This window comes from Gymnogyps californianus, unplaced genomic scaffold (assembly GCF_018139145.2).
Source record: "Gymnogyps californianus isolate 813 unplaced genomic scaffold, ASM1813914v2 HiC_scaffold_124, whole genome shotgun sequence".
NCBI lineage: Eukaryota > Metazoa > Chordata > Aves > Accipitriformes > Cathartidae > Gymnogyps > Gymnogyps californianus.
Window position 1 is genome coordinate 3,835 of NW_026114005.1, and position 72,089 is coordinate 75,923.

Sequence of the window (72,089 nt, forward strand, 5' to 3'; positions counted from 1 at the left end):
CGTCGTGGTTAAACCCCTTCTCTACTGCAGACCATCCAGCTCCATGGCACTGTGTCATTTTGGTATTGCTAAGCAAGTACACCAGTTGAACATAAGAAGTGAATTTGATATTTATGGTCATGTGTTTTTTCTAGTAAAGCTATTTGTAGGGAAAAGATTAATTATGTAGGTCACAGTCTACTGGGATTTTCCAGCCACCATAATCAGATATATTTTAACTGCTCCAAGGTTCAATTTTTGTTATGCACAAGTGTGGGTTCTTCCTGACTTGGCTGTATTTTTGACATATGGGACCAGTGGTATGAAAGTCCTGTCTCACTGTTCATTTGAAGTTGATATAAAACATCTTAGTGTTTCTCTTGGGCTTTTTTCATCCCTGACTGACCTTCTCGTTATGTCAGCTAAACAAATAGCGTGCTCCTCTGCGTCAGTGCCAGGACGGGAGGGCCGCGGGCAAGTGGGGCTGCGGCAGGGATAGCGGAGGGATGGGAGGGGATGGATGCTTGTTTTGTCATGGTGCGTGGCGGGAGGACAGGGAAGGAGGAGGCTGGGGAGAGATGCGGTAGGGTCAGGCTGAGAAAATGTTGGAAATGCTGACCCAGGGAAAATGTCAGTGCAGGACTGATGGCTGGGCTGGCAGATAAGCAGCACCCTCTGAGCACGAAGCCAGCTGACAGACCTGCCACTGGACATTTCTAAACCGGGCAATGTGGCTGGGCACCTGGACTGGGGATAGAGATGACTGCAGTGGCCATGCGGAGATGTCACGGCACAGGGGCTTCCTGCCCCTTGTCCTTCTGCGCACGTGCTCTGGGTCACCCCCACTAGTGTCTGTGTCCTTAGCCACAAAATGAGTGGATAAATATTGCTGCTTTTGAGTTTTGAAGTGGAGTGAAGAAAGCAAAGTGTGACATCGCTTGCATACGGGCACATGAGCTGTCAGAGAGCGCAGAGTGCAAATAAAAATAGTGAGGTGAGGGCGGGGGAGCTGGAGGTGGAAGTGTTACAAGAGCTGTGCTGTGCTGCAAAATGTTCCTGCCACTGACAGCGTTATTGAGTGATAACATCTTGGCACGTTACTTTTAGATGCTGTTTCATCCCATTCCTCTTCTCTTTCCTGTTTTAATTCCAGGATGGCTCTGAACAGAGAAGATGAAGGCAGAATTAGAAGCATGTAAGATACTCTATATCTAAATTAAGGAGATATGAAGGCTTGAAGTGTGTTAAGCATTGAAAGGATCAATGTATTGCTTTAAGTTCCTGAGCATGGTTGAGACTTAGAGGGGAGAAAATGAAGGAAACATTGGCTGGATAGTCCAAGGTCAGTTCACAGGGTGGAGCTCAGTCCCTGGCTCTCCACAGCTCCTTGTTTGCAGAGACATCTTTCTTCACCAGTGAAAGTCCCGGCTTGCTTCCCGCAGCAGCACAGCTGGGACCTGTGCTGCGAGGTGGGGAAAGCCTTGGTCTGCGGCAGTCTGTTACATACCTGCTGGGTGTGCACCATCAGCAGGCCTATCGGCAGTAGGGTGCTTACCTGGTCACAGCGACCCCCCGCTGCGCTTGGCAGGCTGGTTGCTGCAAGCATGCTGCACCCAGGGGTCTCATCCTGATGGTGTAATCATGCACCACGCAGTGGTTTGCTCTCTCCTCACTAGACACGGCAGGCAGCTCGCAGGCACTGAATTATGCTAGCTGGAATATGGGGTGGTCCCAGAAGTGCATCTCTGCTGGGAAATGTTTCTTACCAAAGCAGAGTTAACCTCTGGTGAGACCTGGGAGCTCCCATGCTGGGTCAGTGCAATGTCAGCAGCCTCGACTCAGCAACATGCCTCCTCTTTCCTGATGGCTTAAGATGGCCATTCTTCTAGGGCAGAGAGACCAAACCTTTCCTTTCTTCTTCTATTTATTTATTTTTTAAATAGAGGGATTTCTGCAAAAAAGCACATGGGCACTAATGTGACCCTTCTGTGTTCCTGTGCAGCATGGATCTTATTTCCTGAATGGCTTGCTCTGCACTCAAGTTAACTCACATCCTGGATTTTGTCCAAGTACATTTTGTTTCTTGATATGAGGCCAGGCTTTCACTGAGTTGTGGAGCCATTTTCTTCTCCCTGCTCTCCTCCCTGTTTCTCTATTACATTCTCATTACTGAGTGTTACTGGCACTGTGTAGCCAAAGGGGGAGAGCAAAGCCCAGCCTCATGCCTGTTTCTGACAACAGCTGAAGCGAGCGCGTCGAAGCTGTGGTGAACGCCTTCTTTAATGAGCCTGTAGGTTGAGCTGTCCTGAGCTCAGCCCAGCATTGAAAGGTATGTCTGGAACCAGCTGAAGCAGAAAACATTTGAACTCTACACCCTGCCAAATAGCTTCCAGATGTGTAAGATGTAGCCTCACTATGGACTCCTGTAGCTCTGCCAACATATGTCTGCACATTTCTGGTGCACAGGGAACATGAAAGTAGATCTTTTACATCTGCTGCCTTTCCCTAGTTCTCCCTCCCTGCTTCTTGTGGTCCTTTTCCTATATTTCATCCTTCTATTTAAAAAAAAAAAGGAAAAGCTACAAGTCCTTCTATTGATTTATTAAATCTTCCCTGCATGTTTCATACCTTTTTGTGCTGGCAGTGTGGTAAAAAGAGAGGGAAAGAGAGAGACTTGTTCTTCTGCCTAGAGATCAAGCCAGTGCCTGGTCCTTAATGAATTCTGTATTGATTTGGGGCTCAGCTGGATGCACTTCTTGCAGAATCAAATCATTAAATAGTATCAAATTCCACTGAAAAGGGGCTTTTGTAAAAAACAGACATTTATCTTACTGTCACAATAAGAATTACTGTCTTAATTCTGCAGTTACCTGGGCCGAGGGGTGTCAGAGCAGAGCTGGCCAGAACAGGGGTGGGAGAGAGCAGAGCTGCTGGGGATTAGGTTATATGAGAATGTGATAGTATTCTTATTTGCAAATAAAGAAAACTATTGCTTTTTAAGGTCTTCCTTTAAAAGTACTGTTTTGGTTAAGAAAAAGACAATAGAAGCCTTCTTTTTCTGCTGTCCCAAACAAAATGGGGTAGATAATCCTGTCTCTTAAGGTTTGCTATGACTTCTTATCTCTGACTCCACAAGTGGTGGTTGTTTGCCGACCTTTGTTCTACACCAAAAACTGTGTATACTTCAAGAAATAATTATCTTTGGAGCCCATGGCTGTGTCAATCTCATCTGTTCTGGGAAGCTAACCAGACCCAGGCCTGGGATATATTTTGATGAAAGACCACCTGGGAATCACAGAAGCCATCTACATATGCCAGGGAGTTGTGGTCAAACTCTTGGCAAATTGTAGACCACAGGAATCTAATGAGTGGAAAGACTTCATTTGGCCCATCATCACTGCTGAGTTGATTGATGGGGCTGAGATGCAGCCATACTTACATACCTATTTCTGTCTTCCTGATGTGATGAGCTGGGACAGGGTGTGAGGTATATGTCAGTCAACTTGTAGGCCTTTTATGGATGAAACATGTCAAACGGGGATGTCTGTGCGGTAGTGCGTATTGCGGAGCTGAGGGAGGGAGACAGGGAGACACGGTGAGATGGAAAAAAAGATGTTGTCTCCTAATCTAATCTGCCTATAATGTAGACTGCCTGCTTTTGTCTTTCTTGATTTGGAGCAGTCAATGCAAAAAGTTCACCCATTGCTACAGTGTTTGTAATGAATCTGTCTGGGTGACACCTGGCCCTGAAGTAACTAATAATTTTGTTGGGGCAACAGCTCTGAGAGATGTAATTCTTGCCAGCAGCTCCATTTAGCCAGGTGTGTAAGCACATTCCTGATTTCAGGCACATAAGGAGTCTAACCAACATGCTTCACATTAAGCATGCATGGAGGGACCTGCAAAACCACAGCTGTCCTGGTTTGGCAGCTAACCTTGTAGGGGTGGTCTCTCTCTCACAGGCTGGGATGTCTGTGGGGGTCCTTTCTTCCTTAAAGCATTGTCTGTAGTGGAAGCTTTGCCTTCTGCTCCTGTGAATGTATGGACCAGATCTTGCTATAAACCTAATTTATTCTAGCCTAAATTGAAAGCTGTTGAGATTTTATTCCTATCATCACTGTTTTATTGCTATGTTTTCTAAATGGTTTGCTTCTTAAGATGGCTTTTTTCCTGATAGTTAAGACAAAAGATTTCTATACCACAATTAAAGATGACTGTGGAAAGACATGTGCCTGAACAGGATATTGAGGAAAAAGGTTTTAGGAACTAAAAAAATCATCTTAGTTCCCCCTCCCCTCTTCTTCCTGGAGTGTAACGGATAGAGGGAAAAAAGAGGCACTGATATTGACTGCTGCTTTATCGCTTGACATGATTCTATGATTCTATGATTCTATGATTCTATGATTTATGTAACTGTCAAAACTGAAAAGATCTGGATGAAAGAGCTTTGCTTTTACAGAGACCCACTCTTCGGTGGTTTAAATCTTAGAGACAATTTTATGTTTTGAAGCATCTGGAAGTCTCCTTGGACCCTTTCCAGCTCGGTGTCCCGTGGAATGTCTTCCTTCAAGTGCCCCCAGTGCTCAACCTCCGACTTTGTGCCTACAGGACAAAACAAAGCATCTCAGGTTAAAATGTCCTGGACTCCTGCTCCTGTAATCCCTGCCTAAGTATTATTTGGATGGGGAAGACGATAGACGAGTAACAACAGTGCCATTTCAATTGCAGAGGAGACATCTTTGTCTAATAAACAGTACCTCTGATATAATAATTTTGCGTGTTAATGCACCTCCAGTGCCCTACTTGTAATATCCCCAAGATAATCATGGTAACTACTGTAAGCACAGTCCAGACTGTACAGAAGATAGTAAAGAAAAAACTTGCTTCAGTCTTTGAGACTGTCAGCTCTTCCCTTTACTCAATTAGTTTTGGATCTGACTTTTTTCATTCACAAGTCATCTCTTTGATCTACTGCCTCAAGTACGCCCTAAGCCACTTCTGTCTTCCTTCTCCAGTTTCTTAGGCTTATATTATTGCTCCCTGATGGCTCTGATCTCACATTTTGAGCTGCCTCAGGCCTTTCTGATATTCCCAGTGAAACTGCAACAATCCTCTCTCTTCAATCATTCTTGGGTGTAAATTTGATCTCTACATTAGTCTGCCAGCTGACTTCTCTGGAGACTTTTATACCCCACAGCTCGATGTGTGTGTGCTGAGACTGAACATAGAGATAGTATAAAAATGGGAGAATACAACTCATTTATATTTGAAGCAAAGCCTGTTTGCAAATGCAGAGCTTTCAAGTGTTGTATATGATGTTGTATATGATACCACTACAACAGACTTCATGCTGCTCCCCAGGCCCACAGGACTGACTTCCCAGGTGTCCTGGGAGCTTGAGGAGTTGGTAAGGTGTCCTGGTTTCAGCTAGGATAGAGTTAATTTTCTTCCTAGTAGCTGGTATAGCGCAGTGTTTTGGATTTAGTAGGAAAATAATGTTGATTGATAACACACTGATGTTTTTAGTTGTTGCTAAGTAGTGGTTATACTAAGTCAAGGATTTTTCAGCTTCTCATGGCCAGCCAGCAAGAAGGCTGGAGGGGCACAAGAAGCTGGGAGGGGACACTGCCAGGACAGCTGACCCAAACTGGCCAAAGAGCTATTCCATACCATATGACATCATGCCCAGTATATAAACTGGGGGGAGTTGGCTGGGAGGGGTGGATCGCTGCTCGGGAACTAACTGGGCATTGGTGAGCAATTGCATTGTGCATCACTTGTTTTGTATATTCTAATTCTTTTAGTATTATTATTGTAATTTTGTTATTGTTATTGTTGTTATTATTATTTTTCCTTTCTGTCCTATTAAACTGTCTTTATCTCAACCCACGAGGTTTTTTTTTTCTATTCTCTCCCCCATCCCACTGGGTGGGGGGGAGTGAGCGAGCGGCTGCATGGTGCTTAGATGCCAGCTGGGGTTAAACCATGACATAAGGGTAATAAGCAGGACAGCAGGTCTGGGACCCTTGACTCTTTGTCTTCTAGTAGCTATAAGAAGGTTTTGGACTGGCGGAGGTGAGAAGACATTAACATTAGGGGAAAGCAAAGCCTACTCTAACCTTCTCTGTGCTTTCTGCCTTTATCAGCCACTGACTGTTTCATGGAGGGACTGACCAGATTTCCTCTGCTAAACTCAGTGAGTAGTATGGATAACTACTTTTTCAGAGGGTGGAGTGTCTGCATGCCATTCATCTTAGTCATTTGCATCATGGTCAGCTGGGGTCTGTGATATAATGTCTGTTTCCTTAATGTGTAGCTGGGACCACTTAAAATGGAATAAGTATTGCTGATCAGAGGTGGAGGGACATTGAAATTGTAACTGCTCAGCAGCGGTAATTTGTGACTGAGGAATGATCTGGCATGGAGGGCAAGAAGGCCCAGCTGCAAGAAGGAGTTAAACTGGCTGGAAGCAGGGATGCCAGAGACAGAAAGACTCCTTGTAAGGGAGTGAAGTTTCCTTGGTGATGAGATAAGAAGCAGCCTCAGCATTGTCTTGTAGCCATCCTGGAATTCAAGTGCTCAGGGCCCAAGCTCAGGGGCCACCTTTGGGCAGCAGAGCTGGGCTGGGGGATGGACCCATGGCCGGGCTGAGGTGCCCCATGCAACTGCTCAGGGATTGGTGCTGGTGCAAGTGTATATAAGGAATCTGTGACGCATCTTTGCAGACTCCTTGTAGAACCGCTTATTGCAGTAGGACTCTGCCCAATGCATTGTTCATTAAATTTTTCTTTTCTATTTAAGCACAAATGTGTGTTTAATTTGCCTCGAGGGGTACCATAAAAATTCCCCAACAGAGGATTTTAGTGCAAACCTATGGATAATGAATCCATATTCTTCATTATTTTTATTATACTGTTATTATGTGTTATTATTATAAATAATAATTTACATTAAAATCTATGTTACTTTCATGATCAGTGCAGGTATTTGTGGTTTAGCTGTGGTGGCTGAGGCACTCATGAGTAGCGATACCACTTCTTCAGTCCATACAAATCAGACTGAACATGGTTATTTTAGACCATGTACTTTCTGTCTCTCCCACTCTTTGCAGACAGCTGTGTGGGGTCCCTGGATCACACCCACCATGGGACTGTCTGCAGGAGAAGCAAGAGCTACAGGGAGGGCATGCTTATGCACCCGGTGTGAATTGCTTCTCCCATGCAACTACCATACCTAGTCTTTCTAATTCTTATATTCCATAGCCCCACAGAGACTAATAAGCAGTACAATTTGAATATCCATGAAAAAAAGGCACTATAATACATGGCCAAATATTATTAATGATCACAAATCTGTATCCTAACCATATGGGGCTCTTCATTTTACCTTGGTTTTTTCATGGCAAGGGGAGAGTTTTGGAATAAGAACAAACCACAGCCACTGCATGCAGCAAAGAGCTGACTCAAAACTTTTTTCTTTGGATGGAATTGGTGTTACATTTTTCCTGAGGTGGTAAATGAGTCCTCTTGGGAAGATGATGTTCTGGCACAGCAGGTGGAATTTATGACAGACTGATTACTGATGCTACATAGGTCTGTCTTACCATATTTGTATATCAGGGCTTATGGATGTTCCCATTTTAAGTTTTGGGTAATTAGATAGTTAGCACATACAAAATGTTCAAGGAGTGAAATTCCTGCATAAAAGAAGCAGTCAGCTGGAGGGCTCCTGAGGTTTATGGGTACCTACACCTTCAGCTGTTGATTGGGTTTATTATTTGGGGGAGCACGCATCATTTAATGAGATGACCTCTGTCAATAGCTCCATAAATGTATTCAGTCTGATATAAAATATTGTTCACTTCATTATTATTATTGCACATATGGAATGGATTTAGAACCCAAGTTTTTACAAGTAAGTGCACAGATTACTATTTGGTGATATTTAAAAGCACGATGGGCAAATGTCCAGAGTAGATCTGTTCAAGTCGCACCTTTACATAATTAGGATATATTGAAAGCAGAAATACATATTTCCTGAAACAGAAAGAAGAAAGAATTCTTGATAACTACTTACCAGCTGTAACCACAGCAAATGAATAGTGCCCTTGCCTGGACTAGCATCTAACTTACCCTGAGAAGTTCTTACAAGCTCTTGAAGGGAATATGATAGCATGTTCCAGTCCAAGAGCAGAGCAGTGTGGCCCCTCAGATAGGTAAAATAACACTCAGCTAAAAAGAATGGAAGGATTTAATGTAAAAACAACAAATAACCTAGCTGTAAGGTATTCTGTGGACTTGAAAACAAACAGAAAAACACTCCAAAATAATCCACACTTCATCCTCCAAGCCTTGAAATGCAAAATGCAAATGAAGATTTCAGAACTTCAGCACAAGAATTTATAAATAGAAAAGCAGAGAGCAAATGAATTGCTAGGGATTTCAGAGGGGAACATGAAAGGTTTAGAGTGCAAATGAAAATAACCAGGGAGACCTCACTTCATACATAATCTACATAAATTCTTGAAAAAAATCAAAGAGAGAGGAGAAAGAATGGGCCATGATGTTTCTTCTTCTGAGCCTTGAGGAGCGGGGAAGAGGTGGACAGAGAAACAGCAGAGATAAGCAGTTTCTTAGGATCAAAAGGATGAATCTTTTTAAATCTTGCTAATCTTTTTTCTTTTTATTTTCTTTTTATTTTTAAGAACTACATATTGCAGCAATGGCTCAGTACTGCTCCAGTGGAAGACAATAGAAAGGTGATGTTTATTCATCTGTTCCCATCCTTTTCCTCAGTTCCCAAGTGTCACACAAGAGGAATGTGATACTTTGCTAAATTGGCAGAGACCCGATTTAAAAGATGGATTTACTTTTCCTTAGTATTACTTGCATGCCCTGCCAGAACAGGAATGTATATATTTATGTATATTTTATGTGTAAATAGCCTTTTCCTCCATCTCGCTGAAGCTTTACCATGCCTTCTCATCCTCAAGGGTTTTTAATCTATCAGTTACCGATAGATTCTTTTTCATTTTCTCTTCAGTCTTTACACTGGTGAGTGCCCATTTTTAGAACCAGGACAAAGTCTGAAACAAGTCTCGGGAGTCCTGCAGGCTCATTGCTGGGGCATCTTCGTAGTATAATTGTCATGTTTTTCTGTAAATTCCTAGATGGGCTGGGCTTTTGTTTTGTGCAGAGTTGGAAACTCCAGTCAATTTCTTCAGAAATTTTGGAAACACTGGAAAAATATAACCTGTAAAGGAGAGAATTTACAGGGTTATGAATCAGGCATATAGAGACTGAGATTATGAATTGGGCTTGTTGGTATTACTCTCTTAGTTAACAAAAAATGTACTGGTTTCTTTAACAAAATAGAAAAAATACATACCAGGTACAGTTCTTAGTATATCCAAAGACTGTAACTCCAAGAAGTTATGCATTGAGAAAGCCCCATCTCTCTCCAATTTCTTCTCCAAAACTCCTTCACCTGACTTTGTATCTCCAAAGTCCAAATCCTGCAAAACTAATATTCCAGCCTCTTCTTTGCAACGAGTGGAAACTCTCAGGTGAAATGGCTTAGCTATGACCTCTTTTGCAATTTAATGCCTTGCGAGGCAGCTATAAAAATGTTTTTTATTATATAGAAAGCAGTTTCATTGCTCCTTCAACTGAACCTAAAATGAGTGTGGCAAATCCAGTGTTTTAATGAGGACTGTTATTGTCTTTGGTTCTGAAATTCCCCTCCTGGCAGCCATTAGGATCTTTCAGCAAACACTATCAAAATGGCATAATCTATGCGTCTAAGGGCTGGATCAGCAGTTGCTGCATAAAATCTTGTACAGCCTCCAGGACATCGTTGCCTTTCCAGAAAGTAAATTTGCAGAGATGTGCTTGTCCAACTTGCTTGTGCTTAAAGACCTAAAAATGAGGTTTGCTCTGTAAATGAGGTTCCTTTTGACTGGAAGTGAGAGGTTTTAGCTCTGCATGTCAGCTAGCCATAAGCTATGAAACAAGCAGGTAGGGAACACATGTTTTGGAATATAATTTGTTCCTGACCTCTGCTGGAATAAGTCCCTGTGATCTTTCAAACATGCTTTCAATTGTAAGGTATTTCCCTCCATATATTGTGGACAAATTTCAGCTAAATCCGACTTATGTATTTTCCCAGAATTCAGGGATATGATGTGTATTTCTGATACTTCCCAGAAGACTTTTTTTCAGCAAACCATTGAGAATATTACATGCCTCATTATGTAGGCTTTTTTATTTGCAATGGATAGTGTATGGATAATCTCCATTTATTAAGTGATGCAAGAACATTTCAGGGTGGGTTATTGCTTTCAAATATATACATTATTCCTGGCTTTGGATCGGGTGTTTCCTAGAACACAGACTAGATGCCTCTCCTTCAAGGCAGGAGAGATACTGAAAAGCAGGGCAGCAAAAAGGGTCCTCAGACTCATGGTTTTTTTTGTTTTTATTCCCTCTCCTCCCCCTGCCCCATGACTGGTAATGCTCAGCCACAGGATATGAGAAATGAAGTCTGAATATACACTCATGCATATTTATATGCCTGCCCATTGTTTCCATGCACATGTTGCCTCAAGTACTTCATCCAGAGAATTTTTTTATTAGCCAAAGAGCACACACATCTCGTATCTACCCAAACAGCATACATCTCTTGGATCTGTGCTTTGCCTGGTTAAAAAGAAGGAAAAGGCTTATTCAGAATTAGGAGGTCAGAGCCAAGTTCTGAAGAGGTGGTGAAAAAGAATTTCTTAAATCCTCTTCTGTACAGGAGACCCTAACTCCTCATTCACACAAATCACTGTGGATTTCAACTAATGAGCCTGATGACAGACAAAGAAAAAGAAACAGAAAAAAAGTAGATCCTGAAGTACTTGTAGTAGATCCAAATAGGAAACAGCAGCAGAAAGATATTTGAAGTCACAGGCAATGGCTTTGTAGTATGGTTCTTACCTTCACCAGAGTATTTGGTAATCCTGGACGTGGACAATGTTCTCCTTGGAGCCATATTCCCTGAACTGAGTTGTTTATACTAGGTTACAGTCAGGTTTCCTTTACTGTGTGAAATTTTCATGATAAAATGATTCAAAACCAGCTCTAGTCCAAATACATACCTCTTTGGTGGAGAGTCCTAACTCGTAATTGTCACTTTAGTTCTTCAGCTGGGGTGGTAGGGGCTTTTGGGCTAAAAATGGTGATTTGAGCCCATGTTGGTCCTAGCTGATGCCAGCAGGTGTGTAACTGCTAGGCAAATACGTCCCCTGGAAGAACAGAGTATTTCCTCACCCTTATCCTTTGCTCCACCTCAGTGCTGATATTGGACCTGTAAAGACAAACACCTTTTTTTGCAGGGCGGAGGAGGAGGGAAGCTGTGTGCCTGCAGCTGGACCAGCCTGCAGAAGCTCCCTGCACAGAGCACACATTACGTTTAATTTTAATACATGTTCTGGCTAATTCTCCATGCAAGACTGAGATTTGATCCTGGCTTAATTTTTGCATTTTGAATTTACTATAGATCTATGTTAGGTTTGCATCTTCCTCTACATGTTATACATGTCTGGCATCACTTAAATTACATAGAATGCCCCGTATGCATTCAGCCTGCCTCACTGCCTTTTTACAGCAGCCAGATGATAATCAAACTGTAAAGATGGTAGGAGGCTCTTGTGCATTAATATCTGTGTTCCCTTAGATGTGCCTTTAATTTAGTCACTTCATGAAGAAAAGGCATTAAAATCTTTAATCTAACTAATTATGATATTTGAGAGACTCGTTTCATGCAAGTCATTCTGGAGGGCTTGTTGGGGAACCCGTGGGATATCTGATAGGTAACGTCTTTTGGTAGAACGGGAAAAACTAGAGAATCCTTAGAATTCGTCTTTTTTTCTTTTAATGTTTAGTCAGCTTAATTACGTCTGCATTATTTACAGTCTCTTATTCACTGTAAGATAATAGGGTAGCATGGATTCCTGAATTGCTAGCCCTGCAAAAGTGTAGCTCATTTATTTTAATGACTGCATCATCTAGCCAATTAATGGGATGGTCAGGCTCTTGTAATGAAGTGCATTACCTCAAGCATCAGCAAGCAGGGGCTTTTTCCTAAACACAAGTCTTTATCTTAAAAAGTATTTGTGTTGTAAAGCTCCTGTTGAATGGTTAGGTGCCAATTGTTGCTGTGATCATTGATGACAGCCTTTCCTTCAGTAAAATGGGATTTGTGCAAATATTCTTTCATTGTATGTTTCTATAAAAAAAACCCAAAACCCCTGCAGTTTGCATAAACAGCAATGCAAACACCAAACATTGAGGTAGAGGTGATACCCCCACACCCTGATTTGATTACTGTTGGGTCTGGAGGGCCTTTTTTCTTCACCAATTTTGCACATTTATGTGGCATTTTTCTGCCATAACATGGGTACAAAAGTGCAGTGAAATCAGGCCCAGAAGGTGAGTTCAGCTGAGACAAGATAAGCTTGACTGAAACCTTCACTCAAGGGAACCAAATGACATGAGAGTAGGACCTGCCTAGCGCCTGCAAAGGGAATTACTGGTGCAACCCCGCGGGCGACTGCCCTGCTGGGAACCTGCCCCATGGCTGTGCTCGGCGGAGCGAACCGCAGTGGAACAGAGCAGGGCTGCACTCGCTGGGGTGGCTCCTTGTGCCGGACAACTTTTCAGATACACCAGGTGAATGTTGTTTGAACTTTCTGCATGTTGAAGTGCTTCCCACCCCGTTTGCTATGCTCCTACTGTGCACCCCTGTGCCAAGGGACAGGGCAGGGGGCACAGCACCAGCAAGTCTGCTGGCAAGCAGGAGGAAAAATTACCAACAGAGTGAACCACGTGGCCGTTGCAGAGCCGTGGGCAGCTGCAGTACAGGTAAAGTCATCAGAGGAATTTTTGTCAGACTTTGTATGTCAGAGCCTTGAGGCTTAAATATTAGAAATTTCCCTAGAATTGCACAAAGCACCCGAGTTGGTACGGGGCTTCTTAAAGACTAAGATGTTTCAAAGGAGGCAAACCTGAAAAAGTACGGTTTCTAAGAATGTGAGTGAACTTTCGATTGGCAAACTAATCCAGGATGTGGCAAGCTGTCTTCAAAAACTGAGGTGAAAGAGCACATCACAGGAGAGAAGGCATGCGCAGGACACCAGAAGCAGGAGGAGGATCCTGGACTCTGACCGAGGAGAGCTGGAGGCCGCAGAGGGGTGTGAGTACAACTGTAGTTTCCTCTCAGTAAGAAACAGGGAATTTAAAGATACTCTGTGACTCTCATGCCAGTCAGTCAGTGAGAGGCTCCCCCAGCTCGTGGGAGATGCTGCTGAGCAGGCAGGACTGGCCCACAGGCACTGGTCCCACCAGACATTGATTTTCCAAAAGGCAGTGTACCACAGCAAGGGAAACCTCCTAGCAAGGTTATTGGTTAGTTATTCTAAGAGGCAGTGAGCACAAGTAACGGTCTGTCCATAAATCTTTTTCTTTTCTGCATCTCTCTGCTGTGAAATTCACTAACGATTGCTGTGTTAAATTATACTTTTAGGCTGGAGACCTCCCAAGCAAAACCTTCCAATTTTGGGGTAAATGTAGCTACTAAAGAGGAAAAGAACGGCTTTAATATATCTTGTAATTCACACAGTGTTTCTGGAAAACATCGAAGAACTACCTTTTTCCTTCAGGCTCTGCCTCCAAGATTTAAAATGTCTAGCATGTATTTGTGCCTTTGCTTTTCTTGATTCCTATGGAGTCTGGGGTATTTCATATGAATGCAGCTGGGCTCAAAGAGCTAGCAAAAAATGTTATACTGCATATTACAAGCTAGTTTAAAAAGAATATATGCATATGCACGTATGAGAGGTGTAACGCAACCGTACTTCCTGGTTCTTGCTCTGAAGTTCAGACATCAGAACTAGCGAGTTTGTTTTATCCGTCTCAAGAGAGCCCTTGTGCAGCATTTGAGCTAGTATGTGCTGAAAGACTTCATTAATGATACGAACACTTCAGCTGTCATTGACTCACTCATAAAAAAGCTCAGAAATAGGAAGGTCTGAAGGAAATGGATTTTTCTTTAATTTCTTTCTGAAGCGTCATGCAGAATACTAATCACTTTGGTAGAAATGATTTAAATCTCCCCCAGGCGTCTACTGGAAGGCAAATGGGTTTTTATCTGAGATCTTTTTTTGCTGTTGAACCATTTGGATATTAAGATGTTTGGGATGTTCACTGACCCAAAGGCAGCTGAACTATGGTTTCTCCTTGGAAAGAGAGGCTGCTTATGTTTAAGCTGCTGGAGAATTACTGTTTCATGTCACGTTATGCCATATACAGCTATTTTAATGGCTTTGCAGTGAATAACTCGAAACACATTGTGGAAGTAGGAATATTACTCTAGATATAGTATGCCCTATCTTTGGAGAAGGATCAAGGTGACTCAAGGCTCTGTTAGGATCAGTTTTATTAAGCCTCTTCACTACTAAAACTTATCTCATCTCGTCAATCTGGAATATATTTTGCAATTAAAATTGGTGATGAGAGAAATAGTAATGGAAAATCCCTGTGGAAAAAAATTGATTTAAAATATGTTTATATCATATTTTTAAAAGAAGTTACAGTTCTGTGTTAGAGGTGAATCTCTCAAATTCTTTTTTCTCCCCAGGCCTCACAGGTAGTGAAGGTAAATTCAAGAGTTCATAAAATGCTGGGTGCTCTCTGGGTGGAAGGTGGGATAGAACTGTAAAGCACTTTATTTCCTTGGTATCCACAGGGAGTTATTACTTTGGTCCAACACATTATTAGTGAGCATTTGGAAATTACGCTGAATGATTCACTGGGAACCAAAAAATAATAAATAATGCCTGTTTAGACCTGCTGTCCTGTGAGGAACATTTTGGCCAGTGTATTGGGTTTGCGTAGCAAGGTTTTGGTAGCAGGGGGGCTACAGGGGTGGCTTCTGTGAGAAGCTGCTAGAAGCTTCCCCTATGTCCGATAGAGCCAGTGCCAGCCGACTCCAAGATGGACCTGCCGCTGGCCAAGGCTGAGCCAATCAGCGACGGTGGTAGCGCCTCTGGGATAACATATTTAAGAAGGGGGAAAAAACTGCACAACACCAGCAGCAGCCGGAGAGAGGAGTGAGAATATGTGAGAGAAAGAACTCTGCAGACACCAAGGTCAGGGAAGAAGGAGGGGGAGGAGGTGCTCCAGGCACCAGAGCAGAGATTCCCCTGCAGCCCATGGTGAAGACCATGGTGAAGCAGATTGTCCCCCTGCAGCCCATGGAGGTCCACGGTGGAGCAGATATCCACCTGCAGCCCATGGAGGACCCCACGCCAGAGCAGGTGGATGCCCGAAGGAGGCTGTGACCCCGTGGGAAGCCCATGCTAGAGCAGGTTTGTTGGCAGGACTTGTGACCCCGTGGGGGACCCATGCTGGAGCAGTCTGTTCCTGAAAGACTGCACCCCGTGGAAGGGACCCATGCTGGAGCAGTTTGTGAAGAACTGCAGCCCATGGGAAGGACTCACATTGGAGAAGTTCGTGGAGGACTGTCTCCCGTGGGAGGGACCCCATGCTGGAGCAGGGGAAGAGTGTGAGTCCTCCTCCCCCTGAGGAGGAAGGAGTGGCAGAACCAACGTGTGATGAACTGACCACAACCCCCATTCCCCGTCCCCCAGCGCCACTCAGGGGGCAGGAGGTAGAGAAAATTGCGAGTAAAGTTGAGCCCGGGAAGAAGGGAAGGGTGGGGGGAAGGTGTTTTTTAAGATTTTGGTTTATTTCTCATTATCCTACTCTGATTTGACTGGTAATAAATTAAATTGATTTTTTTCCCCAAGTCGAGTCTGTTCTGCCCATGACTGTAATTGGTGAGCGATCTCTCCCTGTCCTTATCTCGACCCATGAGCCTTTCATTATATTGTCTCTCCCCTGTCCAGCTGGGGAGGGGGAGTGATAGAGCAGCTTTGGTGGGCACCTGGCATCCAGCCAAGGTCAACCCACCACAGCTCTTAAGAGGAGGAAGTGTGGTGCTGAGTAGAGCAATGATCTGGCAAATGTGCAAAAAAAGGGGAAATAAACCATCTGGGTATTCCTGGCTGGAAATCTTGTGATGGCTGAATGAGCTGCAATTTAACAATTAACACAAGATGTACTACCTGTTTGCATTTAAATAGTTGGTCTAGCTTAACTGCACTTTGGGTATATCACCTCAATTTGTTGGGTTTAAAAATGGCACAGTTACAGTTTGAAAATAGTCTGCTACTTTTTACTTAGAGCTTAAATCCTGTTCAGTGAACACAATATTTTCCTCATGATTTGATATTTGTAAGGATCTTACATTATTTTAAATGAATTTTCTCTCTTAACCTTAATACATATGTACAAACACAGACTACACACAGAGTCTTGCTCTTGCGATAAAGCTATGCTGAGTTTCTGATGTCACTTATTCCCATAAAAAGAGATTGAGGTCATAATATTTACAACTTTTCTACAGGTTCAAACAGAAGAAAGGAAACTGAGAAAATAGGTGCAAAGCTCAGTTTCAAATACATGTCTAGCAATAAAAACCTATGATAGTTTTCATAAAAACAGGAATGTCACCTAACTATCTGCGTGAACTCCCCTGTTGTTCCTGCTCCATGGAGCGCTTCTCTCTTTCTGCCCTGTGGTTGCAGTGAGTTGTTTCTGTTATCACTGTTCAGTTGCTGCTTACCCCCATGATGGTACTGCTGTAATTCACCATTGATGGACAATTCCTTTGAGACAGATTTTTGAAAGACATGGGGTCTGTTTTTCCCCAAGCATAGCTGGGACCAAGCATTTCAGGGTACTGGCTTGTGTTGGTAGGCACTAGAATAAGGTCCGGATGGTAAAGTGCTCAGGTGCAGAAACTCTGGATGCAATACTCCAAGCTCAAATTTCCAGAGTGGCATTTTTTCTCTGCTGTGGGGCAAGGGGACATGGCTGCTGGTTTCTGGTGTCTGAACTGCAACAGACCTTTGGGACATCTGGTCCCGAAGGGATTGCTGAGCGCTTCAGAGCAATGTGATCCTCTTGTGTGTGTATGGGGATTCAACAGGCTTCAGTTTGGAAATCCCTGGTCCCACTTATTATACATACAGCAGTCCTGTTAATCCAGCTGAAGATGCAAGTGTGGCACTGCTGGCCTCATATTTTTCAACTTGAAAATCTGTGTAAACGTTGTGGTTTAACCCCAGCTGGTATCTAAGCACCATGCAGCCGCTCGCTCACTCCCCCCCACCCAGTGGGATGGGGGAGAGAATAGAAAAAAAAACCCAAACCTCGTGATTTGAGACAAAGACAGTTTAAAAGGACAGAAAGGAAGGAAAAATAATGATAATATGACAATAATAATACTAAAAGAATAAGAATATACAAGTGATGCACAATGCAATTGTTCACCACTCACCGACCAATGCCCAGTTAGTTCCCGAGCCATGATCCACATCCCTCCCAGCCAACTCCCCCCAGTTTATATACTGGGCATGATGTCATATGGTATGGAATAGCTCTTTGGCCAGTTTGGGTCAGCTGTCCTGGCTGTGTCCCTTCCCAACTTCTTGTGCCCCTCCAGCCTTCTTGCTGGCTGGCCATGAGAAGCTGAAAAATCCTTGACTTAGTATAAACACTACTTAGCAACAACTAAAACATCAGTGTGTTATCAACATTATTTTCCTACTAAATCCAAAACACAGCACTATACCAGCTACTAGGAAGAAAATTAACTCTATCCCAGCTGAAACCAGGACAGTAAACAAAGCAGAAATAAAAGAATGCAAGGGTCTTTGTTTAATTGAACTGAAGCTTTTGAGTGCTTTTCTCTAGTCCAGGTAAGTTGTGTTCAGCATGGGAAGGAACTCTGGGGACTGAGGAAGATGTGGGCCCATGATCCTGCAACTTATCCCTCTTAGCGATGAGGAGCAATGGAAACTGCCTGTGGTCTTGCAGTGCTCCTGCAAGAGAGCGGTATGGGGAATGTCCTGGTTTAGGCTCAGCCAGCAACAAAGCACCACCCAGCCACTTGCTCACTCCTCCCCCCTGGCGGGATGGGGAGGAGAAAATACAACGAAAGGCTCCCTAGTCGAGACAAGGACAGGGAGGGATCACTGACCACTTATGGTCACAGGCAAAACAGACTCGACTTGGGGAAAAAGAAATCAATTTAATTTGTTACCAATCAAATCAGAGTAGGATAATGAGAAATAGAACCATATCTTAATAACACACCTTCCCCCCACCCCTCCCTTCTTCCTGAGCTCAGTTTTGCTCCCCATTCCTCTACCTCCTCCCCCGCCAGCAGCACAGGGGGGCGGGAATGGGGGTTGTGGTCAGTTCATCACACATTGTTTCTGCCGCTCCTTCCTCCTCAGGAGGAGGACTCCTCACACTCTTCCCCTGCTCCAGCGTGGGGTCCCTCTCACGGGGGTCAGTCCTCCAGGAGCTTCTCCAACGTGAGTCCTTTCCACACACTGCAGTCCTCCACAAACTGCCCCAGCATGGGCTCTCCCAGAGAGTCACGGCCTTCTCCGGGCCCAGCCACCTGCTCCTGCATGGGGTCCTCCACAGGCTGCAGGGGGACAGCCTGCCATCTCACCGCAGGCTGCAGGGGAATCTCTGCTCTGGCGCCCCTCCTCCCTCTCCTTCTTCACTGACCTCAATGTCTGCATGGTTGTTTCTCTCACATCCCACTCCTCTCTTTGCTGCAGCTTTTTTGCCTTTTTTTTTTTTTTTTTTTTGTTTTTAAGCAGTCTTTCCCCTTCTTAAATATGCTATCACAGAGGCGCTACCACTGTTGCTGATTGGCTCGGCCTTGGCCAGAGGTGGGTCCGACTTGGAGCCGGGGAAGCTTCTAGCAGCTTCTCACAGGAGCCACCCCTGTAGCCCCTCCCCTGCTACACAAACCCCCGCCACACAAATCCAACAGAGGGAAAAATAACTAAAGTCTAGCTGTTTTGCAGTGGTTATGCTCCAAGATGGGAAACAGGGTTCACAGTCCCAGCGAGAATGTAGATTTGCAAGTTTATCATGGCAGCTCCAAGTTATAAAATAAGAGGAAAAGAGGGACTGAAGTAGCAAACAATCTTTCAAACATGTCCTTCTCTGGTAGCTCTCCTGAATGATGCACAGGATGAAATGGGTGGTAGAAAAGCACATACCTATGTACCCTAGAAAGCCTGGGCTGCAGTTATTTCTGGCAGGAAATGTGCTGAGAATTGTGGTATCCGGAGGTAGTTTGGTAATGAAACGTGAGAGGAAAACCAGCACAGTGGTCACTTATCTGCCTCACTGATCAGAGACCTTCGGGCCAGCATGTGACAGCCTCACTGCTATGGAGAACCCCTAAAATTCTCACTTTGTCAAATATTAAAAAAGCACAGCAGCTCTCAGGCAAAAAGCAGTGAGGAGCATTATACGTGGAGTCTTCTGTGCTCACAAGCAGCTGTTAGCAATGAGCCCCTCAGCCACACCTTGGAAATCAAGAGACATAAATCACAGAAAGAAGCATAAGAAACTGCTCTCCTTACATCAGCCATTTGTGTCATATGCCTGTTTCTCAGATGTAGCAGGAAAATATTCTCCAGGCATCCCTAGAAGTCCTTTAGATTGGAAATACAGCCTCACAGCTTGGGAAGCTCTTCTTGAATCCTTTTATAAAAAACAGAAAACTTTACAAATTCTGAGTTGAGGGAAGTTATATTTTTGATGTGTAGGATAAGCAGGTTGGGTCTGTACCATCAAGCTCTGACATGACATGTTGCTGAACTATGTTTAGAGGATGCAGCTTGTTTCCAAGAGAATTGTGTCTTATGGCCCAAACTTCTCCTTTATTTCCTAGTAGAGACTCCTCAGATTCTCTCCTTTTCAGGCAAGGAGGGTCCAAAGGAGCTTTTTAGGACTTAGTCTGAGTTTTCCTCAAATAAGATGCCTGCTAGTGTCTCAGGGCTTCTTGCTCGAGTACAAAGGGCAATGTTGGGATTGGATGTCTCAGGAGGAAAGGAAAAAAAACATTTAACTAAACAGCTGTGAGTGAAATTTTGAAAAATGTAGTACCAGGAACTGCTCAGAAGTAAACCTCTGTCCTAAGAACAACCCATGGCATAGTTCAGCCTTTTAAACTTTTATTGGTGTTGCTTTCTTTTTTTCCAAACTGAAGTGCTGGCAAGTAAAATGCTACCCCATTTAATCAGCTGAGCTCAAATGCTTTCTTTCAGCCACAAGGAGCTACTCTAATTAAAAAAAGAAAGAGCAGAAATAATGACTCTGAGAGCATTTTGTAAGGGACTACATCTAAACACAAAATGACTGCTGATTGAGGCAAGGAGAAGAGATTATTCTCATTTAAAGGTCTGGTAGATAGAGAACGAATCCTTGCAGATGCACAGTACGTAGGCCTCAGAAATAACAGCCCCAGCCTGTACGCCCCAAATGGGTTTCAGTGCAAAGCTCCCTGTAGGACCACACATTGGTCTGGCATTTCTGGGGCTATGGAGGTGACTTCTGTGGACTATGACTTGATGCCAAGGAAGGTTTGCTCACAAATGTATTAACTCCCTGATGCGAGATCTGTTTCGCGAGGGGTGACTTCAGTATGTGTAAAATTCAGTCTTTTCTGTTTGTTGGTCTTGATTGAGCATGGGGCAAAGAGCAGTGTCATCTCACATGAACAAGGACGGTGCTATCAATTTATTTCTCTCTGGTAGAAATGGGCAAGCTCAATCCTGACTGGGCTCTGTGTAGCAAGACTGGAGTGCGTAATGCCTCAGTGGGAGCTGGCTGCCCCCCCCACTGTGGTGTGCTGCACCCTCTTTTTGGGATATGTGCAAGGGGATGGGGCAGGGAACCATACCATGGTGGGTTTTTTTAGGACAGAGGTTTACTTCTCAAAGAGGTTTACATACTTGAAGCTCTGCTAGCATGGAAGGGCAAAGGTCTGCTCTGGCACTCACAAAAGCTTTTGAAAGTCCAAATAGAACTGTGCTTTAGTTCAGGTCTCATCCTGAAGCAAGATTTGAGGGCAATATCTACAGGGAGGCAGAACTTTGTGTGGCCGTTCTCAAAGGGTCCCAAGTAAGACGGTTGAAATTTGTCAGGTGCATGGTTTGCTGGCAAAATAAAGTCATTTTGGGTAAATTTGTGCAAATTTGAAAGTAATTTCAGAGTTGTTAAATATTTTTGAATGGAAGGGTTCGCGTGAAAAAGGATGAGATGATAATTGCAGTGGTGCAAGCAACCCTTGGTTGTGATATTTGCCTGCATTTAATTTTAAAAACGTGGCTTTCCACTTGGACCATTTGAAATGCTTCTGTCAATTACCCATGATATTTTCCCAGTTCTTGCTTTGCTGAGGGAGCTGATGTTTCGGGGTTGGGTTTTTTGGGGTTTTTTTTTTGGTTGGGTTTTGGTTTTTTTTTGAGTTAACACCACAAACTGACAAAATCAATTAATCATGACTCCGGTCCTAAGCAAATGATGACACCAGACTCCCAGGGACTTTCAGAAGGGCTGCAGAGGCCTGATCTTCGAGGCCTCATTTGAAATGAAAGTCCTTAATAGCTCTTGTGAACAAAAAGCAAGGTTTTGTAGGCACAGGCATAAATTTTCCCTGAAACCAGTTAACAGACTCTGTATGCAAAGTTTGCTGTTGACTCAGCACTTTCAACAGTTTTTAATGTGATTTCTTGGAGCGCTTACTCTCTCCAAGCTGTTGAATTAGTTAATTTTCTGAGAACTGCACATTTGCCTTCATTTTGAACTTCAGTCAAATTCTATGAAATGCTAATGGTATGCAGTGCAGAGGGCTTAAAATAAAAAAGGCACTGTAACAGCTGCGGAGCTTCTATTTCTGTAAAACATATTTCTTTAAAATAGCGTTCGCCACGTTCAATATCCAGGAAATATGGCCCAGCAATAATAGGTTTGTGAATACAGCTGGAAAGAAAAGATCTGTGAACCCGAGTTGGACAGAAAGGTCTGTAGCCTGCTATTACAGCCTCTTATTCAATCATCTATTTTAGAGCAACTTGAATAGAAAGAGAAATGAAAATCTGGCAGAGGAACATCTGTGTTCATTTTATTCAACTGTCAGTTTTGGCTTCCTGGCAAAATATAATTTAAGTGTAATTTATCCAAACATTATTTTTACTATCATGAATTCTTTTCTTTATAATAAATTCAGATTAATCTATTTCTTTTCCAGAGCAACCCTGGATGTTAGTGAAACTCCTGTGACTTGAAAGAAGGCAAATTTGGTATGCCATTGTTTTTGAGGGTTTTTTTGTGGTTTTTTTGTTTATTTGGTTTGTTTTTTTTTTAAACTAAACATCCCTCCAAATGTCAGTTCCCTGATTCATTAGTCATTTGGGAATGAAAGCTAATGCTATAATTATAGCTTCATTCCAAATCTTGATCACAGTGACAGTGGGTGTTTTCTAATAATTAAAGCTTGTTCAACTGATTTGTGAACACTGTGTTCATTGATATTTTAACTTTTTTTTGGTTCATAAATTGTTTGCAAGCAAGCATATAGCCTTCTGGTTCCTGTGCTGTGATTATCGAGGGGAAAGGGAGGAAGAGGCTGAAATTAGTGGGGGATTTTCAGACCATGGGCTGCCTGTGTGTCGCTCATCTTCCCTCTGCAGCCTTTGCAGGGTGCGTGCGTGACCAGTTAGTCTCGGTGCTGGGGTGCCGGGTGCCTGGAGGGGTGGCTGACCCTTCCTGAATGGGACCCTGCTGAAGCCCCAAAGCGTGCTCACTAACAATGAGTAGCAAAGGTTTTTGTCAGCGTGAGAGATCTCATCTTTGCATGCTAACGTGGGATTTTTGTTAAAAAAGTGCAGATTTTTCTCAACGTATGCTTGAATAGACAATGAAAGGAGGTGTGCTGGGGTGGGAGCGAGCAGCCACTCGGCACTGAGAGCACCCGCCAGCCTGCAGCATGGGTGTACAGCCTGCAGTATGGGTGTACAGCCTGCAGTAATGATTACCCTGTAAAGGCAAAGAAAACTGGCTTTGCTGCCATGCTTTTATCTAGCATAAGCTGTTGCTCTCTGATAGACGTGTTATTAGAGGTGCACTGACATGCCGCAGCCTGGGCCAGCTGTGCACAGGTTTTGGGATGGGGATCCCAATCACTCTGAACTGGTGATGCCCTGCAGGTACGCAACAGGCAAAGGCAGCAGCCTTGTCTCCGTCTCCGAGCTGGGGATGTAGGGTCTGCACACAGATTCACCTTTGCACAAAGCCGGTGTCAACAAAGAAATGAAATCCCAGTATCCCCAGCCACTGTCTTAATGAGACAAGCCTTGGTTTTGCAAAGGGAGGGAGCAGCTGTTTCGAACTTGTTTTCCAGAGGGTGCTTCTTCAGTGGAAAAGTGCCTCAGGAGAGAAGGGCTCAAGGTAAAAGTAGAAAACGTGTAGGAATGATGAGCACAAAGAAATTTCCTCACAGTTTTGCAAAAGTTTCTGCTGCCTTCATTTATTGAAGAGGAGCAAATAGTTCAAGATGTGCTTCTCCCTGTGAGCTTTCCAAACTCTCACTTTCTTTTTTTTCTTTTCTTGACCCTTGCTTCACATACTGCCTGCCTATCCTATTGTTCAGTGGAAAAATCCTATTAGAAGCATACCGATTACCTAGAAATTAAATCAGATATACTGTCATGCTGCTACATTTCCACATTAATTATGCAGAATGGATTTGAAAGTACCTTAGAATAAGATCCTTACTGTTTTATGAACTCCAAACCATACCAGGAATATTCTACCCGGTGACCTTTATCTGCACATAATTACAGTCTGAGGCATTCTTAAATCATTTGCTAAGCTATTTCTAGTGTTATTCCATGGTAATCTTAAATACCTAGGGATTACCAGGGATTACTGCCCTATTTTCAGGGCACAGCAGCTAGACATATAAGTAATGCTGTGCTCCGATACTTCCAGCAAGCATTGTTATCTTTGATAAATCTGATTTTTAAAATAAAGTTTATAATTGCCTTGTTAGATAGTATAGAGATAGATTTATAATTCCTCTTTAAATCTTTTAATAAATTAAGAAACATAACAAAAATGTGTCTGTATAAAAAAACCCCATGCTCTCATGTTGAAGTTCACTGTGTATTTTAAGCAACTTCATGATCCTATTAAATGATTACACTTCTGGTGTAAACTTAATGGAATTTAAACTGTGGACTTTTGCTGCATGTTACATTGAGAAGAAAGTGGAAATAGTCACGTACATGCCTCAGGTCAGCACGGTGATTTCATTCAGCAAATAATCTGTACAGCAAGTAACATTTCTAGGGAATGGGATGTTACTCCAGGAGCCTGAAATAAACTACTTCTTACCTCAGGGTTATAAGCAGATGAACATGGATAGCAATATTGGTGGATAAAATTACTAGCATGTCATAGCTCTTTGTGAAGCAAGTCTGTGTCATTAGCCTTGTTTTTCAGGGTGTTTTGGGGTTTAGAAGTATGCTTTGCAAGCTAAGAGTAAAAAGTATTTTCAGCTGAAGCTGACCTGAGCTAGGTGTGCCATGAGGGCTGCATTAATCACACCCTCCAGGTCAGGCCAAAAGGGACCATCGAACTCCTGGTCTGACCTGCTGAACGTGGGCCACAGCTCCTAACCAAGTGGTTGTTGCATCTAGTTCATGACTTAATGCTGATCAGAAGAAATTTGTCCCTGTTCTTGTATCGATGTCCATCTGCCTCAGAATTAAGCTGTCAGCAAAATACAGGAAAAAGCACAGGAAGTAGAAAAACATCCTTAAACTGGGAAAAATTACCCTGAAACATTGAAACACTAAAACCCTTTCACAATATTATAGAAATTAAACACAAATAGCCCTTCTGCTCCATATTGTGTGTACCAAAAAAATAGATTTCTTTCCCTCTGTGCTGCAGCAACTGTTATGCAACTGTCCCAGTTATTTTGACATCTAGTAGTTGATGTGAAAGTATATGGTTTCTTTCTAGAGCTGGTAAATGCAGTGGCATGTTGCAAGCCAAAGAAGTTTTACAGAAATCATGGGAAAAAGCATTTGGAGTGTTTTCACAGTATTTATTGAGATTGTATCACATAGTTTCCCTGCTTTCATTTTTTTTTTCCTCTCTGTTAATTATGAGCCAACAGGGACATGTGAGTTCCCTTTAGTGCTGAATATCTTTCAGCATTGATGCATTTTTTTTCTCTATAATTGAAGGAGTTTCTTTTTATTCTCATAAAACTAGGTTCATTAATGGAGCATAAAACAGTTTTAATGCTATAATACACTCAGCTCTTTAGCTATCCTTCAGTAATCTCTATATCCCCACATGGATGAAGGAGGATGACTTCCTGTCATCCATAGTAATGTAATTAAATCCTGGAATATACTGATGAAAAGATCTTGTTTAAGAGCCAACTGCCTTTTTGAGACTGATGGTGTCTTTTCAGAGTTGTTTTTGTCCCCTTGATTAGGCATCTGTACATATCCTTCTTTGCAAGCATGCAAACTGGCTCTGAACATATTATTCTGTGCTCGGTTTTGCCTACAGGCTCTCAGATATGGCAGCAATAATGACTCATTATATGAAGATGTGGGTCATGGCTGGAAAACTCCAGAGGGCTACGAATGGATTGAAAACAACCTTACAATCCCAAATGACATGTGCAAGGAAATTTGACTGCTCTGTGAACTGTGCTCCATCATTTTCCACAAACAAATCGAGATCCTTATGTTTGAAAAATCTAAGTACAAATGAGTTCCTCCAGTCAAATCCTTTAGATTCATAACAAAGCGATTAAGCAAACAGACATCTTTTAATTCTTCTTCACTTTCCTCTCCCCTGTCTATCCAGACTAAGAAATCTCCTCAAAGTCAAAATCCTGGCTGATAAGTGGATTAGGACTGGCAGATGTCTCTCTACCACTCTTCTACTCACTTATTAGAAGTCAGTAAAGCCCCTCTTTCATTCCACCTTTCCACTTCCTAGCATTTTGTTGCTGGGACTGCTGCAGGTCTACAGGCAGGTAGTTATGTTGTCCCAAAAATCAGGATTCTTTCACCTGGTGTGCAAAAAAGCCGATTAACACACAGAGTCGAGATATTTGTTTATTTCATGTCTGTGCAGAGATGGGTGCTAGGTGGTAACTCCACAAAGCTAGCACACCTGGTTAACACACGGTAAAGCATTTTATACCTTTTGAGCAACAGTTATCACTATTTTTAGTTTCACTTAGTTACCCTCGTTCCTATTGGTTCTCGCAAGTCTCATCTCCACTTAAAGTCGCAGTGTCCTCTTTTTTTACTGCGCATGTTCTGTGAGGAAGGGGCTTCTGTTGGTAGGGGGCTCTCCCTACCTAAGGGCGGGTTTTCTAGTATGTTAATTAGGATAGTTCACTCACAGTTCAAGTAGCTCTTTGGTTGCCCCTGTGCTTATCTTGGTATTTCTTTACCCACTGACTTATGGTGTCATCATATTTCTCTTCTCAAGGTCACACCTCGTTAACTAAGTAGCATCCTTTATTTTTGTTTCTCGTATATCTCCAACAGTTACAGTAAGACGTAGTCAAGGTCTTTGTAAGTACAAAACAAGTAGCAGCTTCACTGTAATAACTCTCATCTATTTCAGGTTTCATCAATACACTTATGAGTTTAGGAATTTATGTTCTCTTCTTTGATTAGCCCATCATTCTAATTTTTCAAATACTTTGCTTCCCTTGAACGTCTTCCTGTTTCCTCCTCATATGTTGTAATCCTAACCTTAAACTGGAACTTTCCTAACAAAATGAGTACCTTTTCTTCAAGAAAATGTGGAAGGTGCCAGCTAAATAAAATGATAGTAGCTAGGATGCATGGTATGATTAAGTCCTGGGGTTTTGATCCAAACTAAGCAGATATTAGTAATAATAACAACAACAATAAACCTCAAACCAAATGCAAATGTTACCTTTCTAGCTTTCCAATACCTCTCAGTTAGGACCGAAGGCAAGCAAGAGACCAGCAATGCATTGAAATCAATACTTCATTTTCATTGACATCAAGTGATGTATAGCTCAACCGTGAACCCTCTGCCACAGGATATTGTGGATGCCCAAGTTCACGTGTGGAGATTGGATATGTTAATGACAGAGAAATGCATTGGGGGTTACCCAATATACAGGAACCATCCCCAGTTCACTGTGGCACTCAGCCACATGTAACCAGATGTTGAGACATTAGTTGGGTAAAGTATCCTATTGGCGCATCCTTATCTGCCACCCTTCCACAGGCACCTGCTTTTGGCTGTCACGGAGGCCCACACAATCAAATTAAACAGGTGTTAAACTCATAGAAATTTATTCTTCAATCAAAATAATTTAGAACTCTGACAACATTAGTAAACCACAAGTTCAATGATTACATTCAATGGCCCCCTGAATCCTTTCCTGCTCCGAGGAGGACCAACTCAATTTGCCCCCCTGGCGTTTTTTTTCTCTTTTCACTGGTTGAGAAGTTTCACTCTCACTCAGGGTGGGTGTACCTGTCACACTTGCAAGAATGTAAAACACTTTTTTTCTTTCTGTCTCCTTTGAGTAATCTTGCTTTTTTTTCTGCTGTGGTCACTTCATGGGAAAGAGTGTGATTGCAGAGCATGCCAGTCCCAGTGACTAAACCAGCTGCCATGGCTCAGTGGGAGAGCTTGTTTCTGACCTTTACACAGTCCCTCTGCGAGCACATCCCCTCAACACTAAGATTATAGGCCACTACTTTTTCTGTAAGAGTGAGCTGCATTTTCTCCAGTGGTTCTTCCAGCACTTTCTAAAGAAGCTGGGCTACTATTAGAGACATAGCCCTTCAGGGAGATATGCAACCAGCAGATGTTTGCAGTGGGACAGTGTAATATTTTCAAAACAAACAAGCATCTATTAGCCAATGTTAATATATTTCTAGCAAGCCCATACCAGCCATGTTATTTCTCTCTCAACAATGGCAAAAAAATTTATTTCTACCAATTTAATAAGCACGCAGTTTTCATTCTGCAGTCCTGACACTTCTGTCTGATTTCATGCTCCAGTTAGTTACATTATTTTAACTGTTTCTGGATCCCTTGGCTGGTAAACATGTTATGTGGTCATAGGTTTTCCACTGTAAAGACATCGAGGGCCTCTGGTCGTTAACAACTCAGGCATGGGACCTCTATCAGATCCACCTGGCCGGCAACTCTGGTGGATCCATCCAAGCCCACATGGTGGAGCTGGTGTAGTGTCACTGTGTGAGCGCACAGCGCAGTAGTGTGGATGTAGGCAGGGGCAGTGCACAGCCTGCCCGCTTGCATGCTCAGGCCATGCCTCCCCTGGGCCTTCAGCAGCTCCTCCAGGGAGGTATCACAGTTCCACTGCCCCATTACAGATTCAGAGAGGAACCTGCTGTCCAGTGCTGTCATTTTTAACAGGGGTTGAACAACAAGATCAGGGACACGCTTTTGCACCAGCCTAGCCAGGTAAACAAAAATACATTTACGTGCAGGATTGGCAGGGGCAGCAGGAGCTTGCTGGCCTGCACTGTGAACAAGGCAGCTTCCTTCTTTACAGCTATTTGCCAGATCTGTAAAAGTTTGAAGAACCAGCTTTTTGGAGAAAGCACAAAAACAACTTGTACTCTGTCCCTCCTGGGTGCATTGTCTTCTCCATGCCCATGAGAAGCCATAATCACACCTCTCAGAATCACTAACTGTTGTGACCATGTAATTTAATTCAGGAGCTTCTGGTAACTGGAAGGACATAGCTCTGGCTGAACACCTGAGTGCACCCATCTGACTCAGCTCAACACTAGAGGCTGAAGGTGGATTCTCACTCACGTTCAGTCACTCAGAAGATAGATTCAATTCAAGCAGAGAGTCAGAGACCTGGAAACTGTATGTTCAAGCCTGGGAAGCCCCATTTCCCTAGGAGACTTTCCATGCATTTCCAGAGTGTATTTCCATCTGTATTTGAACGATAGTCACAACTGCAGGCCCTGAATGAGAGGCCATTGAGTATACATCACCAAGTGTCCCTGTTAGGACATATGTTCATTATGGCTCTAAATCCATTCTATGTCCACAGTCCCTCTCTAGTCCCAGATGTCTTTCTCCTTTCCTAGCTTGGAAAAGAGAAGCCCTCCTCTGAGGTTTTTCAGGCCATGGAAACTATCATTGCTCCTCCTGCTGTGTCCTCAGCCACCTGGACACAGGCTCTACCTTAGGGCACCTCAAAGAAAACTCAATTTCCTGAGCCTCAGAAGAGCTGGGGAAGAATATGTTTGGGTTTTTTTGGTGGAGGTAGCAGTGGAGTGGAGATCCAGAGAGCCAGTGTTTGCCTTGATGTTGAGACATGCCTTATTTTCTGGTGTTGAAGGCATTGCCTCCACTTTCCCATAGGGAAAAGAAGGTGAGTCCCCCGCTAGTTCTGGGTGGTATTCTGCACAATGCAGACCAGAGCTTCCCGAGAAGGGCTGCTCGTAGTACAGTTTTAGAAGAAATTACCTGTGTAGAAGTAGTTAGAGGAGCAGTTGGTAACTAAATTTAGATGTGCAAGAAAAGACTTAAATCCAAGGCACCTACAGTAGCTAATTTCAAAATGCTTTCAGTTATGTGTTCAAAGCTATCTCCAAACGATCTCCTCTGAGTTTTACTGTATGGCTGAGAAGATTTTATTCTGTTGCTGCTAATTAAAATGATAATCAACAGAAACTTGTGTACAGTCCTGCAATTAAGCAGTTTATATGTCTCATCTAGAAATTTCCTGGGGCATGTTTTAGTTTAGATATCTCTCTAGTAGTGGGGTGACACTTCTTCCCGCACAATCCCCTCACGTATCTCTCCTTTAATAAACCTCTTAGATCATCTTCACCTTTCTGTTGCTTGCCTTCATCCCTTGAAATCCTCTTTATATGCCCTCTTTAAGGAGGGCTGTTTCCTGAAGCCACTAAAAGGCTTTTCTTGTCAGATACTGGCTTAGAAAGGAGCAGTGTTCTTCACCCCAACAAGGTTTAGCATTTCAGCTCCAGCTGTGGTGAGTGCTTGTGCTGGTTTTTAGCTGGGCTAGAGTTAATTTTCTTCATAGTAGCTAGTATGGGGCTATGTTTTGGATTTCTGCTGAAAACAGTGTTGATAACACAGGGATGTTTTCATTATTGTTGAGCAGTGCTTACACAGAGTCAAGGCCTTTTCTGCTTCTCACACCGCCCCACCAGCAAGTAGGCTGGGGGATGCACAAGAAGTTGGGAGGGGACACAGCTGGGACAGCTGACCCCAACTGACCAAAGGGATATCCTATACCATATGACATCATGCTCAGCAATAAAAGCTGGGCAAAGAAGGAGGAAGAGGGAGATGTTTGGAGTTACAGCATTTGTCTTCCCAAGTAACTGTTATGTGTGATGGAGCCCTGCTTTCCTGGAGATGGCTGAACACCTGCCTGCCCATGGGAAGTAGTGAATGCATTCCTTGTTTTGCTTTGCTTGCGCGTGCAGCTTTTGCTTTACTTATTAAACTGTCTTTATCTCAACCCACGAGTTTTCTCACTTTTACACTTCCGAATCTCTCCCCCGTCCCACTGGGTGGGGGGAGTGAGTGAGTGGCTGTGTGGTGCTTAGTTGCCAGCTGGGGTTAAACCATGACATGCACTTAACTGCTAAACTAGCTGTGGCAGACTCCTTATCCTGAGCATTAAAGCTCTGAAATTAAAACGGAGTGGGGCTGCTGAATTCTGGTTGCGTCAGAAGCCCAGAAGACTCCAAGTTCCTTACTGATGAAAAGTGTATAAAGCTATTAGAGTCTAATCCTATTATTTTATATTTAATTTAAAAAATCTTGCAAGTGAGGTGCCCATCTAATTGCAAACACGCAGAGGCTCAACCTACTTGTTGAAACAACATTCTTGCAACAAAGCAGGAAAAAAAATAGGGAAAAAAAAGAATTCTCACTGCTGCCAAAACCCATCTTCAGGCACAAGCACGTTCAGCTTTGCTCAGCCTAGGAGCAGACATAATCAGAGCCACCACCAGAGTAAGTGCTTTTGCTGGGGTGAGCCCTATGCGGTAAGGATGTCAGAGCATCAGCTGCCACAGAATGAGCGTAACACGTGGCTGTTCAAAAGCAAAGTGCTCTCTGTCACAGTTGTATTACAGCTCGATGTGAAAGGAAAAGACTTTAATTTTCATGTGACAGATCTTAGGAGAAAAAAAATAGCATGGTTCTGACAGCTAAGCTGTCTGGATTTTCCTTTTTTTTTCTTTCTAGTTTAGGCAACGAACCTCCATAACCCCCTTCCTACCCCAAATCACTTATTCACACATGTGGTGGGTTGACCTTGGCTGGCTGCCAGGTGCCCACCAAACCACTATCACTCCCCTCCTCAACTGGACAGGGGAGAGAAAATATAACGAAAGGCTCGTGGGTCAAGATAAGGACAGTGAGATCACTCAGCAATTACCGTCATGGGTAAAACAGACTCGACTTGGGGAAATTAATTTAATTTATTGCCAATCATATCAGAGTAGGATAATGAGAAATAAAACCAAATCTTAAAATACTTTCTCCCCACCCCTCCTTTCTTCCCGGGCTCAACTTCACTCCCAATTTTCTCTACCTCCTCCTCCTGAGTGGCACAGGGGGATGGGGAATGAGGGTTGTGGTCATTTCATCACGTTGTTTCTGCCGCTCCTTCCTCCTCACACTCTTCCCCTGCTCCAGCATGGGGTCCCTCCCACAGGAGACAGTCCTCCACAAACTGCTCCAGCGTGGGTCCTTTCCACGGGCTGCAGTCCTTGAGGAATGGACTGCTCCAGCATGGGTCCCCTGCGGGGTCACAGGTCCTGCCAGCAAACCTGCTCCAGCGTGGGCTCTCCACAGGGTCACAGCCTCCTTTGGGCGCATCCACCTGCTCTGGCGTGGGGTCCTCCATGGGCTGCAGGGGGACAACCTGCCTCACCATGGTCTTCACCACAGGCTGCAGGGGAATCTCTGCTCCGGTGCCTGGAGCACCTCTTCCCCCTCCTTCTTCACTGACCTTGGTGTCTGCGGAGTTGTTTCTCTCACATATTCTCACTCCTCTCTCCAGCTGCAGTTACGCAGGTTTTTTCCCCCTTCTTAAATATGTTATCCCAGAGGCGCTACCACCATTGCTGAGTGATTGGCTCGGCCTTGGCCAGTGGCGGGTCCGTCTTGGAGCCAGCTGGCACTGGCTCTATCGGACATAGGGGAAGCTTCTGGCATCTTCTCACAGAAGCCACCCCTGTAGCCCCCCCGCTACCAAAACCTTGTCACGCAAACCCAATACAACACAGATTCACTCTTCCCCAGGAATGAATTTGGGACAGTGAAAGGAGAGCAGATTTCTGTGCCTTTGGGTTAAGAGCCTCCTGATACATCAGGGACATTTAAGACAAGTTGCCAGTGACATTTTCAGACTTACATTTTATACCACTTTTTTGTGAGCTTATTTAGGGAACCTGGGGAGAAGAGCATGGTGGATGTGGCTGGAGTGTCCCTTTTCTGATCTCCTCCAGAGCTGCATCTCCTTGAGAAGCCTGGTTAGTGTAAGGGTGTGCTTGGATGACTACAGCTTTGATGAAAAGACTGTTTTCAGTAATAGTTTCTTCTCATTAGTTTTCTCAAGCTCTTCATTACCACTGAGATAAAGTTGATACATACCTCTGAAAAATGAGGAAATGAAGAGAGCAAATCTATGCTATAGCTTCAGAAGTCTTAACCCACCCCTCTTTTAACAATGGCCCATCTCTAACAGTGGAGATTCCAATTAAACTAAGTATTTTCAAATCAGCTGGACCAAATTCCTTAGCCAGAGTGGAAAGTCTCTCTGTATCAGTAAGGCTGACTATTAAACAAATATTAGAGAAACTCCAACTTTTAAGTGGAATATATTCAAGTGTAATTCCAATGCTTCAAAAAAGAGAAAGTAGTTTTCCAATCTGACATTAGTTTGACAGAGATTTTTCAGGATCAAAAAAGAGTTAGAGGCTAAAAGTATAATGAATACCAGTCAGTGTGGTTTCATGGAGAATAGGTTCTGTAAACACTTATTCTTTTATTTTTAAAAAATATATATTTTAACTAGTTTGTGTTGATGCAAATATTTTTCTTACTATCACACAACATTTTGACTAAAAAGCTTGCATTTTCTGGAATAAGCGAGTACTTTCTATGGATTTAAAAGTGGTTCATTGATAACTCTCCAAACTGTGATGCTAGTGAAAAGATATCAAGAAGCAGGGCTATGAGAAAATGGATATACCCAAAAAAATGTATTATTTGGTCTGACGTTAGTTGACATCATTATCAATGATCCAGGTGACCAGAATGACAGGATAAAATTCTTACCAAGTAAATATGCAGGCATCACAAAGACTGGTGGGACAGCAAATAACAAGAATGGGTTGGTCTTCTGGACTGACTTGAATCACCTCATTAAATGGTCTCTATACTATGTAAGCATAGTGTTGCACTGCATTGCATCGAAGAAAATTATGAGAGAGATGGTCTAATAATTATATGCCCAGCCAGGTGCTTCCAGGAAGAACAGGGAAAAGACAAAGGAGAAGGGTTTACCTAGGCTTAAAATTCACGGATGGGAGCTGAAAACAGATAAATGTGACCTTGCAATAAGATATTGCTTCACAGCAATGAAGGTAATTAAAAGGTTGAGGGTATTACTGGAAGAATCAGTAGACTTCCAATCACTTAGTCTTTAAAATGAGATTCCCTGCATTTCTAGAGGACTTGCATGCTTTAACCCTCTTCTGCAGAAATTAAATGGCCTCTATACAAAGTGGGTCAAGAGTAGATGTCCATAGCTGTTCCACAGGGCCTCACAGCCTGCGAATAATTTATTGATAAGTCAGATGTTAAGTTTACAACATGGCAGAGAGGAAAAAAGCCAGCTTGGCTTTGGGCAGCATCTGTAAAATGAACAGGCTGGCTTTAGACATCTCTGAACACCAGCTCAGGCCACCACCTCACCAAAAAGAGTCTCACTAAAATGGAGTCCAGAGAGGAACAACAAAAACTATCCTGACAAGGAGTGATTTTTGAGCAGAAATTCTGGTATGTGACCAGATCGGACACAGTGTGATCTGTCCACTATAATGTCTTAGAGAGGTCAGTACTAGGATGATGCAGAAGTGTTTCAAGCACTTTAACTACAAGAAATATACTGTAATTAAGAAAAGCAAAATGTTAGGGACTTGTAGGTTTTGCTGTGGACTTGTAAAACTGCATTAAAAAACGACAGGAAAAAAGTCCTGCATTTCAAGGACATAAACCCAATGATTTAACAAGATTTCATCTTTAACTTGCTTAATAAATGCACCATTTACAGCATTTCCGAAGCCCCTGGATTTCAGCAGTGTACCCGCTCCCCGCACCACACTGACAAGGGATCTGAGTGGCCCTGGAGCATCTTCCCGTCCTGTGACATGCATTGCACGTTGTATCAGGTGGTACTAATGAGGACAGCTACAGCCCCTGAATCCTCCTGCTCACTGATATTGAAAATGCAAAGTGAGCTCATTGCCTCTGCACAGCCCCTAAAAAGCCAAATCTGCGAGGATAAATGACAGCCAAGGCAGAGCAGGGCCCTTTGAATGAGAGATACCATTCAAATTCAAAGAAGTGTAAAAAGAGAATAATAGAGGATGATGTGCCAGTGAAAGAGAGGCAGAGAAACACAATACATGAGCCTTGAATAAAAATGAAAAACTAATCACACTATATTGAGGCTGTGGATAGAACATTTCATCCCCTTTTTTGTATTCTGATCAGTCGGGCAGGCATAAAAATGACCTTTCTTGCATGCATGTTTTCAGGAACCTGTTTCAAGCAGATGTCTATTTTATCTGTCTGGATCTCAGCTGGCCTGCAGCACAGCTGATACCAGATATTTTCTATTTAAGGACTGTTCTCCTAAAAGTTAAGCTCAGGCAATATGGCAGGTGTCTGTGTGTGAGCACTTCAGTTTCTGCATCCCCAGGATCATTCATGACTTTAGCGGAGGCTGCTGGTGAGCAAGAACGCTACCTGTTCCTTGGACGCTGTTTCACACGTATTGCCTGAGAGCTCTGGGTATGGTTTGAAGGGTCCTGTGCTGGTCCCAGGCCTCTGACAAGCAGCATCGGAGGTGCCCTCTGATGGCTCATTGGTGTGGCCTTCTGGTGGTGCACTGCACAAGCCTTCGAGCCATCCCTTCTCCTACTAGAGCGAGGTTTTCTCAACAACGAACAGGGGTTAAGACCAAAAGCACTTCCTTCCTTTCAGCCCCACTGCAACAGACTCTAGACACCTTTCCCACTGTGTTTTGTCTAGAGTCTGAACCCAGAGAAAGCTGCCTGCTGAAAGTAAAAGGATAAAAGAGCATCTCTTGCTATTTAGCTTGCCTAGTACAATGTATGAGACCACCTGAAATGGGCCATACCAAAAGGTCTGTCTGGCTCAATATCTTCTCTCTGACAGTGGCCAATGTGGCAGGTACACCTGCCCTGACTGAGAGCGAAAATTCTCGGCCAGTGAAAAGAGAAAAAAACTAGAAGCCGAGGTTTGGGGATCGAGCCGCCCCACCCACATGGTGGAGTTGGGTTACGACCGCCAGGTACACACTTCGGTGGAGGAATAAGGAAGTGTTGGCCCTCGGCCAATGAGGACTAACATGACCTTATTTGACCACAGATCAGATTTGACTAGAGTATAAACGGAGCCCCGCTGAGGGGGCAAATGGAGTCGGTCCTCCTCGGAGCAGTGGGTCTGCAGTTGGGGACTCTCCCCTTGGGTCGGGATGCCACCCAAGGTAACTCCTGCAGGTTGAGAGCCCTCATCTTTTTGGTGAGTGATATGCACATTTTGGGTTATCATTTCTAAAGCTTAAGAATTCTTAAGTTGGTTGTGTAGTATTAATTTCCCCTTACATCATTGAACTTGTGGTTTACTAATGTCGGAGTTCTAAACGATTTTGATTGAAGAATAAATTTCTATGAGTTTAACACCTGTTTAATTTGATTGTGTGGGCCTCTGTGACAGCAAGTTGCAAGAAGGGTAGGAAAGATGGAAAAACATCATGGTTGACTGGCTTCCTAAGAGATGGGTAATGGTGTTATGTGAGTGGGGGTTCAGGGTTTCCCAAGGCACCCCTGGCAGAAACACTTCCCTGCAACACGTGGGCAAAGAGCTGCGACCCACACCCTGACAGCAGCCTGGGAAAGGGGTCCTGTATGCCTGCATCACCCACGACAGGCAGAGCTGATATTGTCCTAACCCTGTTCCCCTGCTTGAGAGCTGTAATGGCAGAAATTGCAGCTGAGAACCAGGAGGCTTCAGGTGGAAGGAGAGAAGCTGAGACTGAAGCTTGGGAGAAAGAGAATATGGAGCCAGGAAAGGAGGAGGGGGCAACACACATTCATTTTGTCATTTTGCTCATTCATTTTGTCATCTGTTCTCCATTCAACTGCTCTAGACCTATTTACCACCAAGCTTGTGTTAGACTGCTCTACACGTAGGCTCCACTGCTGATTGTCTTACTGATGCCCATAGAAACAGCTAGAACGTCATTGATGTACATATGGATTGTTTAAACAGGCTTATGGTTGAAGAGTGAACTAGGGTTGGGACTTGCAAAAAGAATAACAGGAGGGAAGGGATTCATTCTCAATGGTGGGGTAGCCCCTCAGAGAAGGCAGCAGTCAGAAGTCGGTTCTCATGACTGAGGAGGTGCAGTCATGTCTTCCTAAAAATATGGCCACTAGGTGGGAAATAAAAGGTGTCAAAAAATTAACAATAGGTGGATAAATAAAGGGGAAAAAAATCCAGGGAAAGCTGGATCAAATTGAGATCCTGTAAGAAGTCATGTGAGGGTTTCCCAGGAGTGGGTTTTGGGTAAATCCCAGGCTGGGGATAGAGCCAAGCTAGACCACTGTTGACAAAGACCTGCAATGTTATATCTTTCCAGGATAAGGCATAAAATGGGCAGATGGCTGTGACTTGCTTCCTTGTGGTCTGGCCTGGATCCATGAAAGGTTAGTCTAGTAAAAACAGCTGCAGGGAAAGTTGGCTTCTGGGTCTCTTGGGGCAAATGGATTCACTGAGGGCTGTGAAGGAGGAGCAGAGCCTAACGGATGAAGAAGGAATAGGGTAACTGTGCAAGCTCTTCACCTCAGACCCAAATTATTAGTGATTATCGGAAAAAATGAGATTCTCTTCAATCCGTTTTGTCTGATCTGCCTCATATTATATTTTATAAACACCAAAATACTGTCTGGGGTTTAGCCTTCTGTTTTAATAGTTTGTCTGTAAGACAAAACATGCACACTCCTCCTCAATGAGCAAAAAGAGCATAGCTAGCCCCTGGAGAGGAGACATCCCTCCTCTCTCTGGGGGAGCCTTGGTCTGTGGGGTCACTTCCCAGATGCCAATGTGTCAGATCTATCTGGCATACATGGATTTGGCACAGTAATCCCACAGAGGCAGATGAGAAGGAGGTCCTGTATTTGAAATGGCTTACCGAGAGGTTTGGTCTACAGACTGGGAGTGGATAGCTGGTCTGATAACACTCACTGTGCATTTTTGCTTTCAGAATCCAAAGTCACTGGTTCAGGTATGGCCCAGGGCCATCTACTTGCTGGCAGAGTGGTGGAGTTGGCTTGGAAGACTGCAGTCCTTAAATAGCTAAGTTAATTGGGAAAAATAGTGGCAGTTTCCACAACACATACCATATCCAGGGAAGATGGCTTATAACACCTCCTTTATGAAAAGGTTCAAGCAGAGCTTCATGCTTCATGCTTGAGTGCTTCCTAGGGAAGCTGAAGGCTATTGCTACCCGGAGTACTGTTATACCTCTTAGCAATGGTTGCAGGGAAGGGGAAAGACTTCTTTTTTCAGGGTATGAGTGCTCACTCCTGTTTCTTGCCCACAAGAAAATTGAGTCTTAGGGGATCAGGAGGCAAATAATGGTTCCCACAAGTAATGTCTGGCCTGATACATCTTTTTCAGGACATAAAACGATCACTTGTCTAAAGCAAAGGTTACAGCAGAACTGTTAGCTTAAAACAGTTCAGCCCAACCACAATACATGTCATCCTGACAAAGTGTGGGAAGAGCTTGGAATAAACCTGAGACTGTTGCCCTCAGGAAGGAAAGCTTTCAAAACGTGGCCACAGATATCGTAGGACTGAGCAACACAGCTTTGGAGGGCATAGATAATCGTGATGGCAGATGCTACTTGACATTATCATTGTCTGGTGCTGTCTCCAGGTAGGGCAGCGGCAGGGTGTCTGCTCTCTGGCAGGTTGGGTTTCCTCTGGGAGGTCCTCACAGAACAGGCAGTTACTTCTCCGTTCCCTCCTCACTCTAGCTTTTGGGGAAAACATGGGGGCATGCCCTTTGGGGCCTTGAACATAGTCCTCAGGCCAGTGGCCTAATGGAAAAATTTGAAAGGCTGATTAAAATGAAATTGAGGGCTTATACCACAACCTCCACAGAGCTGGAGCAAATGATTAATTCTGACAGTGTCCACAGCACAGGGCTCTCTGTTGTGCTGGCATGTGGTAGGAGAGATATAGGTCCTGGGCTTGCTGAGAGCCAGATAAGAGTGAACATGCACAGAAAGGGGAGTTGTACGGGAGCGTGTTGCCTAAATGGAGCTTTTGGTATGTCCCCACCATCTGTAAGGTGGCCTGGAAAGATCCTTCCACCTAGTCTGTAGGCAGGTGGAGTGTGTTACCTTGCTGGAACATGCTGACCTCTGTTAAATGCATTTTGATTTTTTTATTGCAGAGTTCCTTAGGGACGCTTTCATGAACAGATTGATGGGCTTTTTTTAGAGGAAAAAGAAACAGTTCTTGGAGGGTCTGTAAGAAACAATGTATATAGAGTGTCTGCATATGCATATGTATATATGCATAGTTCCTCGATTTAGCATATGGAGTTAAGATGGAAAAATCTAATTTTGAATCTACCAACCTTGAAAAGCTTTTCAAAGACATATTTCTTAATGCAGAGCCAAAACATGAGAATCTGACCTAGGTTGGTTTATACATATGAGCAAAAATATTTACTCAGCTAGTAAGTATTTGATTAACCTTTGTTTATTGCTTCAAGATGAGAGACAGTTAAAATACAGGAACTCGTGGATTATATTTTTGCTTTTTGGCTAATGTTCACTTTCTCCGCAGAAAAAATATGGTGTAGTTAGGAAAAGAAGTATTTCTTTCTCATCTCAAAATCTGTATTTCAAAGTCCAGAGCTGAACTCAGGAGAAATGTACTTCATTTTTTTGTTGAAAACTAAAGCAGAAGACTGCTACGAGCGATCCAAGGCCATGCGTCACATAACCCCCCTGATGTGCAAGCATGGAGATACAGGCAAAAGCATGTGCAGAGCTTCTGCTTTCTGGGTTGGAGCGAGACCTGGATTTTTTATTCGTAATCTAAAACTAAGCAAAGTCAAATACTGAGCCTTTTTATGTACTTTCTGTTTCTAAGGCTTTACTTACAAGGTGTTTGACACTTTAAACTTGCTGATTTCAAAGGGAGGACACAAACCCCTTTTTATGCTGTGCATTGCTGCTAACAAGACCCATCTGCCATAGCTAATTGCCTTCCTGGCATGGGTCAACAGAGCGGCGCTGCTCCTCCATGCAGGGTCCCAGCACATGCCAATTTGAAAGCTGCCATGAAATCACCCATTTTTTTTTCCTGCTATGTAATCCAGATTAGGAATTCTTTTGTCCTGAATAATCTGATGGGAGCATGTTGCAATACGGAGAGGGCTACATGCTGCTGACTGCCTCAAATGGAGGGACTGAGAAGAGGGTGGTCAGGAGGAGGCCTGACCCAGTTGAGCTCTATTGGGAGCTACAGCCCACGTTGTGGGGGATTAAGAAAAGTGGTAATTGCTATGTGACCTTGAAGGACTGGAACATCCTTCGTGACAAAGTAGAACAAGACCTTTCATTTGGGTGTGAATGTAGCAGGGTGTAACCAACAAAAAAAACCTCAGCAATTTAATTAATTTTTAGGATTTTTATGTTTGGTTTTTTTTTTTTTTAATAAAATAATTGTGCTCAGTAGGGATAGACCAAATTAGATTGTTTGCATGCCTTAATAATTTGTCACTTGAAGGTCACTTCTGAATCAGAATTGTCAAGGAAAGAGCACTCTGACTCAGTCCCATATGCCCCGGTCAGAAACAGGTTTTTTTGTTGGTGTAAGTTGTTTGGCACTTGGGGCAGGAAGAGTCTGTGTCTCTGGAACTCTTGGAGGCAAAGGCTTTACTTAGATCTAGTATCATACTAGGATGTGGAAATGACCTAAGGTCTTCTTTTCTGCTTTTGCAGGGCAGCATTTGTAAAATAGCATCTGTTAGAAGGTGCTTTAGATCAAAATGTGAACACAACCATGAATAACAGGAGGGGATCGTTAATAACAGCTGTGGTGACTTTTCAAGAGGAATCTCCAAAGCCACATGTCATTACTCGATAAACTCCAAATCAACTGGCAATCACAAAGGTGGTCCCAGGCAGCGTTTTGCGAAGCAGCCGGCACTGGCATTTCCACTGCACATGTTCATCCCCACCCAGGAGATCAGCTCTGGAGCTCCCTCCTCACAAGATTCAGGTTGAGTAGAAAGCCATATGGTGCACAACGCATTTATTTAGCAAATGTCAGTCCTTTTGTTTTGCAGTAAACTCCTAACTTTAGTTTCCTGGCTCAAATGAATTCTTTAGCAAAACTGGATCTGTAGGTTTGTTTTTTAAGCTGGCTCAGCTTCCCAGATGGCCTTGCAGCCCAGCCCCATACACAGCTGTGGTGATGGAGGTGGAGGCCAGACAGGACTGTCCATGGCCTCATGCTCTATTGCTCTGTGCAAAGGACAATATCTCTTTCTTGTGTCCATGCCCAGGCTTGTTTTATTACATTTGTATTTGCTTTTCTCGCTGGGCACCTACACAACCAAGACATTATTTAGATGATCAAAAAAACCCCCATGGAATATAATTTCAATTTTGAGGGAGTGCTTCATACCCTATAAACTTTCAGAAGAATAATACCTGGTACGGTTCTCATTACCTGGAAAAGCCAGTGCTTGGCAAAGGCAGGCATTTTTCAATAGCTCTACTTTAGAGGAGAGGGAACTGAAACACAGAGAAATGGTGTGAATTATCCAACACTGCAAAGTGGTTTAATGGAAAACCTTCAATTTGGTTTTGAGTTTTTTTGATTCTCAGTCTGATTCTATGATATCCACTGCCAAGGTAGAAAAAGATTTCCACATTTCCAGAGAGAAATACATTGCTTTGGGCTGAGCAAAACCCCAGAACACAACTCTTTTAAGACCCCTGGGCTGTATGATGGGGGGGACAGGTGTATTTTACTGTTAAATTTGCAATGAATAATAATAATAAACTAGTTTGTTCCTTATTCTACTTCCCTTGAATTTACTGTTTTAAAAGCTCTTACTGGTTTCAAAAGCAATTCGGCTTGGGCCTGTGATGGGCTCAGTCATGGGTCTGAGAAGCGAGGAACCACTGGGATGCAGGTTGGAGCCAAGCGGATGCAGCTTGGAGAGGTGACACTTCCAAGAAGTAGGCATTCAGCTAATGACTGTTTCCAAGTGCAACAGGGGAAGCAGGTTGCCCAGGAGAAACAGCAAATATGTGTTTCTCCAGCATTCGCTGGGGCTTTGGCTCACCCCAGGCTTGGCATGTTTGGGGAGCAGTGACCCTTCTTGTCGTTACCAGCTCTGGACTCCCCCTGGTTAAGTACTACTGAAGTTTTCCTGTCCATGAGTGTGTCTGTAAGAGTACTGAGTGGGGAGGGTGCGTTGCAAGAGGGACTTTGGTACTGTTCCCCCCACTCCAGTGCATTCAAAACACAGTTTCAGTACAAATTTGGGTTTTACTGAATCAGTACATGCTAGATGAATGTTAAAAAAAAACCCCTGTAAACCTGGCCTGGAAGAAGGTTTGGTTGGTTTGTTGGTTGGGGAGTAGGCAGGGAGGAGCAGGGTTAATGGATGGGAAGCATTCAAACAAGAGAGTAGAAGTTTGGGATCCAGGTGGAACCCAGTTCCAAACCCAGTGCTATGCACCACTCGCTGGGAGCCCTTTGGAAGTTCACTTGATCTCCCTGTGCTCTAAAAAACCAAACTATAAGTTTGTTTACAAGCTGAAAACCAGATGCTGCATCTGGGAAGATCTGGCTCAGGCAAAAATCCTTAACTCCCATTTACAAGGCTTGTGCGTCCTTCTCTGAGCAGTGCTGATCTGACCACCAGTCACAGCAGATTAAATTAAAGTGGTCTTTGGGAATAAGTTTGACTTGGATTTTTGTCCTTATTTTTTTCCTTATTAATTATTCTGATTGGCTTTGAAGGAAAGAAGTATGGGCTGAATTACTGTCTTAATGTAGACCAAAACTCCAAGGAGCAAACAAATTGTTCATCCTCCAGAGAAAACATTTAACACCTTGGTTGTAAGTCAGAGGATAGGATTGCAATAGTCAGACCCAGATGTCTGCAGAGAGGTTCCTGCAAAGACTTCTGCCCTCAATGGCAATTGCTAGGCCATATTTATCACAAGTAAAACCCCACAAGCAACAGTAACTGGTCAGATTGTACTTTTGGAAATAATTTGTCCTATGAGCTTTTCACCTTTTATCTGTTTTTGGTGCTTGGTGAGAAAAATCAGCTGCCTGCTTCTGACACTTTACTTCCTTTCCTCCTCCCATTGTATGTGTCTTCTCGGCTTTCAGCCCACTGGGGTCAAATCACCTTTGGGATGCTGGTGGGCTGCAGACTGCGCTGCAAGAAACTGTTGAAACCCCATGTTAGTTGTGGGCTGTGCACAGAAGACCTGACAGGGAACAGGAACAAGTGCAGTCCTGAGAGGGATGGTCTCCAAATCTGCTCATGCACCATGTGACGAGGCATGCAAGCCTTGCTGCGAAAGAAGGTGCTGATACAGAGTTATTTCTGCACTGGTGTATCTGTGACTCTGTTCTCTTAGTCATGGTATTTTGGGCAAGTGTCAGGGGGAGCCTTGGACTATTTTGTCTGTATGTATAAATCACATGAATGTGGGTTTTTCAGACAAGATGTTGATATTATATAGTACTGAGCAAACCTTGTGTGTGTTTTCTGTTTTACTTGCTGGGTCTTGGGAGGAATAAAGTGAAAATACAGTATTAATCCGAATACAAAAATAACTTCTCACTCATGCTCTTTCTTCAAATATTAAAGCCATGAAATTAACTAATCAACTATATTATTAGATAACTTTCATATGTAGGAGACATATTTGTATAAGATGACAGGTATTTTCTCCCTTCTAGTTTTCAAAAGAACTAGATAATTTTGAAAAGAAAAACTGTGTGAAAAGTTTTACTTTGTTCTCAAATTTACTTGTATTTTGGTCAAAACTGGAAAAAAAAAAGAATTCTCAAACATTTGTTAAGGTGGTAGAGATCAGAAGAAAAATGTCTATGTATGGTGGTGAACTGAACGATAACGAGATGGTCTACACAGCACCAGGCCCGCTGGCGTCAGATGGGATTCACCTTTCTCAAAGGGGGAAAAGGATCTTTGCTCACGAGCTAGTGGGGCTCATTGACAGAGCTTTAAACTAGACTTGAAGGGGGAAAGGGATAACATCAGGCTTGCCCGTGACAAGCCATGGGACGACACACCAAGGTTTGAGGGATGGGGTGCTAGCGAGGGCCCTCAGCCTGTTGCTCTGAGACTTGCTGGGTACACTGGAGCACACTTGAGAAGTCTCACGGAGAGGAGCCAGGGGCTCCTGAGGTAATAGGAGCCAACAGGGGAACACCGGTGAAATACCTCAAAGGAATTAAGGTGTGTTCCTCTAAGAAGGTGACACGGCTGACAGCCCAGCTGAAGTGCCTCTACACCAATGCACGCAGCATGGGCAACAAACAGGAGGAGTTGGAAGCCACCGTGCTGCTAGAAAGCTATGACCTAGTTGCCATCACTGAAACTTGATGGGACGAATCCCATGACTGGAGCGCTGCTATCGATGGCTACAGGCTGTTCAGAAGGGACAGGTGAGGAAGGAGGGGCAGAGGGGTTGCCCTCTACATCAAGAAATGGATAGATTGTGAAGAGCTGCCTCTGAAGAACAGTCACGAGCAGGTTGAAAGCTTATGGGTAAGAATTAGAGACCGAGCCAACAAAGGGAACCTTGTGGTTGGTGTTTACTACAGGCCGCCCAATCAAGGGGAGCCTATTGACAAAGCCTTCTTATTCCAGCTGCAGGAGGCATCGCGCTCGCAGGCTCTCATCCTGCTGGGGGACTTCAACCACCCTGACATCTGCTGGAAAAGTAGCACGGCGAGCTGCAGGCAATCCAGGAGACTCCAGGAGTGCATCGAGGATAACTTCTTAGGCCAGGTAATAGACAGCCCTACCAGAGGGGATGCGATACTGGACCTGTTGGTCACCAACGCAAGTGAGCTAATCAGAGACGTCAAGATTGGAGGCAGCCTGGCCTGCAGTGATCATGCACTGGTGGAGTTCGCAGTCCTGAGGGACATGGGACAGGCGAAGAGTAAAGTCAGGACCCTGAATTTTAGGAAAGCAAACTTCCAGCTGTTCAAGGAGTTAGTCAACGGGACCCCCTGGGAAACTGCCCTCAGGGACAAGGGAGCAGAACAGAGCTGGCAGATCTTTAAGGATGCTTTCCATAGAGTGCAAGAGCTCTCGATCCCCAGGTGTAAGAAATCAGGAAAGGAAGGCAAGAGACCAGCATGGCTGAGTGGAGACCTGCTGGTCAAACTAAAGGGCAAGAAGGAAATGCACAGGCAGTGGAAGCAGGGACAGGTATCCTGGGAAGAGTATAGGGACGCTGCCCGGTTGTGTAGGGATGGGGTCAGGAAGGCCAAGGCGTGGCTGGAGCTGAACTTGGCAAGGGACGCAAAGAATAATAAGAAGGGCTTCCATAGGTATGTCAGCCAGAAAAGGAAGGTCAAAGAAAGTGTACCCCTCCTGATGAACATGACTGGCAAACTGGTAACAACAGGTGAGGAGAAGGCTGAGGTACTCAACAGCTTTTTTGCCTCAGTCTTCACTGGCAACCTCTCTTCCCACACCTCTCGAGTGGATGGACCTCAAGGCAGGGACTGGGGGAGCAAAGTCCCTCCCACTGTAAGAGAAGATCAGGTTCGTGACCACCTGAGGAACCTGAACATACATAAGTCTATGGGACCTGACGAGATGCATCCCAGAGTCCTGAGGGAATTGGCTGATGTCATTGCCAAGCCACTCTCCATGACATTTGAAAAGTCATGGCAGTCAGGTGAAGTCCCCAGCGACTGGAAAAAGGGAAACATTGCACCCATTTTTAAAAAGGGTAGAAAGGAGGACCCTGGGAACTATCGACCTTTCAGCCTCACCTCTGTGCCTGGGAAGATCATGGAACAGATCCTCCTAGAAGCTATGCTAAGGCACATGGAGGACAGGGAGGTGATTCGAGACAGCCAGCATGGCTTCATCAAGGGCAAGTCCTGCCTGACCAACCTAGTGGCCTTCTGTGATGGAGTGACTACATCAGTGGACAAGGGAAGAGCTATGGATGTCATCTATTTGGACTTCTGTAAGGCCTTTGACATGGTCCCCCACAACATCCTTCTCTCTAAATTGGAGAGATATGGATTTGATGGATGGACTGTTCGGTGGATGAGGAATTGGTTGGATGGTTGCATCCAGAGGGTAATGGTCAACGGTTGAATGTCCAGATGGAGATCAGTGACGAGTGGTGTCCCTCAGGGGTCCGTATTGGGACCAGGACTGTTTAATATCTTCATCAACGACATATAGACAGTGGGATTGAGTACACCCTCAGCAAATTTGCAGATGACACCAAGCTGAGTGGTGCGGTTGACATGCCTGAGGGACAGGATGCCATCCAGAGGGACCTGGACAAGCTCAAGAAGTGGGCCCATGTGAACCTCATGAGGTTCCACAAGGCCAAGTGCAAGGTCCTGCACCTGGGTCGGGGCAACCCCCAGTATCAATACAGGCTGGGGGATGAAGGGGTTGAGAGCAGCCCTGCGGAGAAGGACTTGGGGATACTGGTGGATGAAAAGCTGGACATGAGCCGGCAATGTGCGTTCGCAGCCCAGAAAGCCAACTGTATCCAGGGCTGCATCAAAAGAAGGTTGGCCAGCAGGTCGAGGGAGGTGATTCTGCCCCTCTACTCTGCTCTGGTGAGACCCCACCTGGAGTGCTGCATCCAGCTCTGGAGTCCTCAGCACAGGAAAGACATGGACCTGTTGGAGTGGGTCCAGAGGAGGGCCACAAAAATGGTCAGAGGGATGGAGCACCTCTCCTATGAGGACAGGCTGAGAGAGCTGGGCTTGTTCAGCCTGGAGAAGAGAAGGCTCCAGGGAGACCTTATTGCGGCCTTTCAATACTTAAATGGGGCTTATAAGAAAGAGGGGGACAAACTTTTTAGTAGGGCCTGTAGTGATAGGACAAGGGGTAATGGTTTTAAACTAAAAGAGGGTAGATTCAGACTAGGTATAAGGAAGAAATTTTTTACGATGAGGGTGGTGAAACACTGGAACAGGTTGCCCAGAGAGGTTGTGGATGCCCCATCCCTGGAAGCATTCAAGGTCAGGTTGGATGGGGCTCTGAGCAACATGATCTAGTTGAAGATGTCCCTGCTCATTGCAGGGGGGGTTGGACTAGATGACCTTTAAAGGTCCCTTCCAACCCAAACTATTCTATGATTCTATGATTCTATGATTCTATGACTAAAATTTTGACTATGTATAGTTTTCTCTGAAGTTTGAGACCCCAATCACATTAATTCTGCCACAGCCATGGAGCAGCAGAAGGAAGACAAACATGGGAGCAGGGAGGGGCTCAGTAAAAAGGAAAAGAGATGGCAAAGATGAACATTAATAAAGATTTCTACCCACAGATTTTCTACCCATTCAGGCTAATTAATGTGATACTCTGAACACTCTTGCTCCAGTTTAAGAGTGCCTTTTTCCACTTTAGCTTAAACCATTCCCAATCAGCTAATGCAAAGCTGAGATAAACCTGGATTAAATCAAGACTGGAATGTACAGAGAAGGGGTACTTGGAAATTGTGTCCCAAGGCACGCACTTACTTCAGCTGGCTGAAGCACTGATTTATATGATGGTGTTTCAGGATGGAAAGTACATATTAATAGAAAAGGCATATCAACATTTAATTGAATGTACAGGACATTTTGGAAGACTTTTTTTTGGTTGTTTTTTTATAAAGCATTTCACGAGACTGCAGTCCTTGAGAACTACTAGAAGCAAGAAAAATAGTAAATGATAATAAAACAATGGCAATAGTTATTGTGTCTAGATGAGAACAGAGCTGCATGCAATCTGAATGGCAGAGGATCAAAAAAGGACCTGAGTTTTTATTATTTTCATGCTAAAAAAGCCCCACCTATTTTTCCCCTTAAAAGCCAGCATTTCCAATATAATAGAACATGTCAGGGAAAGAATATACCCTTGAGGGCTATGGGTAGCTTTACAAGTCCAGAAAGATCACGTAAATAACTCATACATAAAGCCCAGCAGTTGGGGAAATGAGACAGACTCTCTGGACCCCCCAGCATGGACCTGTGACCACTTGTGCCAATGCCCAGAGAGACTAGATCGCTCAGGATCCTGGGTGTGGGGTGTTGAGCTTCCCAGTCTGAGGTAGGCAGCTTGCACTCAGCTCCAATTTGCAGCGCTTATGACCTACGTACGATAAATGTAATGGCCTGATTTCATTTGCGAATGAAGTTGTGCTGTCTGGGTTGCAAAACATACTTCAATTTTTGTTGGAAGGTATACCAGAGAGATTAGTTGAATAGCCAAAGACTGACTTTATCATCTTTTCACAGTGTACCCTTCCCTGCTGGGATCACAGTGACAAGGAAACAGAAGTTTGCACTTTCTCTTCTAATACTGTAAAAGTACCTCCAGGGGGAAGAACAGAAGCAAACAACCGCCTTTGGTATCCTTCAGATGAGGAGATGGAAAGGTCAATTGAGATTATATTGAGCTTCATTTCAGGGCTGCAAGACATGCTGTTCATATCATTAATCCTGCATGGCTATTCCTGTGCCCCAGACCTGCTTGGTATTCATTCCACTTGCAAAGAATAACAATAATTTTAGGTATCTTCAGTCCAAGACACACAAATCGCAACTATTAGATATTTATTTTCAAGTTGACATTGTCCCAGAGTTAATACCAAAACTAATCTTTTATATGAAAATTTATAAAATTGCCTGTAACACACTAGCAATAGATTTCAATGTTTTAACTTCCAGTTCTCAGAGTACCATGAAGAGAGATTCATGTGAGAAAATAACCTGGAATTAGGTTGACCAGACAAAAATGTGGAAAAATCTATAAAAGCATGATCAAGTTTATGTCTGGGACCTCATGCCACTGTGCTAGGGCAGTGGTGATAAGATTTGAAGAATTTAGGTTTTTCCCATCTTGAGCAATGTCCTGCTCCATCTATACAACAAACTGCCGTCCACTGAGTCCACTTGAACAATTTTGAAATGAACAAATGTATGTGAGAGCAAAATCTGGCTGGTTAAATGTTCGTGGAAAGTAATTATAAGGGACTTGCTGGCAACTTCAGCCTTAGTTCCCTTCTAACTCCATACACGTACTTCTAGGAGAGGGTATGTAGTTGTTCCTATTTCCAGCTCCTGCAGCTATGTCACAATTTATGGTTTGCAAAATTAGAAATTAATGAAATATGCTGGCATTAGGAGGAGTCCTTGAGAGAAAAATCCAGCAATAAAAGGCTGGTAATTGCAGCAGAACAAGGAACTGATGGATAGAACACCATGCTGGTTGCAGGTAAGTAGGCAAAGTGACTCATGAAGTAGGCTATATAAAGGGATGAGTAATCAATGAAAACAGAGTGAAAGAACAAATTGTCTCGTATGAGAAAGGCAGCTGCTGCCGGAGATCACCCCTCTATGACAAAGAAGCAGTAACAAAACAATTGTTGGAGTAGAAGGGTAATGGAAGAAAGCAATAGAGCAGCAGTTCCCCATCCCAATCTGTTCAAGAACTAACATCACTCACAGCAGCTGCAGCAATTCCTAGCCATGGGCAGAGAAGGAGGCATTCCGTTCTTTAAGGAACATACTCTGACCAATCTTGCACAGCCACAGCAGTATGCAAACGGAGGGGATGGAGGCAGAGAGCCTATTGCAGATGGTAGCTAGAGGTACATCTCTTGTGGGCGAAAGGATAATGCCAATCAGACAGTGCTGATCAGGAAGTGAAGGGGAACATAGTATTTTGATGCAGAAACACTGTCATGGTGTTTGGACGTTACAGCATGAACATCCATGTGGTCAACTGTTGCTGCAGAGGACAGCAGAGCTCAGAGTTACTAAAGGGGCTTCTTCCCAGTCCCCAGTAAGGCAGTCATATGATCCAGTGCCATTTCCCCCACCCCTGCACCAAGGAGCCCTGCTGCTGTGTGCGCCCCTGGCTGCATGCACGGCGGCAGGGAAGCCTGCAGCTCCTTCTGCACGCACCCGCAACTGGGGGAAGATAAAGTTGGTCTCCTTGATATGGAGACCCCACACGGAGCTGGGACAGGCCAGCACATGCACATGGATCCAGGAGTGCAGCAGCTGTTGTGCCCCACTGTGAGATACAATGTGCTGAGACTTTTCCCTTATTTGGATAGGTATGATCCATTTACACATTAAATGAAAGCCAGACCATCGCTTCGCTTACTGTGATTATCGAGTCACAGTCAATAATAGAGACAGGGAATACTCTGACAGTCTTCAGCCCTCTGATATTTTGTTTACTCAATTCCCTCAGACTCTGCTAAATCTTAAGTTATTCCCCAAGTAATTTTGTATATTTGGACTGTATATCCAAGCAAGGCATTGGAGTTAATCACAATGCTAGTCATTGGGACTGAACAGAAATGGGATGGATTTGTCTTTGTTCTCAGACAGGATAAGCCTACCCATTAGGAGAAAGTTTCCCGGTTCATGCTCTCGCATTTGAAGAATGAAACGCCATATCTGCGCTATCCTTGCTTAGACTCTGGTCTCATAAACACTCTCACTAAACATTTGCAAAGAAGAGGAAACGCAGCCAAATCCTAATAAGTTATAGTGAGCAACAATCCTATTGCAGGACATTTATGTTTTCTGCATGTTCCACTGGGAGAAAGGTCCCTTTAAAGCTTTCAATATGATTTAAGCACAAATACTTTTTATATAGGTCAGGAAAGAGAAACGTAATTTCCCCTAGTTTTGTTTGGTTGAAGTTCTCTGTTCTAGCACTTAATTAATGACTCTGGTGAAATGTTTTGAAAGCAGCAATGTTTCTAACCCCAAATGCATTGCCAAATTGAGTACTTCCTGCTCGTTGTCTATTTTGGAGAGGAGGCTGAACTCACATCCATGCACTGCTAATAAAACCAAGGAAACTATTTTTATGGCTATGGAAAAAAAGGTATTTCTTCCTCAGTACCCATTACCTGTCAGTTATAGCTGCAGGAAAGAAAAGATGATGTAAGAAATGTGGAAAGCAAAGGAAAGGAGGGAAGGGAAGCCACATAGGACAGTGCAACATTATCCCCGCTGGAACAGTCAGCTTCACTGGTTGGCTTTGACACATAATTTCCTTTCTTATATATTCACCCTTGAAACCCAAGCACTCCGAGGAGAGTCCACATAAGGACATAAGCACCCAAAGTGGAAATTAGGCAGAACAGTCTAGAACACAATCCTCAAATCTTTACCTAATCCAATGAGTGCCTGTTTTTTTACCAGTAAATTTCCCCAGGTTTTTTAAGCTTTTGTGTCTGTTACAGCCCAGCACCTGCCTCAGGTCTGAGACACTGCAGCCCACAGGGCCTGCATCAGTATGCATGCTCAGAGCTCCCCTAAGGTGTGTCCCCAGGTGCCACTACAAACTGACAGCATTGTCATCAAAAACCTATCCAGAAGAGGAGGTGACACACTTCCACTGTGCCATGGCCTGATGACTACTCCAGGCAGCAAGATGTGAACATGATCCTCTGTGGTGTGAAGGGTTCAAGCTCACTATCCTAATGGCCCAAGTTCAGATTCATTTCATCTAGGGTTTTTTTGCACCAAAATGAGATAGGAACAGAGAGAAATAGGGACTTGCAGCAGATCCTGCAGCCCAGCTGAGTCGCCCTCCTTGTTGAGTGCAGAGGGAGCCTAGAAAACATCTCCCTCTACTCCACAGTGACAGTGGGATGTGCAGATGGTATGGGGATGGGCCTGAGCTCGGGTCCAGCAACTGCTCCACGCACAGTGGATGTTGCAAAGCCTCCTCTCCTGCAGGTCCCTCACCCCCTCCACTTTCAGTTGCTCCAGCTGGGCATCTGCTGAAGGAGCACCACACAAGACCTGGGCCCCCGGCAGCACTCAGGAGCTCACTGACCAGCTGGGTGCAGAACGAGATCAGTTGGATCTGTTGCCGTTTCCTCTGCAGGCGGATGGTGACACAGGTATCTCTCCTCTACCTACATGTACTTTTCCCATAAAACCTGCAGCAACTTAGACAGCTTCTGTTTTGCAGTTGTATTTGGTTGGCATTTCAAATGGGGGAGAAGCTTTTGCAGAGGGAATGGGGGATGGTCAGAGCCATCACATGAATTTCATTCCCTCAGACAGCTGTACAGCCCTGGAGCATCTGCTGAGTCAAAGACAATGATTTCCATTTAGTAAGCTACAAGCATGCACATCCTTTCAGATGGCCATCCTGCTTCTCCCAAGAACTGTTGCACCCAGATGCTAAGGCAGATGGAGTTAAGAACAGTCACGTCTGATAAAATCCCTTCATTTTCTGGAGGATGCCCCTTGCAAGCCTTTGTCGCACCATGATATCACCCAAGCGAACACATACATTGCTGGAGGAGGCCCCGGTGGGAAGCACTGCTCAGCTGCCACCAAGGTCAGAAGACCCTAAGGAATTGTGCTGGTTTTGGCTGGGATAGAGTTAATTTTCTTCACAGTAGCTAGTATGGGGCTATGTTTTGGACTTGTGCTGAAAACAGTGTTGATAATACAGGGATGTTTTTGTTATTGCTGAGCAGTGCTTACACAGAGTCAAGGCCTTTTCTGCTCCTCACACCACCCCACCAGCAAGTAGGCTGGGGGTGCACAAGAAGTTGGGAGGGGACACAGCCGGGACAGCTGACCCCAACTGACCAAAGGGATATTCCATACCATATGACATCATGCTCAGCATATAAAGTTGGGGGAAGAAGAAGGAAGGGGGGGATGTTCGGAGTGATGGCATTTGTCTTCCCAAGTAACCGTTATGCGTGATGGAGCCCTGCTTTCCTGGAGATGGCTGAACGCCTGCCTGCCAATGGGAAGTGGTGAATGAATTCCTTGTTTTGCTTTGCTTGCGTGCATGGCTTTTGCTTTACCTATTAAACTGTCTTTATCTCAACCCACAAGTGTTCTCACTTTTACTCTTCTGATTCTCTCCCCCATCCCACTGGGTGGGGGGAGTGAGCAAGTGGCTGTGTGGTACTTACTTAGTTGCCAGCTGGGGTTAAACCACAACAGGAATACACCAAAGATGTTAAAAAATCTTAAGAGCTACAAGCACATCTTCACTAGGAAAAGAAACTGTAAAAGCTTGTCAAGGCTGCAACCACGAAAGACTGAATCTGCATGGCAGGCAAAGCATGGAATAGCATCTGGTCTGAATTTCTTCTGGGTGACTGGAATAAGCCCCCATCCTGACACTGATCCTGATGTAGGGTGTGCTGATAGGAGTGGTGGCAATGATCAGGTGAAGACACTGCAAACAGAGCTGAGAAGATTTCACTGCTAAGTGAAGATGGCAATGATTTTGGTTCTGATGCAACAAGACAGCCTTCCCTGAAATAATAGATGGTGAAATAGCAGATCTGTGTATGAGAGAGAACTATGTGGATATTGAAATCTCAGGCAAGGATAATGACATGAACATCAGCTAACAAGTAAACCATAAAGCTGCTATTGAATTATTTGATGGGTGCATTGCCTATCTTTAACAACAGCCCATCACAAACACTGCTCACTTAATGTTGTTCCACGGACTTGCAGCATCTGACAAAATAAATGACCATCCAGGACTTCTCATTTGGCATTTCTGCTTTCTGCTGGAACACAATGATATTGGCTAAACATATGTCTTGTGAACATTTGCCTGCAGTGTTCTTCCTTTGTATATTTACACAGCCCATGTAAATTTTGTGCTTTATTTTCGACACAGAAAACCTGCAGTGACTTTTTATGTTTAATGCATTCATTCTGAAGTTGTTGCTTCACCTACTGCCAATATGCTCTTTTTTTGCTAAAGAACATTAGAACATATTAAGAAAATGTATTTGCACACGTAACCCTCACAGTGTTGTTGCATGAACTATAAGTTTCAGTGGCCCAAAAAGTGATAAATTCCCAGGTTTTGTATCAGTGAGGTTTCTCTGCATCGTTAGAGTGACCTGGCAAGGCCAAGAAAGCAGAGCTCAAAAGGCCAGAGGATCCCCATGCACAAGCCTGCCAGCCTGGGAACAAAAGAAGCCAAGGCAATGCAAAGTCACAAATGTTGAATTTGCAAAGCTGGACTGTGCTAGCAGGAGGTGCAACACATGGATGAAGAGGAGAACAGCTCAAAGGCTTTCTCTTAAGAGCAACATGCAACATCTCAGAAGAAAAGTGACTAGACTACCAGTCTGCAAGCTAATATCTTTATTTTAAGCTGGGTACAATCTTTAGGGGGGCTGATGATAGTATTGGAGAAAAAAAGCAAGCCACAAAAGATAATAAAGAAATGAAATAGAGGACTTGCAATGCTCACCTGCTCCTCACTAAAGGAATATAAGAACTAACTGGGACCCCCAGAGTCCTGTGTTGGAAGACCGTGACTGGAGGAATGATAAACTCCCAGCCGACCCTGAACTTGTTCGAGACTTGCTGCTCCAGCTGGATGCACATAAGTCTATGGGGCCTGATAGGATTCATCCCAGGGTACTGAAATCGCTGGCTGATGTTATCATGGGACCTCTCTCCATTATTTTTCAATGGTCTTGGGAATCTGGAGAGGTCCCAGTTGACTGGAAGCTGGCAAATGTTGTCCCAATTTTCAAGAAGGGTAAGAAGGAAGACCCTGGTAATTACAGGCCTATCAGTCTCACTTCAGTGCCTGGTAAAATTATGGAGAAGGTTATTCTGGGAGTTATTGAAAAACACTTGAGAGACAATGCAGTCATTGGTCATAGTCAACATGGGTTCACGAGGGGAAAGTCCTGCTTAACTAACTTAATTTCCTTTTATGACAAGGTCACCCATCTAGTGGACCAAGGGAAGCCAGTAGATGTGGGGGTTTTTTTATTTTAGCAAAGCTTTTGATACTGTCTCTCACAGTATCCTTCTGGACAAAATATCCAGCATACAGCTAGACAAGTCCATAATACGATGGGTGAACAATTGGCTGACGGGTCGGGCTCAAAGAGTTATAGTAAATGGGGTTACATCAAGCTGGCGGCCAGTCACCAGTGGGGTTCCCCAGGGCTCAATTTTAGGGCCAGTGCTCTTTTTATGTTTTTATAAATGATCTGGACGCAGGAGTCAAATGTACATTAAGTAAGTTTGCCGACAATACTAAACTAGGAGGAGCTGTGGACTCCCTCAAGGGTAGGGAGGCCTTACAGAGAGATCTGGATAGACTAGAGAGCTGGGCAATCACCAACCATATGAAATTTAACAAGAGCAAGTGCCAGATTCTGCACCTGGGATGGGGTAATCCTGGTTATACATACAAATTGGGGGACGAGAGGCTGGAGAGCAGCCCCGCGGAAAGAGATCTGGGGGTTTGGGTTGATGGCAAGTTGAATATGAGTCAACAGTGTGCCCTGGCAGCCAAAAGGGCCAACCGGGTCCTGGGGTGCATCAAGCACAGCATAGCTAGCCGGTCGAGGGAGGCGATTGTCCCCCTCTACACTGCACTGGTGCGGCCCCACCTCGAGTACTGTGTGCAGTTCTGGGTGCCTCAACATAAGAAGGACATCAAACTATTAGAGTGTGTCCAGAGGAGGGCAACCAAGATGATGAAAGGCCTCGAGGGCAAGGCTTATGAGGAGTGGCTGAGGTCACTTGGCTTGTTCAGCTTGGAGAAGAGAAGGCTGAGGGGTGACCTCATCACAGTCTACAACTTCCTCAAGAGGGGCAGCGGAGGGGGAGGTGCTGATCTCCTCTCTCTGGTGACCAGGGATAGGACACGAAGAAATGGAATGAAGCTGCGTCAGGGGAAGTTCAGATTGGACATTAGGAAAAGGTTCTTCACTGAGAGGGTGGTCGGTCACTGGAACAGGCTCCCCAGGGAAGTGGTCACGGCCCCAAGCCTGTCAGAGTTCAAGGAGCATCTGGATGACGCTCTTAGTCATATGGTTTAGTTTTAGGTAGTCCTGCGAGGAACAGGGAGTTGGACTCGATGATCCTTATGGGTCCCTTCCAATTCGAGATATTCTATGATTCCATGATTCTAAAGTTATTACAAATATTTATAAAAATAAGCAGTCAAGGATTGTAGCAGAGGTATTAAAATACTCATTGTTTAAAAAACAGATCACGCACAGATCTCATCAAGCTGAACAAGTCATCCATGCAGTTAAGGAAGAGTTTAAGGGCACTGGGGAGTCAAGAAGCCGATAATAGAAACAGGCAAGGGCTGAAGGAACCCAACCATCCTCCTCGTCATGACTCAGGAAGTGTTTCTCTGTCTTAAAAGCAGAAACTGAATAAGTTTCTTTCTCAGGGAATCATTGGGCAAGTAGAGACACCGCTAAGATGGTTAAAATGGAGAAATGGGCTTTAGTGTGAAATCAGTTATGTCTTTTTTTAAGGAAAGTCGTTATTAACTGAAACTGATCTTAAACCAAGGATTTCATTTTCCAAAAGGGACCTCACAAACATCTCCCTGCCCTGCAAAAAACACAGATCCTATCTGCAAATTCAAACATCCAATCTGCAAAGCAGATGATACAATTTTAGGAAAGCTTAATTGCTTTTCTGGACAGAACAGTCAGAGGAGCAAAGTCCAGAAGTAGCATTTCAATCTGATTTAAAAAGAAGCCTGCATAATCCCAGGCAGATTTAGACTGGGATTGCTAGAGTTTGTGGAGGCCTCCCGCAGAAAGACGGTCAACACAAATAGCAGTTCTCCCAGATTCTACTGAGAAGCTAAAAGGAGAGGTAGGACTCTCAGTATTAGCTAATAATTTCTTTAGGATAGTGGTTTTTCAGGATTTACAGAATTTGAAGCCCTCCACTGCTCTCTGATAGCTTTGCCACTACTTAACTTTCTATCTGTAAAGCAGAACTACATTCTGTTTCTTCCTGCAATGTTTTGGAGAGGGAATGAGGTCTTTTAAGGACTGGCAAAGCTAAAAACAACAATAATAAAAAAAGGCCAGAGATCCTTTATGCTGCCTCAAAAGGAAAGAGAGTTTGAGGAAACCGTTAAAAATTGTTTTGTGTGTTAAAAATACAGATTAAGTCAGGCAAAGAGTCCCAGCAGTAACATGGGGAGAAGCAGACCTTGCAGTGAAGCAGACATATAAATTCTTGTCCCAGACCAGACTTCTTTCCTCTCATAGATAATCTCAGCAAACACAACTAGGTGGGCAATGAAAGCTCACACCATCTGTTTGCACTGGTCATGGGGCAGCTGACAGAGGAACAAGGCCTGACCAAACTCCCTGGTTCAAAGGCAGGAATTGGAGCAGTTAGCTGCAGTATTTAAATGTAGATATCTCATTAATAGCCTTAATCCTAAATCCAGGGGGACCATGGAAAACAGGGTCAAAACAGCAAAGCCTGCACATAGTGCCTCAGCTCAGGCACGTCTGCTGGTTATTGCAGAGAACAAAGACGAAAACCTTTGCTAATTCAAAACCTCATGAGAACAAAGCAAGCATGTGAAAAGGGAATATATAAAACACGTTCACAAGGAACAGCTAGTGCCAAATATTTCTCTGTGCTTGAAGTGTCAGCTGGGTCTGACAGGTGCCTTTGGAAAAACAGCAAGTCAGAGCAATAACTAATGGCTCCCTAGATCCCCGCTGTCAGGCACTGGCATGCTAGTCATTTCCACACTTCTCCTTTCTGATGACTGAAGGAGAACCACGTCTTCCCAAGACTCCAAACCTTGCTCATCTCCTAAATAAATATTAAACTCCCGCACCCTCTCAAGGGCTGAGATGCTTGGATGAGGATGCAAGCACCACTCCCCCCGTTGGACACCCTGCTCCTCCTGCCTCCCACCATTACCCCGGGCTCTTCATCACCAGAACAATTTGACCAAGTTGTATTTCTGCCTGCTCCTGCATCCCCCTCTTGGTGCAGCAAGGACAGCCTGTCCTGCGGGTCAGATGCTCAACTGGAATTTCAAAGACTTAATTCCCTGATCTGCCTCATTTCCCAGATCCGGTGCAAATCACTCTCCCTTTGGAGTAACATAGTGCTATTGCTCGCTGTCACCCCGAGATCCTGGGAGGACGCAAACAATAAAGACTGTGAGTTGTTCTGTAGGGAAAAAAAATGGCCATAGAAAGATGTTATCTAAGTGTAACATAGATTCCTGTCTGCCACTTTGGTTTCCCAAGGTAATTGATTTCAAGCATTTCTGCCTGCCTTAAAATACCACAATAAAGTTAACATATGCTTACCAGGAGAATGGACTAAACTTTCATCAAAATAATAGCATTACCATGAAATACTGATTCTGAGGTAACCATTTGCCATTGGTAGAAAAAGAATTTGAACCGATGGCTTCAAAGGCCTGAAAAGCATTCACTAATCTTTGGTCAGCAGCTGGACTGTAGAAGATAAGCCCGAGATTTTATTTTGATGCACTTGCTTTCTTGAATCAATGCTGATATGGTATCTACAGAAATACAGATCAGAGGAGGTTGGTCTTACTGTGCAGAAAGCAAATTTTCAAAACAAAAGTATGAAGTAAGCAACTCATTGAGGTCAGAAGAAGGGAGGAAAGCAATGGAATAAATGACTGATGAATAAGAAAATTATTATAAGCGGCTTAGCTTGACTTCCAGAACACCAACTGCGGAAGAAAAGATGGCAAGAGAACAAAATTGGTGCATACTGAGCCAGGGATAAAAAAACACATGAAATAATCACTGTATTTTTGTAAATTATGTTGATCCCTTGCAGATAACTCTTGCGAAATTAAGGGTTGATTCTAGTGCCAAAAAGCCCATAGGCATTTTGACACAGAGGCTAGCAGGAACAGGATCTGGCCCATGGATAATATAAGAAAAACAGAACCAAGCCAAAGATTATTTTCTTTTCGTTGGTTGAGATTTTAAAAGGGAACTAAAGATTTAGTGTGTTCACCACAACAGAAAGCATTTATAAAAGTTCTGGTTTTCAGAAGGCAATTGTTCAGTAGCCCCTAAAAAAAATTGAGATTTCTTTAGAAATATCTCAAGTTACTACTGAAGAAAATTTGAAACCAAAAATCACCAGTCATTTCTGGAGATTTCATGGAAAAAGAAGATATATAAATATAAAGCCTAGTGGTTTCCCTTTACATGGTGGCAAGTTTTGATTAAAATTTGTACTTCTTACTTGTTTCTTCAGTGGCTGGCCTAAAATGTAATTATATGACCAATCTGATACTTTGAGCCTATGAATATAAAAATGAAGATTTAAACTTTGCAGCTTTCACTGCATTTCTCTAAAGGCCAAAACCAAAAGTACACATCTGACAACCTCAGACTGTGGTAAAGTTCAGTTCTTACACCTATCTGGACCCCAAACTCCTTGGTTCTTGCTCATCTGTTGGGTTGTCATTGTTTTACAGAAAAAAATGGCTTTTAGAGTCTTTTATAACAAAATCACTGTTTTTGAAGCCTAAATGAAGATACATGAAGAGAACACCTGAAAGAAATGTCATGTAAATGACATGTCATGTAAATGAAAGATATATGAAAATGTATAACACCTATTAACCATGTCTACTTGGAGAGCTGCTAAGTTTATGGTGATGTTTTACTATTCCAACAACACTATGAAATTCTCCTCCTGTACATTTTAATTTGCATCCTACTACCTATAAAACACAATGTTCAGTTTACCTTGCTATCTCTTTTTACTAGGCTGTGTAAGAGGTAGGACCTGATATGCCCAGAACCTCCATCACTTGTGAGAGATTCTCTTATTTAACTGTGTTTATCACTAGCTTTAAATAAACCTGTGAATGACATGAAACATGGCAATACACCTCCACCCCCAACTCAGCCAAATGTAGTTTTCAAGTGGAACAGATCCCAGGACTTGATTTTAAAACACCTGGCTGGCTTTGGCTTGATGCTTGCCCACTGCGGCTAGTGTGGATGAGGCCAACGGCGTGACCCTACTGCGAGTGAGCCCTTTGGGAGCCCGTAGCTCCAGTTGTTCCCAGCGGTTGCTGTATTGCAGCTGAGATGCCACTGAATTATAGCCTTCTGTAAGAGACTGCTTGGGGCTGCAGAGCCTTTATTCCCACTGCGGTGTTTTGCAGGTGCTATACGCTCTGATGGGATGGCAGTAGTGTGTCATATGCAACAATATGATGGGTTATGCCCATATACGCTTGGCTTTTACCCAGAAGTAGGTGAATGTTTAACTTTAAGGGTTTTTATATTATTTTGAGGTTTTTAGCTTAGTTTTTAGAAAGGAAATCTAAGAGAGTACTACATCTGAAGTTGCCTGCTGCTGTTGAGGCGCAGCAGGTCAGCCGCATCTGCTGTCCCTCCCATGTGCTCTGTGCTACCCAGAGGAAACCCTCTTCTGCATCCACAGACAGGCACTTGCACAAACAGACTGGTTCCTGAAGCTCACTATCACATAACACAACTGAAAACCTGGGAAGGGCCAGAGACATGTGAAACAATGCTATGTTACAGCCTGAAGGCCATAAAACGACAACATCAAGGCACCAAGAAGCAACCCAGGGCTGTGCCAGCCCTGAATGCAGCAAGCCCTGTTGGGGCTCTGCTGGGGAGAGGAGGTGGGGCTGGGGGGGGGGAGATGAGGTGGGGCTGGCGGGTGGGGGGCACATCTCCCTGCTCAGGTGGAGCAGTGTTGGCGGAGCAGCCCCACACCGTGGGAAACGCTGGAGCACCAGCAGTGCCAGCCTGGGCCTGCACAGCACAATAGGAGGTGCAAGGCCACGTCAAAATATAATGCAGTTGTGAGGGTCTTTTCTTTTTCTTCTTTTTTTAAACCAAACAGCTTTACTTTGCATACAAACATTACTGTATATTAAGTGTGAGATTTCACAATAGATAACATCAAGCATCTCAAGCATCCTACTCACAGGGCTTGGCACTGGAGGTCTCCCTGACCACCGTGCACCCTTGACCATCTCCTGGGAACAGCCTTTGACTGAAATGCCAAATACTTAAAGCACATCAAACCACCACAAGAGATCCACACTGAAACGACAGTGTTTACACACATGCACACACTAGCTGAAATCAGAAATCTTCTAAAACAGACTGGAAATACTCATCGCTTTACAGCGGTAAGAAAAGAGGTTTCAGGGGAGAGGAGACAGATAGATCCATGTTATCAGAGCTGCCAAGAAACTGAAAAAAAGGTTTAATAGTCTTGTAACCTATTCATTGGGAAAATTCTTCATACACTGCATGAACGATACCCAGCTATTAAAAGACGATCTTCTTTTCCTTAAATTGCTGAGCCCAGAAGTCTGTTGGGTTAATGGTCAGAGGAACAGCTCAAAGCTGGTCCAGTTCTATAGAGAATCAGAGTCCCCCTTCACAATGCCCCGAGGTTTAGTAACATGGCGATTCAGCTCTGGGAGCTGATTTTGTTTCTGGAGCCTTCAGTCTTCTCACTTCAAATTTAATCAGAAATAATTGGCCCTTTCGAACAGCAGGAAACTTGGCTACTATTGAAGCCGTGCTACGCTGCCAAGCTCTGCCTGTCCAGCAGTAGCTGCAGTCCTGCTGTGCGGATGCAGCTCGCAGCCCTCCAGGACAGCCTCCTCCTAGGAGGGATGCAGCTCAGCATCCCAACAGTCTCTTTGGGACCTGAGGGGAGAGCAGTGTCCACTTCCATTGCATTTAATTGAAAAAAAAGGTGACGCAACAGGAGAACATTAACTCATGTTGCATCAGCTCCATAAGGGAGATCTCCAGATTGTAAAGTGCTGGGGATCAAAGGATGTCCCAGGCAGATCCTAAGGCTCTGAAAGTTGTCTTGTACCCTGACTCTAATAACTGTTCTAATGTGATGAACCCTACATTAAACTGTGTAAAACAAGTATGCCAGGTAACAAATTTGCCCTTTGAAAAGTTTCAGCAGTGCTATTAAGCGCGCTTGCACAGAGAGCAGGTGCGTGCGGGCATGGCAGAGTCACGGACGAAAGACCACGGACTCTGACGTCAGACTGATGCCACGGTACTGGCTCTGCAGGAGGATATTGGCTTCCAGGAAAAATGCCAAGAGCCTTTCCCAAACATGAGCACGCAATTAGGAGATGACAGGGAATGTCTTTCAAAATGATACACAGTGCTTTTGTACCAGTGATGGTCTTGTGCACGAGATCTCATAATGTTGCAGAAATCACAGATAACAGGAAAGAGGATGAAAGGGAACTTGTGCAAACATTGTCTCTAGCACAGGCATGACAAATGCCCTGGGGAGGGATCCTTTAAACACTCCAGCAAACTCCATTATAATCAAGGTGTAGGCAAATAAAAGGCCATTGTATTCACAAGCAAATCAAAAGAACTTTTGAAATGTTAAAAGGATTTGAAGGGAAAAAAATGGAAAAATAAGAACTTTTAAGGGCAGGCAGGACTCTCATTGCATGTGGTTGGTTGACAACTGGCTTTTGTACTGGTTACAGGGACAGAAATTAGTTCATTTCTTAATGTGGTACTTCCAGTCAAATATCATTGTCAAAGCCAGGATGCTTTGTTAGTAATATGGTACTAAGATAGTAACTGCCCTGCCCCAAACTGCCCTAATAGTGAGGACGTTCAGACACATTTCTTGATATGAGAGGAACAGAAAATATATCTGCAAGAGACAAAGGAAAGACTTTAACAGCCTGAGAAAAAAAAAAAACAGTCTGAGAGAAAGATGTGAGCCTCAGATTTCTCTTTGGTTTTCCCAAGACCTGGCTAGGGCATCTCACTCTTGTGTGTGGTTGGGTTAGTTTGGCCCAAAAAACTGAGTGAAAATAAAATATACCACTGCAGTCAAAGAAATAAGGGCAAATGATTTTCTCATCCCAGGAACACAGTCTTAATACACAGTTGAAGATGGATTAAATGAGATGGATGTGAGACCTAGGTAGGTTACAACCTGCAGCAAACTATCCACAAATGAACAATGGCTTGAAGATTAAAGCTATGTTAGAAAGTATTTTTTGTTCCACTTCCCACACAAGAAGAGTGTGCTTCTTTCGACTTGTCAACTCCATTTCCATTTCTTGGCTAACATGACAAACAGTATAAACTGACAAAAACCTTATGACTGAAGCAACAGCCACAATTTTATGCCATATAATTTTAACTTTGCATTGTTCACTGTGTCCTCATTGTGTTGTACCTTATCTGATATACATTGCAATTACCTCTGGGCAGGGGCAATAATAAATTATATACATATTCTGTAAGTACAAAGGACTCCAAAGGAACTAGTTAAATTAGCAATAAAAATACAAGCACAGTAGTCATTAATCCAAAGAAAAAGTACAAGTTACTGTTCTCACAAAAAGTTCAAATTGTCACAAAACATTTGCAAAATATTCCACTCTCAAATTGCTTTGGCAACTGCAGTGGAAAATCTCTGGGGTCAGAGTCTCTGCTAAACTGAGCAGAGAAGCTGAGCCAAGGCACCAACATACTTGAGGTTGGGATACAATCTTTTGACAATTCCTACAAGGAACTATCCTTTTTTGCACAAGGGAACCTCCTGCAGTAGGATTGTATTGGGTTTGGCTGGGATGGAGTTAACTTTCCCCATAGCAGCCCTCATAGTGCTGTGCTTTGTATTGGTAGCTAGAAAGGTGTTGATAACACACCAATGTTTTGGCTACTGCTGAGCAGTGCTCACACAGCATCAAGGCTGTCTCTCCAACATCCCCCCTCACAAGGCCAGTAGGCTGGGGGTGGGCAAGAGGTTGGGAGGGGACATAGCCAGGACAGCTGACCCAAACTGACCAAAGAGATATTCCATACCATATGATGTCATGCTCAGAAATAAAAGCTAGGAGAAAGGAGGAGGGGGAGGGGCATTTGTTATTAAGGCATTTGTCTTCCGAAGTAATCGCTACACGTACTGAGGCTCTACTTCCCAGGAAGTGGCTGAACATTGCCTGCTGATGGGAAGTAGAGAATAATTTCTTTTTGTTTTCCTTTGCTTCCATGCACGGCTGTTGCTTTTCTTTAATAAACTGCCTTTATCTCAGCCCATGAGTTTTTCATCTTATTTTCTCCCCTCCTGTCCTGCTGGGGAGGGGGAGTGATAGAGCGGCTGGGTGGGCACCTGGTGGCCAGCCAAGGTCAACCCACCACAAGGATTTTGCAACAGCCAGTTTTCTTTAGATGTGAATATCAGAAGGGGAGTCAAGCATATGCTGGAATGACTGTGACTGCAGCCTGAGACTAAACAACAGGTAATGTTTCTCAATTAGACATGCTAATCCTCCTTACAAAAGCCAGACAAGTATCCTGTGCATTCATAGATTTAGCCAAAGGGTTTGCTATGGCAACCTTATTATGGCGCATAGCTGAGACAACCCAGCTGTGTCCTGGCCTGAAGGGATCCTAGGTAATAAATGAAAAGTAATCTTTTTATATTCATACAGTGAGATTTATAGGTATGTAACCCCTGCAAGTCACTTTGTTTCCACTAGAAGTGGTGGTACCCCAGTAGTAGGATCGGTTAGTGTGTAAGACAAGAGAAAAATGGAAGTATTTAGCTTTTGCCAAAAGAAATGAAGGTTGACAGGTAAGCGAGGCTGCTCTTAGGCAGGAAGTAACAAATCCGTTTGGGTCTTTATTCTTCAGAGGTGCTTCCCCATCTGTTACTCTCCTCTATTTAATAAGACAAGTGTCAAATTTTAAATGTCATGCTATGCAACTCCACAAATAGTGGGACGGCACAGACTGTGAAACGGAGCCAAGACACTGCAGCACTGGGAATAGAGGTCAGAGAGTGAGAGCTAAACCCAACCTGAATTTGGTTATGCTGGTAAAAAGAGAAGTGAGGGAGCCCAGTGCCTCACTCCTTCACAGATCACCATGGCTCCTTCTGCTGCATCCCTCTTCCCTGCATCTTTCCGGCATGCTCCAGCCACCTCATCTTCAAACGAATTTGCGATGACATCCTGCTTCAATCAGACTTGCTGTAGAACATCCAGAGAGCCTGGAAGGACAGCCTTTAGACTTTTATTCAGACTAATTGCACCGTTTTGCCCTCACTTTCATTTAAAACTTTTTAGCATCTAATAGGTCATCAAAATAAAATTCTTCTGATAATATCTTCTTTTACCTGCCTGAGATTCATAGAAATAGTAATCAGCATTAAAAAACAGTTTATCTCTCAAAATCAAATTGCAGGAAACATTTTGAATTAAGGGGTACATTTGAAAAAAAAAGGAGCTTTTCACTGAACAATGCTAATAACAGGAGATCTTTAAAACCTATTGAAATATAGTTAAATACACGTTCACCTCAAAAAATATTTTAAAGAATTAAGCTTTCCTAAAGCCATTCAATAAAACCCCTTGGAACCCATTATGAATCCTTTCAATAACATTTTACAACCATTCAGTTTTGGGCTTCTTTTTTTTTTTTTCCTGTTGGCTTGGTACATTTTCTTGAGAGCAAAATGTCCTAGTGCCATTGTGTTAGCTTTGGGGAAAAATCCAGTGCTATAAGCAAATGCAAATGCTCTTTTGTTTTCCTCTCATTACCCAATAAGTGCTTTAAGAATGTGGGTAATTGAACAAGTGACCTCACCTTTGGACACACATAGGAAAGAATGAAACATATGTTATTGTAAGTTGTCCAGAGTCCATATAAGCAAACCCCTCCAGATATTGCATTAAATGTCAGATCCTGCTTCTTATGAAATCAGTGGGAGGTTTACCATTGTCTTCTGTGTCAGTAGGATGGAGCCTCTAGTATTTGTCTTCAGATGTGGTGACTTGTCCATCTCCATCAATATCAGTCCTGCACCTTTGGGAAAGGACTGCGCATGCACAGAGCTGAAGAACATGGAAAATATTTGGGTATGGTAGCGGTCAGAGCATGGGAGCCTTTGCATGGAGCATGCACTTGCCTTGCTCTCTCCCGGTGCCATGCTACCTGCAGTTCTTTACAGATGGATATGTGAGAGCAGGAAGGGAGGATGGGGTGACTCCTTCTCCTGGGGCCCCATGGGGCAGAGATGGGAGAGGGAAGATGTGAGAGCCGAGTGTCAACGAGGGACAGGGAATGCCAGCTGGGCCTCGGGGAATGGAGGGACTGAGCCATTCCCCTTGCCATCACCTAAGCTGGAGTATAAACAAACTCTTCTTAAAATTTCAGTGCATCATTGTTTTGTTTGAATGTGGCTCTTTGGAAAAAAAAACCTGCTGTTGTTTACATCTTGCTAAGCCTTTTTATTCAGTGCCAGACAAAAAGCAGTTAGAGTATAATGCTTAATAAGGACAATAACTACACTTTGTTTTGGAGTCAGCCCACCACAGAGAAGAGATGAAGTCCAAACAGCTGTGATGAGACCTGTATTCATAAGGATCCTCCAACAATGTTTGCATTGTCACAATGCCATCTGCTTAAAGAATACGTTCAACATGCCAGTGAGGTAAAATAAAAATAATACTCTCAGTGGGACAATGGAGATGTAGGTAGTAAGTGGCTTTCCTGAGGTCACAGGACTTGCATGTGGTGCAGACACCAACCTGACCCTCCAGTCCAGGGCTTAACCAGAAGACCAAACTTCCCCATTAGCTGCTTAATCACTGTATGCATAATCACAGTACCACCGACAGGGAAATCCAGGACTGCCATGACAACAGGACATGAAGCCACTCACAACTACAGGCATTTCTGCTGACCCCTCAGACGAGAGCGAGCTGCTGATGAGCAGCAGTGCTGGATCCCAGAGCTACCGTCACCAGGGTGATAGCAGCATCAGCATTCATTGCCATGTAATAGAGTCACTCCCTCAGAAATAGTAATAGTTTTAAATATTGCTGAGTTATATCTCATTCTATGTAAACACCCAAAGTAGCCCAATAGGAGCTGAAACATAACTAGCTCCACTGAAAACCATCTGTGACTTAGCTCACCTGCCACTGGAGCAATAAGGAAGGATAGATGAAGTCCAAGAGTTTCTGGCCAACCACAGGTGGAGAAGGGGCACCCTGTCCACACCAGCCACCAAGGAGGAGACCATGGCCAGCAGGCTGGGTGTGCACCCAGGATGCTCCACAGTGCTCAACCAGGCAACTCACATGGCTCTGCCTGGGGAGGACCATCTATATCCCTCTGGAGGTCTGAAGGAAGATAAAGCCATTTCCCTACGCCATGGCATCCCACGCCCTTCTGGCTGTGACCCACTTCCAGGAGCACATCTCACCTCTGGTGATGCAGGCAGTGGCCTTCCTGCAGGCTCCTGTCCCAGCTGCCATGGTTGCACTCATGCTTATAGCTGGCTCCGTGGGAACTGCTCCCCAAAGCAGAGCCAGCTCAGCAACTAAACTAACCCAGCGTGGATCCGTGTCCTGACCAAAAATGGGGAGATGGCAGACACAGAAGCAGCAATGTTTTCCTCCTCTGCTGAAGGAACCCAAAATGATGGCAGCGACTCAGACCATCATCAAGGAAAGCTGATGAGTTCACAGATTTTCCTGGAAAGGGAAATGAGTCACTATTGCTCAGCATAACCACCAGGAAATGCAGAGATTCCTTTCCTATGGAGCCCTCTAATTAATACCATCTTGAAGTAAACTTGGAAGTAGGGATTAGATAGGGTCTCAACCTCTCTGAAATCATGAGAAACATTCCTACAGCTTCAGTGGCTTTGCAATCTGATGTATAAAGGGTTAATCCAAACATTGTACAATATTATCATGATGACACTGCAGTATAATTTATAAATAACTAACTTCAGCTTTGTGGTACAAAATGGTTGCAGTACTATGAAACCTGTGCAGACACTGAATATACCATATTTGATTTGGACAGTTTATGGTGGGTGGGCTGTTGCCTTCACTGGTACAGTTCATCTTTTGTTTGTTGTTAGCCCAAATTGTGAAGGGTTTTCTTAAATCATCTAAGAATAAAAGCAGTGTTTTCCATCTGTTTCAAGGAATCAATAGCTCTTAAACGCCTTAACTATTTGGACCTACAGCTGCAAAATTTGCACGTGAATACCTCCAAAGATAAATTAATTCAGGACAGGTTTTAGTTGGCTTAAACTCCCATCCATTAAATGAAATTGCCCAATATAAATCAGTTTGATCATTTCTTCCTTGCACCATTAAGTGCACACTATTTCATAGGGAGCCAATCTTATCCACAGTCTTTGAGGTGAATTAGATTTTTGAAACCCTGCAAGCAGGACATGTTCTTCCTACCAAAATATGTGCCTTTACAAAAGCCTGGACTCCTCTACTACTGGAGGAGTTGGTGTTCACAAATATCTTTGTGCCATTTTGCTGTACTTTGAAGAAGTTACTCCTGCAAAGAAAAGGCACTCCGTCACATCAGAAATGTAAACAGCTGCCCAAAATATGCTTGTAATTAAGGTCCAGACTCAGGAAAGCATCCCTATACAGAAAGGTCAGCTAAGCATGTGTTTAAATTTAAGCACATGTTTAAGTCACATGGAAGGAAGTAATGCTTCAGCATTTCTTCTAGCACTGACTGTCATACCTACTCTCTACTGGAGAAATCAGTGGTTCATCCAGTGAACTGAACACAGTGCCTGTATTACCTGAGAAAAGGTGCCATATGCATTTAAATATTTTCCTAGGTAAGGGTGGGATTTCAGTATATGCTACAGTGTGTTCCTAGATCGAGGTCTAAAATCAGAAAAGATTCATAGAATCATAGAATCATAGAATAGTTTGGGTTGGAAGGGACCTTTAAAGGTCATCTAGCCCAACCCCCCTGCAATGAGCAGGGACATCTTCAACTAGATCAGGTTGCTCAGAGCCCCATCCAACCTGACCTTGAACGTTTCCAGGGATGGGGCATCCACAACCTCTCTGGGCAACCTGTTCCAGTGTTTCACCACCCTCACAGTGAAGAACTTCTTCCTTACATCTAATCTAAATCTACCCTCTTTCAGTTTCAAGCCATTACCCATTGTCCTATCACTACAGGCCCTACTAAAAAGTCCCTCTCCAGCTTTCTTGTAGGCCCCCTTTAGGTACTGGAAGGCTGCCATAAGGTCTCCCCGGAGCCTTCTCTTCTCCAGGCTGAACAAGCCCAGCTCTCTCAGCCTGTCCTCATAGGAGAGGTGCTCCATCCCTCTGATCATTTTTGTGGCCCTCCTCTGGACCTGCTCCAACAGGTCCATGTCTTTCCTGTGCTGAGGGCCCCAGGGCTGGATGCAGTACTCCAGGTGGGGTCTCACCAGAGCAGAGTAGAGGGGCAGAATCACCTCCCTCGACCTGCTGGCCAACCTTCTTTTGATGCAGCCCTGGATACAGTTGGCTTTCTGGGCTGCGAGCACACATTGCCGGCTCATGTCCAGCTTTTCATCCACCAGTATCCCCAAGTCCTTCTCTGCAGGGCTGCTCTTAATCCCTTCATCCCCCAGCCTGTATTGATACTGGGGGTTGCCCCGACCCAGGTGCAGGACCTTGCACTTGGCCTTGTGGAACCTCATGAGGTTCACATGGGCCCACTTCTTGAGCTTGTCCAGGTCCCTCTGGATGGCATCCTGTCCCTCAGGCATGTCAACCGCACCACTCAGCTTGGTGTCATCTGCAAATTTGCTGAGGTTGCACTCGATCCCACTGTCTATGATGTCATTGATGAAGATATTAAACAGTCCTGGTCCCAATACGGACCCCTGAGGGACACCACTCGTCACTGATCTCCATCTGGACATTCAACCGTTGACCATTACCCTCTGGATGCAACCATCCAGCCAATTCCTCATCCACCGAACAGTCCATCCATCAAATCCATATCTCTCCAATTTAGAGAGAAGGATGTTGTGGGGGACCGTGTCAGAAGTCCAGATAGATGACATCCGTAGCTCTTCCCTTGTCCACTGATGTAGTCACTCCATCATAGAAGGCCACTATCACAGAATCATTTAGGTTGGAAAAGACCCTTAAGATCATTGAGTCCAACCCTTAACCTAACACTGCCAAGTCCACCACTAAACTATGTCCCTAAGTGTCCTACACATCTTTTAAATACCTCCAGGGATGGTGACTCAACCACTTCCCTGGGCAGCCTGTTCCAATGCTTGACAACCCTTTCGGTGAAGAAATTTTTCCTAATATCCAATCTAAACCTCCCCTGGTGCAACTTGAGGCCATTTCCTCTCGTCCTATCACTTGTTACTTGGGAAAAGAGACCGACACCCACCTCGCTACAACCTCCTTTCAGGTAGTTGTAGAGAGCAATAAGGTCTCCCCTCAGCCTCCTTTTCTCCAGGCTAAACAACCCCAGTTCCCTCAGCTGCTCCTCATAGGACTTGTTCTCTAGACCCTTCACCAGCTGTGCTGCCCTTCTTTGGACACTCTCCAGCACCTCAATGCCTTTCTTGTAGTGAGGGGCCCAAAACTGAACACAGTATTCGAGGGGTGGCCTCACCAGTGCCGAGTACAAAGGGACAATCACTTCCCTAGTCCTGCTGGCCACACTATTTCTGATACAAGCCAGGATGCTATTGGCCTTCTTGGCCACCTGGGCACACTGCTGGCTCATATTCAGGCGGCTGTCGACCAACACCCCCAGGTCCTTTTCCGCCAGGCAGCTTTCCAGCCACTCTTCCCCAAGCCTGTAGCGTTGCATGGGGTTGTTGTGACCTAAGTGCAGGACCCGGCACTTAGCCTTGTTGAATCTCATACAGTTGGCCTCGGCCCATCGATCCAGCCTGTCCAGATCCCTCTGTAGAGCCTTTCTACCCTCAAGCAGATCAACACTCCTGCCCAACTTGGTGTCGTCTGCAAACTTCCTGAGGGTGCACTCGATCCCCTCATCCAGATCATTGATAAAGATATTAAACAGAACTGGCCCCAATACTGAGCCCTGGGGAACACCGCTTGTGATCGGCCGCCAACTGGATTTAACTCCATTCACCACAACTCTTTGGGCCTGGCCATCCAGCTAGTTTTTTACCCAGCAAAGAGTACGCCCGTCCAAGCCATGAGCAGCCAGTTTCTCCAGGAGAATGCTGTGGGAAATGGTGTCAAAGGCTTTAGTAAAGTCCAGGTAAACAACATCCACAGCCTTTCCCTCAGCCACTAAGTGGGTCACCTTGTCATAGAAGGAGATCAGGTTAGTCAAGCAGGACCTGCCTTTCAAAAACCCATGCTGACTGGGCCTGATCACCTGGTTGTCCTGTACATGCTGTGTAATGGCGCTCAAGATGATCTGCTCCATAACCTTCCCCAGCACTGAGGTCAGACTGACAGGCCTGTAGTTCCCCGGATCCTCCTTCTGGCCCTTCTTGTAGATGGGCGTCACATTTGCTAACCTCCAGTCAACTGGGACCTCCCCGGTTAGCCAGGACTGCTGGTAAATGATTGAAAGTGGCTTGGTGAGCACTTCTGCCAGCTCCCTCAGTACCTTTGGGTGGATCCCACCTGGCCCCATAGACTTGTGTGTGTCTAAGAGGTGTAGCAGGTCGCTAACCATTTCCCCTGGGGAATGGATTATGGGGGGCTTCATTCTGCTCCCCGTCCCTGTCTTCCAGCTCAGGGGGCTGGGTACCCCGAGAACAACTGGTCTTACCATTAAAAACTCAGGCAAAGAGGGCATTAAGTACCTCAGCCTTTTCCTCATCCTTTGTCACTATGTTTCCCCCCACATCCAATAAAGGATGGAGATTCTCCTTCGCCCTCCTTTTGTTGCTAATGTATTTATAGAAACATTTTTTATTGTCTTTTACGGCAGTAGCCAGATTAAGTTCTAGTTGGGCTTTGGCCCTTCTAATTTTCTCCCTGCATAACCTCACGACATCTTTGTAGTCCTCCTGAGTTGCCTGCCCCTTCTTCCAAAGGTCATAAACTCTCCTTTTTTTCCTGAGTTCCAGCCAAAGCTCTCTGGTCAGCCAGGCCAGTCTTCTTCCTCACCAGCTCGTCTTTCAGCACATGGGGATGGCCTGCTCCTGCACCTTTAAGATTTCCTTCTTGAAGAATGTCCAGCCTTCCTGGACTCCTTTGCCCTTCAGGACTGCCTCCCAAGGGACTCTGTCAACCAGGCCCCTAAACAGGCCAAAGTCTGCCCTCTGGAAGTCCAAGGTAGCAGTTCTGCTAACTCCCCTCCTTACTTCTACGAGAATCGAAAACTCTATCATTTCATGATCGCTATGCCCAAGACGGCCTCCAACCATCACATCACCCACAAGTCCTTCTCTGTTTGCAAACAAGTCCAGCAGGGTGCCTCCCCTAGTTGGCTCACTCACCAGCTGTGTCAGGAACTTATCTTCCACACACTCCAGGAACCTCCTGGACTGTTTCCTCTCCGCTGTATTATATTTCCAGCAGACATCTGGTAAGTTGAAGTCCCCCCATGAGAACAAGGGCTAGCGATTGTGAGACTTCTCCCAGCTGCTTATAGAATATTTCGTCTGCCTCTTCATCCTGGTTGGGTGGTCTATAACAGACTCCCACTGTGATATCTGCCTTGTTGGCCTTTCCCCTGATTCTTACCCATAAACACTTGACCCTTTCATCACCATTGTCAAGCTCTAGACAGTCAAAACACTCCCTAACATACAGGGCTACCCCACTGCCTCTCCTTCCTTGACT